Source organism: Rhinopithecus roxellana, chromosome 13 (assembly GCF_007565055.1).
Source record: "Rhinopithecus roxellana isolate Shanxi Qingling chromosome 13, ASM756505v1, whole genome shotgun sequence".
Classification (NCBI taxonomy): domain Eukaryota; kingdom Metazoa; phylum Chordata; class Mammalia; order Primates; family Cercopithecidae; genus Rhinopithecus; species Rhinopithecus roxellana.
The window spans coordinates 101,277,691-101,349,356 of NC_044561.1; the positions used below are offsets into that span (position 1 = coordinate 101,277,691).

The 71,666-nt window shown below is 46.1% G+C and overlaps 1 protein-coding gene across 1 annotated transcript; it reads right to left on the reverse strand.

The window, feature by feature from the left end:
* Window positions 1-5,478: 5,478 nt before the first annotated feature.
* On the reverse strand, window positions 5,479-52,243 carry TGM3 (transglutaminase 3). The gene is made up of 13 exons (XM_010379017.2): window positions 52,141-52,243; window positions 38,230-38,403; window positions 37,637-37,876; window positions 36,934-37,052; window positions 34,997-35,125; window positions 30,737-30,914; window positions 30,497-30,632; window positions 21,582-21,685; window positions 19,463-19,708; window positions 15,511-15,819; window positions 12,231-12,388; window positions 7,566-7,699; window positions 5,479-7,122 (listed from the first exon to the last, which is right to left on the reverse strand). Exons 1-13 carry the CDS (start codon window positions 52,145-52,147, stop codon window positions 6,975-6,977), a joined length of 2,082 nt encoding a protein of 693 aa, XP_010377319.1. The 5' UTR covers window positions 52,148-52,243; the 3' UTR covers window positions 5,479-6,974.
* Window positions 52,244-71,666: the final 19,423 nt, after the last annotated feature.

Genomic DNA, 71,666 nt, shown 5'->3' on the forward strand with positions numbered 1-71,666 from the left:
CTAAGGGTTAAGAAATATTGGGCGGGGCATACTTCATACTGATAACAGGCATGTCCTCTGGGGGTAGGAGTGAAAGAGGAGTGGGGAAGGGGGAACTGACTATTTTTTCACTCTCTTACTGGCTTACATATGTAAGGAATTTTTATAATGGGAATATATTTGTATAAAAATAGTTTAATGCATCTATATACTTTTAAATTTTTTTAGAGAAAGCAAATTTATGACAGAATGGCCAGAAAGTCTGACTATATAAGTAATATTACTTAATTTTGTTCCAGATTGAACCTCCTTGATTACATCTTCTGAGGCACACTAAAACTGCAGGTTTATTCCATGAAAGAGGCACAGATCATCCAAGGCACTGTGTGAGAATGATGGAGTTGCTGCATAACACTCCACTTTCATTGCAGTTTTGCACAGCACAACCAATTATGCCCTGAGGAGGGACAACACATTGAACTTCTCATGTTAAGGTCACTGAACTTATAATGTATTGTAATGTGACATCAATACATCATTTTATGTGTATTTACCTGTGTTTCCACCTGTAGATTGGCAACCATTGACACATAAACAAATGATTTCAATAAAGTATGGTGATTATAAAGGTATGTGAAGACTAGTATGAGAGCAAGGAGTGGAGAGAATTTGCTCTAAGCCTCAGCTTCCCCATTGGTACCAGTGTGTAATAATTCCACCTTTGAAGGTTGCTGGGAGGAGAAATGACATAATGTCAGGGGGAGTCCCTGGTACTAACATTCATTGTAATGGGACATGTTGAATTCAGCTCTTTGAGGCTGGCTTCCCCAGGCAAGTGTGATCAAGGTTGGGAGGAGGAGTGGTCTAGAGCAAGAAGTAGGACAGGCAAAGAGGCTGCCTCTGGGAATAGGGATGCTCATCAGCACAGGAATGAGAGAGCCAATAAACTAAGCAGTTGCAGGAAAGGAGGTTGGGAGGAAGTGTCCAAGAATGCCTCCCTAGGGCTGGGTACCACAGCACAGACACACTTCCTTGTTTCTGCTTCATTTTTCCTCTGTATCTCTTTGTAAGCCTGTGATGGGATTTATCAGTGGATACCTCTTTAGAATTTGTGTAGGTAGTACTGCATAACATACAGATTAGGCACTAGAGCCAGTCTACTTGGGTACGAATCCCAGCTCTGTCATTTATTTACTATTTTGTGATCTAAGTAACTCTCAAAATCTCTGCTTCCTCATTTGTAAAATGGGGATAATATTCATACTTTCCTCAAAGAGTTGTTGGAAGGATTAAATAGATACTTACGATAACCTTAGAATAGTGACTAGCATATTGTACACTCTCAATGAATGTTAGATATTAAAATTCAATCAGTCATTTCATTCATTCATTCATTCCCAATTTCATTTAATTTTTGGCTCTTTTATGAATTCTTATGGGTACTTATCTACACCAGGCACTAGGCTAAGTGAGGAGAATGTAGGGCTAAACAAGACATGGTTTTTGCCCATGACAAGCACATAGTCTAGGACAGGGCAGGAGAGATGTAGGCCAGATGACCTTAAGCCAAAATGGTCTAGAAAGACATGCACCAAAGTGGTCCAAAAAGACAATGAAGGGAAGGCATAGAGAGAAAGAGAGAGACCTAGTGGGCTTGGATGCAGCAATATGGGAGGAAGATGGGGAAGGTTTTGCAGAAGAGGAAACATTTGAACTGAGTGCTGGAGAGTGAATAAACATTTTCATGGAGCTAATTAATATCATATAACACAATAATGAGTAATATCCTATGCTGCATAACAAACCACGTGAAAATGTGGTGACAAAACAGCAACCAGTGCTGTGGCTGGGAATTTGTGTTAGGCTCAGCTGGGGAGTTTTCTACTGAACTACACTCCAAACTCGAATTTTAAAACAGATATGGGGATACTCTGGATATCTATTTCTTCCTCAATGGGTTTTGACAGTTTGTGTCTTTCAAGGAATTTGTTAATTTTATCTAAGTTGTCAAACTTTTTTTTTTTTTTTTTTGAGACCGGGTCTGGTTCTGTTACCCAGGTTAGAGTGCATTGGCCCGATCTCGGCTCACTGCAACTTCTGCCTCCTGGGCTCAAACCATCCTCTCACCTCAGCCTTCCGAATAGCTGGGACTACAGGTGTGTGCCACTGTGTCTGCTATTTTTATTTTTATTTTTTTGGTACAGACAAGGTCTTGCCATGTTGCCTAGGCTTGTCTCAAACTCCTGAGCTGAAGTGATCCTCCAGCCTTGGCCTCCCAAGATTACAGGCATGAGCCACCACACCCAGCTAAGTTGTCAATCTTTTTTGCATAAGTTTGTCCATGATACTTCTAAATTATTCTTCAAATAGCTATTGGGTCTCTTATTCCCGATATTAGTAATTTGTGTCTTTTTTATTTTTTGCTGATCAGTCTGGCTAGAGACTTATCAATGTTATTCATGTTTCCAAAGAACCCACTTTTAGTTACACTGAATTACTATTTTGTTTTTCTATTTTCTGCTTTATTGATTTATGTTGTTTGGTATTTCCTTTTCCATTTATTTTAGATTTTAGGTCTGCCTTGCCCTTGCCCTTGCCCTTGCCCTTGCCCTTGCCTTGCCTTGCCTTCCCTTGCCTTCCCTTCCCTTCCCTTCCCTTCCCTTCCCTTCCCTTCCCTTCCCTTCCCTTCCCTTCCCTTCCCTTCCCTTCCCTTCCCTTCCCTTCCCTCTCTTTCTCTTTCTCTCTTTCTCTCTTTTTCTCTCTTTCTCTCTTTTTTTTTGATGGAGTTTTGCTCTTGTTGCCCAGGCTGGAGTGCAACGGCACAATCTTGGCTTACCACAACCTCCGCCTCCCGGGTTCAAACGATTCTCCTGCCTCAGCCCCCGAGTAGCTGGGATTACAGGCGCCCGCCACAATGCCAAATTTATATTTGTAAAAATACAAATAATTTTGTATTTTTAGTAGAGATGGGGTTTCTCCATGTTGGTCAGGCTGGTCTCAAACTCCTGACCTCAGGTAATCCGCTGGCTTTGGCCTCTCAAAGTGCTGGGATTACAGGCATGAGCCACCGCACCTGGCCTGGTTTAATTTCTTCTCTTTTTAGCTGCCTAAGGTGGAAGGTGAGTTCATTGATTTTTTTTCTTTGTTTCTAATATAGACATTTTAGTGCTATAAACTTTCCTCTGCTGCATCCTATGCATTTTTATATGTTGTGTTTTTAGTTTAAAATACTTTGTGATTCTCTTTAAAAATTTCTCCTTTGACCCATAGGTTATTCAGAAGTCTTTTCTTTAGTTTCCAAATGTTTGGAGACTTTCCAGATATATTTATGTTATTGTCATCTAATTTAATTTCTTTGCCTTCAAAGAACATTGACACTATTTATAATTTTTATTCTTGATGGACTGATTCTTTTATCATTCAAAAATATTCTTTTTCTTTAGTAACAATCTTTGGCTAGTTTGTTAAATATTTGGATAGCCACTGCAGCTTTGTTATGGTTACCATTTGTGTGGTATATAACTTGTATTCTTTTACATTTAACCAATTTCAACTCTGTACTCAAATTTGATTTCTTGTAGCAGTATATAGTTGGGTCTTGCTTTTTATCCAGTCTGATAATAGTTGCCTTTTAATTGGGTGTTTGGGCAATTTCTGTTGAATGTGGTTATTAGTATGGTTGGGTTTAATCTACTATATTGCTACTTATTTTTAAAATCTGTCTCAACTATTCTTTGTCCCCTTTTCTCCTTTTCTGTCTTCTTTTTCTATTAATTGAGTATTCTTTACTATTACATTGTGTTTACATTGTTGGTTTATTACTGATAACTGGGTTTTCTTGTTGTTTTCTTTTTTTTTTTAGATGGAGTCTCACTCTGTTGTCCAGGCTGGAGTGCAGTGGTGCTATCTCAGCTCACTACAGCCTCCACCTTCCAGATTCAAGAGATTTTCCTGCCTCAGCCTCCCAAGTAGCTGGGATTACAGGCATGCACCACCACACCCAGCTAATTCTTGTATTTTTAGTAGAGACAGGGTTTTGCCATGTTGGCCAGGCTGGTCTCGAACTCCTGACCTCATGTCCTCCGCCTGTTTCAGGCTCCTGAAGTGCAGGGATTACAGACATAAGCCACCATGCCCAGCCTGTTTTCTTTTCTTTTCTTTCTCTTTCTTTTTTGAAACAGGGTCTCCTCTGTCAACCAGGCTGAAGTGGCACCATCTCGGCTCACTGCAACTTCTGCCTCTCAAGTTCAAGTGATTCCCCTGCCTCAGCCTCCTGAGTAGCTGGGACTACAGGCACGTGCCACCATGCCTGACTGATTTTTTTTTTTTTAGTAGAAATGGGGTCTCACCATATTGGGCAGGCTGGTCTTGAACTCTTGGCCTCAAGTGATCTACCCATCTTGGCCTCCCAAAGTGCTGGGATTACAGGTGTGAGCCACCGTGCTGGCCTTCTTTTCTTTTACTGGTTTCTTTAGGTTTATAATATAGATTTTTAACTTGTCACAGTCTGTCTTCAATTAATATTTTATTACTTAATGTATTATATAAGAAATTTACATCAGTGTATTTTTTTCCTTCCTGGCTATTGTGTTATTCTTTTCATACATTTTACTTCTACAATGTTGCTATTATTTTTGCTTTAAATGTAGAGGATGCCACCACTGAATTTCTTAGTGATGTTGATTCCCCTGTCACTACTCATTTCTGATGGCCTTGGTGAATGGTGGGTGGGTCCTCTGGACCCTCTGAGGGAAATAATCCTTTGGAAGATGTCTCCTGGCCCCTCATAATATGTCAACCCCAGCGTGCCCATTTCCCTGAGCCTTTTGATTTTTTCCTCTATCATGCACCGTAGCAAATCAGCCCCTTCAACTGTACTTAGCATAAGTCATCACTTCTTCCAGATGTTTGGAGCCACTAAGCCAGTTTGCACCAGCTCTTGGTATCCTCACCTGGGTGTTAAATCTCGTATCACAAAAGAATGGCCCCAAGTCAATACATTTTTCATTGTTTAGGCTAATGTTACAGCTTCCTTGATCAAGCACCCTCAAATCCACTGCCAGAGTTCTCCCATGATCCTGCTGTCACGTGATGGCTGGTTTTTTGGATCCTTTAGAATACAGTCCCTTTATTTCTTTATCAGATATGGCACATCCCCAGTGAGTTATGCTGCAACTTAACAGGACTTATCAGTCTGGAAGCCAAGAGAAGAGGCAGAAATAAATCCTGAGTAGGGCTCCTGCTGCAGGGGAGAGGTTTCTTCAATGTCTTCCCATATGGGGCAGGAGGTGGGGAGAGAAGTTACTGGATCTTAATAGGAAGGAGGCCAGGCCTGTCTATGGGCTCTGAAGGTCCAGAGGAGTTTGGAAGTCAAAATGTTTGAGGGTGTCCACCCAGATGTACCCAATCCATATTGCTTGGGATAATATGGGATGAGGATGGGTTCATGGCAGCTGGATGGTGAGTGATTCAACCCCAAATCCCTAATTTACTGACTGCTTTTTTTTTTTTTTTTAAAGAGATGGGGTCTCGCCGTGTCATTCAAGCTGAAGTACAATGACTCAACCATAGTTCACTGCAGCCTTGAACTCCTGGCTCAGGCGACAAGCAGTACAGAAAGCCTGCATTTAAACACTGGCGACACAGAGACCATCACTGGCGGCATTACATCAGCACCAGTGAAACAGACGACTGCCACTTTTCTTCTTCTCTCTCTGTTCCAACTCTGAGGGATCAAGCAACTTCCCAGGTCGAGGAAGGAAGGGAAGGAAGGTGAGAGATGGATAGTGCCTCCTCTGCAGGCGTGAGTAAGGCCTGCGCTGCCCCCAGGGGAGAAGCTTTGAGCTGGATGTGAGGTTGAGGTTTCTATTTAGATTCTGCTGGTCTCCTGAGTTCAGAAAATGAGGCAGAGTTGTCAAAATGGTGTTAGTCAGCACAAGTGACAGAAAAGCTAATGGGATCTACTTGAGGTTATTTTAAGGGACAAAGGCTGAGGAACCATCAGAGTGTGTATAAAGGCAGAGAAGGTTCAGGTTGAGTTAACAGCGCTGTGGCTGGCAGAAGGACGCGTTTGCTCCTGGCTGCAAGGGGAGTGTGGAGCCCCGTGTGAGCAGAGTCTGGGCCACCCCCAGCACCAGCTCTGCCAGAGGGTTCCTGCAAACACTGTGAAGTCCCCTCTCACTCTGATGCATGTAGAGAGACCTGAAAAGTTTGCCGAGCCACACAGAGAATGTTTGAAGCCTTCTGTGACCAGGAGCTACCTCCCAAGGCAGCCTCATCTATTTTTGGACATCATGTTAGAAAGTTTTCCTAAACTGGCTTGAAATGTTTCCCTGTTTTTGCACCTACAGCCTTGCAGATCAAGTCCACTCCCTTTGGACATTGAAACACAGAGAACGTGGCTTCCTCAAGTTTATTCTCTGCTCCAGAAGGTCATGGCCACAGCCTCCTCTCTCCTTCACCACCTTAGGTGCAACAGCAGTCAGGTAGAGTCGCTGCTGTGTGATCGCACTTATTTAACATTTATTTTGAGTTAGGGTGTGGGTGCTGGGGCAGCTGGCTAACCATCCCCTGCCCTCTGTGGTGGCCTGAGAGAGGAGCAGGAATGCCCCGTGCAGATTGGGGATCAGCAAACAGTCTAGACCAGCTTTTCTCCTGTATCCCGTTTGGAGAGTCCCTGGGTCAGGGGCCAGTCCATCCTGCAGCATTGAAGGGCTTGAGGGATGAGCAGGGCTGTGGGGCCCACAGAGCAGGCAGTCCTGGGGAGAAGTGGCCAGGGAATGTGCAAAAGTAATCAAGTCATGGGACAGGGTGGACCCAGCCCCAACCTAGGGGAGAGGGGAAGGGGATGTGCTGGAGCCTGGAGGTCCATGTCTGGCAGCCTTGGGAGACGAGAGGGTTTCCCAGGCTGGACAGCATGGGCAGGGAGTTCATTCCATGGTGAGCTCTCCCTGCTCCGTGTTATCCAAGTTTGTACAGGAGGCCACCAGCGCCCTTCATTCGACTACGTCGACAGACAGCATGGCCTTGATTGCATGGAACTTGTTGCAGGAGAAGTCGGCGAGCAGTTGCTTGGTGCCACTCCGGGTGGGCAGGATCTCAAAACGGACCCGGGACCGCTCCTTGGGACGTAGGGTCGGCACACTGATGGGGAGTGCATGGATCAGTGTTGATATGAGACACACAGACCTTGGGTTGGACGGGCCTTCTGCAACCTTCTGTCCTGTTCTGATGGAGGCTGGGCAAGGCCGCTGCTTCTTTAGCTCCCTCTAGCTGTCCTCTGGGTTACGGGGCCCCACCAGCCCCGGGACACTTCAGCACAGGAAGAGGGAGAGGGGTCCCATGATCTCCCAAATATTCTAAGCCCTGAAGACCAGCTCTTAGCTCTGGTGACCTGGACTTCTCAGGAGTTCAAGTTTGGTGAACCCCCAAACCAAATGCAAACACAGATTCTAGAGTTCCAAGGCCCCCAAAAGAGTAAAGAACCCAAGGTCAGAGGGAGTCTGTCTGTCCCACCCAGAGGATCTGGAGGGTCCCCCCCGCCCCCTCCCACCCTCCCACACCGACCACTCAGGCCCAGGACTCACTCAATCTTCAGGTTACCCAACAGCAGGCCGCTTCCCTCCACCATCAGCACACAGTCCCTCACTGGCTCATCCAGTGGATTGGAGAAGAGCATCTGCACGTTCACAGGCTTCTGCACACGAGCCTCATCCAGCACCTACAGAGGAGAGGGACTGCTGAGTCAGGACTCCAGCTGCTCAGCCCCTGCCTGCACCTTGGTGAGGGCTGGGCAGGGTGACTGAGTGAAGGGGGTGATGTCACTGAGGATGAAGGAAGGGGAGACCATTTAGCCCTCCTAGGTGCCAGGCATATTCTATCTGATGCCCCCTGCCCCCCAGTACACAGGGTGGTCCTAGGACATTATCCCATGCTGTGGATGAGAACCTCAGCTTTGAGGAGGAAGGGGCCCTCTGCAGCAGCCAATAGCACTGTGGCTTCCCTGTCCTGACTCCAGTTCAGCCCCTGCTTCCCAGGACAGCCCAACTCCACTGTGGGCTCTGTGAGGGTCAGGACATTTTTCATGCTGAATTTATTTTTTTCAGGGACAGGGTCTTGCTATGTTGCCTAGGCTGGCCTCAAACTCCTGGCCTCAAGATCTTCCTGCCTTGGCCTCCCAAAGCACTGGGATTACAGATGTGAGTCACTGTGCCCAGCCACAGGCTGGATTTATATTACTTTCCTTGGCTTTCCTGCTTATGGGTCCTGTTTCTTCCCTTAAAGCTTGAAACTCCCTCCCTGGGAGGCCCCACAGATGTTGAAAAGGGCAGCCCCAGGCCCTGCAGCTGCTCATACCCTGGCTCACACTGTGGCTCCTTAAACTCTTTTCCATTGGTTGGGTTCCCCCAACTCAACCCAGGCTACTGTCCTCTGCTGACGCTCCAGTCTACCAATGTCCTTCTAAACTTCTAGAGCCCAGAGGTTCCCTGTGCACTATTTATAGTCTGAGCAGAGTTGTAGTACCACACTGTCCTTGCTCAGGGATCAGAACAGGTGAAGGCTGGGTTTGGGGTCAGAAAAGCAATTTGGACTATTTATTCAGACCAAAAGATGAAAGCTGTTGTGTTTCTGCCAAGAAACAGCCATAATTCATTCTGAGCAGACAAGTCATCTCTTTGGGCCTCAACTTCCTCATCTGGTAAAGAAGGACAATCATTTCTCCCCTCCCAGAAGGGGCCAAATGAGATCAAGGATGGGGAAGAAAGCATTTTGGAAATATAAATTGAAATTGTATGGCTATGGGATTTCTTTATCTTTTGAGAATGACTGGAGGTTGCTGGGGTTTTTTTTGTTGTTGCTGGGTTTTGTTTTTCTTGTCACTAATCCTCAGAGCAACCATTTTACAGTGACAGAGCTGAGGTTCAGGCTGATTCAATAACCTGAAAAATTCACACACTAGGAAACAGCAGAGCCCAGCTGGATCTAAAGCCTTTGCTCTTTCTGATAGGTCTGCGATACCTCCCAGTAATTTGTGAATAATTGAAGCATTTTAGACACCATGGTCTATATTATTATCTCTTCCATGAAACTCATTTAAATGTATGACATAATTTGAAGAGTGCAGCATAATTTTATGCTATTGGGTTATAACAAAGCTATACAGATGTTGCCACATTTTTCATGTTGATATTTAATTTGAGATTTCCGTGCATTTTTTTCTTTTTTTAATGCTGCTTACCACTCTCTCCTATTGACCCAAATCTGTAAATGTACCCAGAGGAGAGGATAAAAGCCACCAAAAACCTCAGTTTGATAGTCACAGATGATGAGTCAATTGGGAAGACATCACCCTTTGGAAACAATGTTCAGATTGTTTTTGGCCTGGTTTCGTGGTCTAAGGCCCTCAATGCTAATTGCCAGCCAGTACCAGGTTAGATAATGGGGTTTCACCCAAATTATTATCTTTTCATACAAATCACCTTCTCCAGTTTAAAAATCCGTGCTCTGCTCTGAGTGAGCTATGCACTGATCATTCAATAGAGACAAGAATGTCTTGATTTTCTGAAGGCTTAGGTGGAGGAAAGAATGTGTCTCGAAGAAGGAAGATCAGGAGTCATTTAAAAAGATTAAACTTTTAAAAAGAGTTAGTGATGGCACATTTCTAGCCCATATATATTCTGATTTCCTTTCTAAAGATATTGTAGTATCTTTAAAGATAAGTAGACTTGCCATGGAGATCTGGAAGATGTATAGCAAAAGTGTTGAATAAAAGATGACGCTGGAAGAAGGTTTGAGGACATCGGATAAGGGAATATAATGGGGAATATACTGGGGAAAAACACTATTTTTTTTTTTTTGTCTGAGTCTCTCTCTGTCCCCCAGGCTGGAGTGCAATGGTGCAATCTCAGCTCATTGCAACCTCTGCCTCTCAGGTTCAAGCAATTCTCCTGCCTCAGCCTCCCAAGTAGCTGGGATTACCGGTGCCTGCCACCATGCCTGGCTAATTTTTTATATTTTTAGTAGAGACGGGGTTTTGCCATGTTGGCCAGGCTGGTCTCCAACTCCTGATCTCAGATGATCCACCCGCCTTGACCTCCCAAAGTGCTGGGATTACAGGAGTGAGCCACCGTGCCTGGCCAAAAACTAACTTCTTTTAAACACTGATCACTTTAGTACAGAATGTTTTCATAACTGAACTGGCAGCCACCCAGTATCATTTTCTGGACTCAGGAGCTGGAATGGGCACTCTGCTGTCCACCATGTCTAGAGAGATAGGGAGTGTTTCTTAGAAATGTCTTGTGAAGCAGGAGAGGCTGTCACACGCAGGGCACAAGCCTGGACTGGCAATGAAACCTCTCGCCTGTGCAGGGAAGAATGCAAGTCCAGAGCCAAGGGGCTCTGTTCCAGTCCTGCCCTGAGGAAGGGGCTATTTCTCTTTTACAAATAGTGGCTATCCACTAAGACATTTTGCCAAGGGAGACAGTGATGAACTCAGAACAGAGGTAACGCCTGCCCTTGTGGAGTTTGTGGTTGGGTAGGGGTTCACAACCAAATAATTGCACAAAGACAGATAATATTCCAGCTGGGACAAATGCCTTGAAGGTAAAGGACAGAAGGTTCTGAGGGTGTATAACTGAGACCAAGCCTAATTTCAGAGCTCAGGAAAGTCTTCCCTGAGGAAATGACACTCTGCAAAGGAAGTAATTGATTGTCCCAATGACAGTTGGAGCAACTGAGACTCAGATTAAGGGACTTGCTCAGTGTCACCACTGATCAATGGAGGGGTTTAAATACAATGCCAGATCCATTTGGTTACATGGCCCAAGGCCTGAACGACTGCCCCTCTCAGCCCCCAGACCGGCTGCCTAGTCACTGGCTCTCTAGCCCCTAATGTAGGGGACCAACTCCCCCAACCTGAAGCACAGTCCAAAGTAACCAGGACAGTAAAAGGGTGCAATTGCAGGCCAACTGTGTGGGAGAACCAGGCCCCGCATCAGAGCCAGCACCCTAGATCCCCCTGCCCTCTCTGAGGTCAGGAACCCCTTCAGCCAGCTTACAGTTTAAGGAGGGATGGGCCAGGGCAGCCATGATTATCTGGCTTCTCCTGGTTTCTGGGGCTTGGGAAACCTGTGGCACTGTGATTGTACAGAGAACGGCAATTTCTAGCTAGACGGGGGTGGGGCAGATGGTGGGCACAGCAGATGAGAGAGGGCAGGGCCTGGCACATGAGGCTCTTGGTTGGACCCCAAGGGAAACCCTCGTGTTCTCTGTCCGTTTGTCTGCCTGTCCTTGTCCAGCCTTTTACCCTTCAGACCTATACTGCCTGGCTCCAGCACTCTCCACCTGGGGCTAGGAGGATCAGGCACAGGGGCTCCAGGGTGAGGGACAGGCTTGGAGTCAGCACAGGTGCTCCTGCTGGTGCTGAGGAAGAGACAGAGTGGCACGAGGGGCCTCCCACAGACCTGCAAGCCCCACCTTCCTGGGCTCCTGGGAAGGAGCTTGAGGGTGAACGCTGCAAACCAAAGGAAGCCCTATGAGCAGAGAAAGAAAGAGGGGTCTTTGTTCTCAGCCACTTTGAAGATGCTGTTGCTGGCTGGTGATGTATCAGGACACCTTGGAGGGGCATGGGCTGGGAGTCCCGGGGCCTGAGGCCTAGCCTTGACTCTGGCAGTAGCCAGCTGTTCCCTTCTCTCTGGGCCTTGGTTTACTCGTGTGAAGTGAGAGTGGGGCATGTGACTAGACTCGTAAGAGTCCATGATTCTGTAACTCCAGGGTCTAGACGGTGGAGAGATGCTGTAGCTCAGGCCTGTTTCTGACAGGGGGCTGGGCTGTGGCCCTGACACATCAGCTGGCTGTGTGCGGGACCCACACCCGTGCCTCTCTGTGATTCCCAAGCCTGGCATGGCCCAGAACACAGCAGATGCTCAGTAGCTGAGTGAGAGGGGAATGAACTGAAAAGAGTCCCTCCAGACCCCTCCTCAGCTGATGCCCCCAGTGGTTCTGAACTAGAATCCGAGAAGCAGCCAGGCAAATGCACGTGTTTATCCCACCAGACAGGGAGCAGGAACACAGGCCTGAGTGGGAGCTCTTGGCTATTTGGCAGAGGCTGGACCCAAGCCGGGCCCAGTTCTCTGCTCCTCCCAGCAAGAAAAAACTCTCCTTTGCAGTCTGGGAGAACTGTGGCTCACAGGGACGGTGGGGCTCCTGGGAGCTGGGCTGGCTGGGGGCAGAACCCCTTCCCACCCCATTACCTCCAGGGTCAAGGTGGGGTTGTCCAGGATGATGTCCCGCTCCACCACCACCCCAGGTTCATCTGGGACCTTGCACACGGCTGTGATCCGGATCATGTTGTCGGACTTCAGGTACTTTTCATACTGAGCGTACGAGATCTTTACAGGATGCTCTGCCTCTGGAAGGAGAAGTCGGGGATCCGAATGAGGAGCAGTGGGGATGGCTTCTGAACCTTCGTCAGAACTGACGCCAAGCCAAGGCAGGGTGAGCTGGCAGGAGGATCTGCAGCCCCGGGCTTGACTGAGCCCTCCTTGGGCCAGGTCCTGTGGGAAGCCTCCCCCTGGTCAGAGTGGGCTCCAGAGCAGGGGCCAAGGAGGCCCCAGGACTCCGTCTGGCTGGGCAGATTCCCGGGAGGATGAGCTCATAGGGGCTAAAGATACTGCTGCTTCCTCCCCACCCAAATGTTGGAGGGCAAGTGTCCTTTTTTTATTTTTTAATTATTTGTAGAGATGGTGTCTCCCTATGTTGTCCAGGCTGGTCTCAAACTCCTGGGCTCAACTGATCCTCCCGCCTTGGCCTCCCAAAGTGTTGGTATTGCAGACATGTGCACTGCGCCCAGCCACAGATGTCCTTCTGAGGGGCAGTGGAAGAATACAAATGCCACCTGATTGCCAACAACAGTAGCAATCATGACAGTAACACAATAATAGGTAGGAAGGAAAGCCAGAGTATTGGCTAAACAAACACTTAGGATCCTCCCTGTCATCTAATAACCTGGGGTTCTACTGTCACAGCATCCCTTTCATTCCTCGTGCTGTCTCCTGCTTCTAAATCATCCACACACTAGACAGACAAAGCTTTAGAAAGCTGTTTGCTGTTTTGTTTTTTTCTAAATCACTATTCTTCCATGTCACATATCACTTCAAAATTTCTCCGTGGCTCCTCATTGCCTTAGATGAAGTTCAGACCCCTCAACCTGGCCCTGAATCACCTGTCCCTTAAAAGAACCTTCCACACTTCTTGTCCTGCAGACAAAACAGGCACCTTTTTGCCCGCATATTTTGACTCACATGGTTCCCCCAGATGGAAATGTCTCGCCTGGCTTCTCTCCATGCATCTGTCTCCTTCCCCATGCTTTAAGTCCTCTCTTCTGACCCTGTGGGCTGCGGGGCCCTCTTCCTACCCTGATGGGCTTAGGTGCTCCCTTCCCTCAGGCTTTCATGCTGGGTGGCCTGGGGGTGCCCCAGCACCCACAGTGTTACACACTCTTGTAGGTAAGACTGTAAGGAGGAAGTTGCCTCTGCTTTTAGCACTGGAGGAATTTGCCATCCCTGCCCCAAATGTGGAGAGGACAGGCCCTTGCATCAGCTGGTCCAACCCTTACCATCAGTGACCATCGAGGTTCAGAAAAGGAGGGAGACTTAACCAGCGTCATTCAGCAACTACTTGGCAGATGACCAGACTCTAAGACCACTATACCTGCCTTCTCTCTTTTTTCCATTCCATTCTGCAAAAGGATTTTTTTAAACCATTTCCATCCTGTGAATTTTTTTTTTTTTTTTTTGACTTCCAAAATTAGCTCTTTTGGCCAGGCATTGTGGCTCATGTCTGTAATCCCAGCACTTTGGAAAGCCAAGGTGGGAAAATTGCTTGAGGCCAGGAGTTTGAGACCAGCCTGGGCAACATAGTGAGATCCTATCTCTACAAAAAGCTTTAAAAGTTAGCTGGGCATAATGGCATGCCTATAGTCCTAGCTACTTGGGACTACAGCTACTTGGGAGGTTGAGGCAGAAGGATTGCTTGAACACAGAGTTTGAGGCTGCAGTGAGCTATGATCACTTCAGCCTGGGAGACAGAGCAAGACCCTGTATAAAAACAAAACAAACAAACAAAAACAAACCAACAAAAACAAACAAATAAAAAAAGCCCTTTCTTTGAGTGTCTAAGGTCAATAACAGCCAGGCAGTTCCTTTTGATATTGAAAAGATTTCTGCTAAAATTCTGCCAGAAGATTGATTGCTAGGGGATGCTGCCTTCTGACAGGTGTGACACCTCTCAGTTTCTCTGGAGACAGAATTCTTTCAAGATGGGCAGTATAATTAATCAGTTTCTATTAGCTCCTTATGTGAAGCAAATAACTACCCCACCCTGCTAATCTGGTTTGTAAGTCCAAACTTTTCATAACAGCTTGAAGGATTTTACCAATGTGGGCACACCTGCATTCTAATCCTTCCACGGCACAACCTTTATCTGCTCCACCTTGTTCCCTTCCCATCCCTGCTACCCAAGGGCAAGGAGTCACTTCCTCCCAAATGATCAGACTTCTTTTTTTTTTTTTTTTTTTTTTTTTTTTTTTGAGACAGAGTCTCGCTCTGTCGCCCAGGCTGGAGTGCAGTGGCGTGATCTTGGCTCACTGCAAGCTCCGCCTCCCGGGTTCACGCCATTCTCCTGCCTCAGCCTCCTGAGTAGCTGGGACTACAGGCGCCCGCCCCTGCGCCCGGCTAATTTTTTGTATTTTTAGTAGAGACAGGATTTCACCATGGTCTCGATCTCCTGACCTTGTGATCTGCCTGCCTCGGCCTCCCAAAGTGGCTGGGATTACAGGCGTGAGCCACCGCGCCCGGCCAATGATCAGACTTCTAAGAAAACCTGTCACTGTTGTCAGGATTCCAGAAGGTCCACTCACCCCGTGGCAGCCGTGGGAGAGCCCTGGGCCAAGGTTTAGGGCCCTGTGGTCATTGCCACCCTCCCGAAGTCAAACTAGGAAAGTGATTTGTTGTGGGGGTGGGGGTGGGGGTGAGGTGGGTAACAGCAAAACAACATAGAAAACAGAGAGTGGCTCTGGACTCAGTATCAGGAAACACAGGACCAAGACCCGGCACTACCGCTACTATCTATGAGACTTTATCTCTGAAGCAAGTCACAGATCTCTCCCAGCCTCACTTTCTGCCTCTATAAGATGGATACTGAAAATCTGCCCTTTTTTAGAAGGCCAAACTGTGTGAGGTGGTGTATAATTGTAAGGGATATTGTCCATAGCTATGAACTGCCAAAGCCTCCCTCCTTCCTCCCTTGGGGCGTAAGAGGATTTTGGTTGGCATCACCCTGACATTTGGTTGGTATCACTCTGTTCATAGAGACAGCAACTTCCAAAGCATCAAGACATGGCTTAACCACAGGGGCTGCTCACTACTCCATTCTTAGCTAACTAACTTGGAGCCCAGCAGACACCCTGCAGCCCCAGAAGGCCATTGGCTACCTCGGATTCAGTGGATCCCCTCCAACTGCAGGATGCATTACCTTCCTCAGGGTCCAGGGACATTGTGGCAGAGTCCTTCCACACCTCATGTACAAGTGTGCCGTTGTAGACAATGGTCCAGGCTGTCATGTTCACTGTCACTGTCTTCGTATCGCTGCTCAGGTTTTTGAGCAGTAGGACCAGGTTGACTTCTTTGCCCACTGCCAGCATGCCAGTGACCTTGAACTTCCCGCTGATGCTGGACTCCCGTTCCTCTGCTTCCAAACCCATTGAAGACGTTGCGCCAAATGACGCACTGGGTTTAAGTTTCCCCAAAGCCTTTTGGAACACTTGTCTTTCCTGGTCAGAGCCTGTGTGGTGGGAAAAGACAGAAACACGCTAGGGATATGGTGGCAACCTGGGCAAAGGACAGTATCCTGCCTGGACAGGTGGCCTAGGACTGGTGCTGCTGGCTCCATTGCTGTCCTAGCAGGCATTCGACTTTTGCAGGTCTCCAGCTCACCTGTCTTAACCGGAGACTCACAGACCAGTTGGTCTCTGGTGCTTTTCCAATCAGCTCTAAATTTCCCAAAATCTGTAGAAAAGCTGTATCAGCACCTGCACACAATTACTATGTGGCTTGATCATTTGCTTGTGTGAATTGGGTTAGATTTCATTTTTTTCTGATAAAATGTCTTTTGTGAGACTTAAAAAACAGATAATTTCAAAATAAATCATAAAAACTGAGCTGAAAAAGATTAGAATACATTCATAAGCCAAAAAACGAGGTGATTATTTAAACTGACCTCATTAAAAAAATTTTTTTTGGTAAACCATGTTCTTCTGCCTTGTTTCTAAAGGTGCTTTGAGAGTCAAGGAGTGACATTTTGATCTGTGCTGGTTGACAAGGACTTTCCATGGTTGGTATGGTTCCGAGTTATGACTAGTTGAAATTGTCAAGAGATTTCGGTTTTCAAAACTGCAAAGGCTGGATAAAAATATGGGTTTTCTGACTCTGACTCAGGCTATGGGTGCTGCTGAGTGTGATGGCATAAGGAGCCCACAGAGAATGACAGGGATGTACCTGAAAATGGCTCTCAGGGCACACAGAGCTGAGTAACTGACTGCAAGCCTCTGAGCCAGGGCTGACTGAGCAGTTCACAAAAAGCTTGACCTGAAGATAGATCTAGGAGAAGGTGTTGACCTTCCAGGAACACAGACAGAGGTACACAAGAAAGAGTGACCATGTTGACATCTGCAGACCATACTTACGGTCTCCCACCTTCCCCAACAACCTGTGAAATACTTAAGGCACCGGATGACTTCCTTGTCTTTTTTTTCTCTTTTCTTTTCTTTCTTCTTCTTCTTTTTTTTTTTTTTTTTTTTTTTGTGGCAAGGTCTCACTCTGTCACCCAAGCTGTAGTGCAGTGGCATGATCTCAACTCACTGCAACCTCCACCTCCTGGGCTCAAGAGATTCTCCTGCCTCAGCCTCCCAAGTAGCTGGGATTACAGGCACTCGCCACCAAGCCCAGCTAATTTTTGCATTTTTGGTAGAGACAGGGTTTCACCATGTTGGCCAGGCTGGTCTCAAACTCCTGATCTCAGGTGATTCGCTCACCTTGGCCTCTCAAAGTGCTGGGATTACAGGCATGAGCCACTCCCCCAGCCAGATGACTTATTGTAAGCATTTTATGATACAGCAAGCCCCTTCCCATAAATTACATGTGATTTGCAGAGACTTCAGAGGCCAACTCATCCATGCCCATCAAGTTAAGTCCCTAAGAAGAGACACAACTTGTCCAGACCACTCTGAGATGGACTGGGCCAGTCATCTGCAGAGGCAGAGAGGGGGCCAGTTCCCTGGTGTCTGGACCCCTGGTCTAAGTTTCCTCCCACACACCCTGCTAAAAAGGAGGCAGGGGGCCAGATTACCTAAGCTGATAGTTCCTGGTGGGCTGGGTTCCTTTTGATGCCTTCCCATCCTCTAGTCCAGTTGTAAGTCCAACCCAGAGCTGAAGGCAGTGCACAGATCTGAGCCTTCTGTGCCTGGGACCTTGTAGCAGGTGTGTTTGCACAATGAGGCTCGGAGCCTGGATGCCTATATAGGTCACCTGCTGGGCTTACTCAAGGCTAAGCTTCCTCCTGTTGTTTTCTCCCTTTGCTGTTGCTGTTGCATCAATACGTAGCAACCTATTTTATGGGCTTTTCCTCCCTGGGGCCCTCAGAGAGAAGCTAGAATCATTGGGTAAGAAGATCTGGGCAACATCAGGCAGGGTGATCTGTCCAGTCATATAAGGGCTGAGGCATTGCTAGGTGTCCTGCAGGGACCCCCTCCCCTGCCCCCACAATGGACCTGCCCGTTCTCCATTGTTTAGGAGGTTTGGCTGAGACAGCCAGAGATCAAAGTGTGGGGGTAAGGTAAGGAACCCCACAGGATCATACAGTCATGTAAGCAGCACCTGCAAAATAGTCACCTTGGGAAGTCATTGTTCCAGTGAGGCTATAGAGGTTCAAATTGATAAATAGCACCACTGCTATTTATCAAGTCTTGACTATATGCCAGGCACTGCACTTGGCACTTTGTATACCTTAGCTCATTTAAATCCTGCTAAAGACAGGCATTACTCTTCTCATTCTTCAGGTGAGGAAGCCAGGGCTCAGAGATCAGAGGAAACTTGCTCGAGGCCACACAATTATGGCTGGTAGGGCTGGAGTTCACCTTCCACCCCCGAGTTTTTACTCCCTGGCCCCCTACGCTTGTTTCTACATCATAACATTGTTGAAAATACTTGTCCTACATCTCCACACCCCCAGCCCATCTGCAGCGTCCTCTGTTGCATCCCCAAGGCCCAGCATGAAGCAAGCACTCAGTAGGGGCTCAGAATATGTTTATTGACTGAGCGAAGGTCTATCTGAGCTCAATCTTGGGAATGACCTGCAGAGGAAGACTGGGGCCAAATTGAGGCCACCAATCTCATAACCCTAAAATTGTGCATCCAAATGTTCACAAATACCAGCACCTGCTTGGACTTGAAGTCAGACCCCATCGCCTGCGCTCATCTTTCCTTTTTTGTAAACTCGGCCAACACCAATAGCCAACAGTCACTTAGAGATTCAGGGCTTACTTTAGAGGGTACTGTGTGCACATTTATGAGAATGCTTTTCTTGACCCCTCAGAACAAACTGTGAGGATCAATGGAATGAACCATTTCAAAGCATTTTAGAAAGAGTGAAATGTTGACCCCATTAAGGAGTGACTGTGGCCTGCAAAAGCAAGCACTAAATTACTTTTGGCTGTTTCTAAAAATGAACTTCAGTCTTCAAATGCAGAACTTTTATCATCATTGAGAATCCTCCAAGAGATGCGCTGCTGGTTTCAAAAGCAACTCTGGGAAGCAAATATAATCGAGTCGAGGCAGCCTCACAGCAACTGGCCTTCCAAGGTGACTTTAGGGGGACCAGCAATGTATGCATGCCTGAGATTTCAGGAGCCCGGGCATTCATACCATGTAGTCACACCTCATCTGGCCTCTTCGGAGACCTCCAAATGTGCACAATGTCTCTAGGTGTCTTTGTCCGTTTCTTTGTTCAGATGGTTTTCTCCCTGAGTTTCTCAGAGGCTAGGGGAGCAGACTGATGGAGAAATCTCTCCCAAAGCCCTTGGGGGCCTTTCACGGGGGCCTTGTCTCTCCTTATGATGCTCAGTCATGGTGCTGTCACCCTAGCTGTGCAGTTGAGACAGGGACACAGCTGGGGATGGGCTGGGCTGGGTTGACAGTCACCCGTGCCCTGCAGCAAACTTCCACTGGCACAGCAGCTGCCCATGATGGTTTTGTTCCCTCTGGAAACAGTGCTGGGAGGTGGGGGTTAGGTGCTAGGGAACAATCCTATCATTCAGGCAGAACTGGCTGCCAGTGCGGGGGAGGGTGAGGCCTTTTCTCTTCTCCACCCTCAGAGCCATCCTCCCACAATAGAACCCCTCGCAGCACTGCCCCACCAGCGTCCCTCCTACCTTCTGGATACTTGTACTTGTCCGTGACGTCCATGCGAGCGTTACTTCCCACTGCCTTGGTGCTGATGTACCTGCCAATGGTGCGAGTGTCCACGGAATTCTTTGTCTGTTTGCCGGTGGTGTTATCATACAGCCAGGTGATGCGGTCGGCATTCACCTCCGCGAAGATAAAGGGCATGTCGAAGCTCAGGTTCACATCACCCTCTCGAATGCCAATGACCGAAGCGGGGCCACACTGGAACACCCCTGGAGGCCAAGATGCAGAGGCTGGATATATGCCAAGGCCACAGCCTGCCCAGTGCCCGATTCCCCAGGGCCTTCCAGGACTGCTGCAAAGCCCTGCCTCTGCCCCGCCCAAATTCCTTTATCCCTGAGTGTGTGTCCCACTCATTTGGCATTCCGCAGAGACCCTCCTGGGCTATTATTCTCTTGCTGGTCAGACTCAACCTCTACATAAGACGACACAATTCTGCATTCCGGGTGCCTAATCCATGCTGACCCACTATCCTTGGTCTGTTTCCTAAAGAGGAAAGTCTTGCTGTCTCGTGCTCAGGGTGGCTGCCTCTTTTCTACCTCTGCAAATCGTTCTGACCTAGAAGCTCATCACTTTCCTATTAGAAGACTTCCCTGAACAGGCGACCTGCAGGGACCTCTTGTTCCTCTGAGTTCCCAAGCCTGACCATTTCTTCCCTCTTCTTAGCACTCAGCATAGGAAGCTTAGATAGATAGATAGATAGGTAGGTAGATAGATAGATAGGTAGATAGATGTCAGTGACTTTCATCTTTTTTCACCACAACCCCTAGAAAGAAATACATTTGACATCTTGGCACGCATGTGATACAGAAACAAAAGTTTCACAGGACAATGGTCTTTAGTCTAACTATATCTAGTGAGCCTTGATAGTTTATGTTCTTTTCGCCACTTTTCATTCCATTCGATTTCATTTTTCTTTCCTAAAATGATGGCCACAACCCACTAACTAGATTTTATAACCACTAATGGGTCACAATGAAACTTTCAGAAAATAGTGGCCTAGCAAACGTCTCAGTTACCTCCAAGCCCCCAAATCTAGTAGCATGCACTGATTCTGGTAGAGGAGCTAGGGGTTGGGGGGTGGGGTAAGACTTAATTTTCATTGTTAGTCCTTTTAGAATAGTTTGAATTTTTTTTCAACTGCATGCACGTATTACTTCATAAATCACTTAAAAAAAAATTTTTTTTTGAGACGGAGTCTTGCTCTGTCTCCCAGGCCAGAGTGCCATGGTGTGATCTCGGCTCACGGCAACCTCTGTTTCCTGAGTTCCAGCGATTCCCCCTCCTCAGCCTCCCAAGTAGCTGGGATTACAGGCATGTGCCATCATGCCTGGCTAATTTTATACTTTTAGTAGAGACGGGGTTTCATCATGTTGGTCAGGCTGGTCCCGAACTCCTGATCTCAAGTGATCTACCCTCCTCAGCCTCCCAAAATGCTGAGATTACAGGTGTGAGCCACCATGCCCAGTCCCATATATCACTTTTTAATGTTTCAAAAAACAATTGAAAATGAGGGTAACAGACAAGACATGCTCTACAGGTCAGAGAAGGGAAGAAGAAAGGCTCCTGGAGAACCTGGGACCCAACCCCTGATGGGGCAGGAGACAGAGGGAGGCCAGAGGAGGAAGCAGAGGCCCGGGATGGGGATGGCAGAGGCGGCCTGCCTAAGGGGAAGCTTCGTGTGCCAGAGGGAGCTGCTGTGGGTGGTGACCAGTGGAGAACGTGGAGTAAACCCCAAGGGCAACAGGGAACCACAAATTTTCTGTGCTGGGAAGAAGAGGCTGCTGCAGTTGGTGCAGGAAAATCATTACTGGCAGAGGAAGACTGCTCTCCCTGCTCACCTGGCCTGTGCCAAGGCTCTGTGCAGCAACAGTGGCCATTGTGGGTGCAGGGCAGGCACTCATTTAAACAGCAGCCCAAGTCACACAAAATTAGCAGGGGAGATCTATTTTTAAACTATTTTTTGTTTTAATCCCATCATGCACTCCAGAGGGAGAGGGCTTTGGAGTTACTTCCCTATGCTGCTGTCCACGGCTATAAATAACTGTGAGGCTCACGACTTAGAACCACGCCCAGAGGAGTTACCTTGGCTTCTTTCCTGCGGGGTAGCATCCAACACCTGCCATCCACCGTACGAGGGACCCAGGTCAGACCTCACAAACCAGCCTTCATTCCAGACATGGAAATTCCTGCAGATAGAACCAGAGACTGCAGCGCTTGCCCAAGACCACACAGCAGATGAGTGGCAAGACAGCACATCTTCGCCCCGACAGTGCAGCACAACAACATGCATTGAGTGAGTTTGTCCTGTGACAGCTGTTATGCTAAGCCCTGGTGAGCATCGTCTCGTAGAAATCCTCACAGCACTGTGAAATGGGTACCATTTTTATGCCCGTTGTATAAAAAGGGAAACTTGGGCTCAGAGAAGTTAAGCAGCTAACAATGGTAGGGTCAAAATGTGGACCCATGTATGCCTAACTCAAAAGTCAAAGCCTTGACCAGCATGCACCTTTCTAAGGAGCAGAATGAATCCAGATTGGAGCCAGCCACTCAGGGACAAACCCACACAGCTTTCTCCCTGTGCCTGGCGGGTTATGCTTCTGTGCTCGGTGTGGGCCGAAAATGAATGGGGTTGCTGCAGGAGTGACTGGCCTACCTAAGAGCCACACCGTCTCTTGGCTGGGATCTGAACTGAAGAATGACATCTGCCAGTCCTCAAATGTTCTTCATCTTGTGTCTCAATTTGTAAGCCTCAGTCACCACTCACCCCTCGCCAGGCACAACCAGGTAGCCAAGGTCTTACTCATTCTGTCCCCCAATTCTGCCCTCTTCTCTCCTCTCCACTCCCGTGGAAACTACACTCGCACTGGTCTTAGCACTTTTCAGTTCAACATGAAGAAAACATAAGTTCGACATAAATCCAAGTTCTAGTCAACCTGGAAAAAAAATTTCTTTCTTTCTTTTTATTTTTGTTGAGACGGAGTCTCGCTCTGTCGCCCAGGCTGGAGTGCGGTGGCACAGTCTCGGCTCACTGCAAGCTCCACCTCCTGGGTTCACACCATTCTCCTGCCTCAGCCTCCTGAGTAGCTGGGACTACAGGCGCCCGCCACCGCGCCTGGCTAATTTTTTGTAATTTTAGTGGAGACAGGATTTCACCTTGTTAGCCAGGATGGTCTCCAGCTCCTGACCTCATGATCTGCCTGCCTTGGCCTTCCAAAGTGCTGGGATTACAGGAGTGAACCACCACACCCGACCAAAAAAAAAAAATTTCTATACTCATAAGATGGAAAAGATAGTTCTAAGCAGACCACCCATTTCAGAGGCCATAAAGGAAGAGACTCATATATTTGAGTATGTAAAAATATTGAAATTACATGTAAACAAACAAAAAACCTGTAGTTCTGTTTTTGGTATGGAGGATAAGCTCAAAACAGATGAATCTTTTTGCATATAATGAGAAACTGTGGGGGGAAAAACGAAAAACTAGAAAAGACACCTGAGCATGATCAAAGCACAATGATTTTGGAGAGGAATCAGAACGTGGAGAAGCTGCACTTTGTATGAGTTTGCTCTAAGGAAAGGCCACAGTTGGGGTAAAGTACATGGAGCAAGAACTCGACAGGCAGCCCACAGCTTTCTGACCTGAGGAACCAGGAACAGAGCCTGGACCAACCTGGGTTGCTGGAGAGTGGGGGCGGGGGGGGGGTATTCTGGAAAGAGTCAAGGAAGCTGCCCAAACCTCTGGGTGACCCTCAGTCATGCACGGATGAGGCAGACCACGAGCGTTCAGCTGGAGATAAAAAGTACTGAACTGAGAGCAGAGCCACTGTCTACCGCAGGGGAAACAATTTGCACGTTGAGTCACCCAAGATAAGCAGCTAAAACAAGATAACAGAATTCAGACACATGCAACATCTGGCGTATGAGCCAAAATTACTCAACAAGCAAAGAACCAGGAAAATGTGGTTTGTCCTCAAGGGCAAAAACAATCCACAGAGACCAACCATAAAATAATCCAGATGTTGGAATTGTTGGATGAAGACTAAAGCAGCTATGAGAGCTAGGCTCAATGAAATAAAGGAAAATATGCTCATAATGAATGAAAAGAGATAAACTTTGGGCAGAGAAACAGAAAATATGAAAAAAGAACCAAATGGAAAATTTTTAACTGGAAAAAAGACCAATATCTGAAATTAAATGATAAATAAACTTATTAGCAGGATAGAGATGACAGAGGAAAGAGTCAATACATTTGAAGATAGATGACTAGAAATTATCCAGTTTGAAGGCAGTGAGACAAATGATTGAAAAAAATCAATAAAGCAGAGAAAATATATCCAACATACATGCAAGGGATTTACTGTATCAATGTTGTAATGTACTTACAAATTGATAAGAGAAAGCATACTTCCCTTGAACTAAGTGATGAAAAAATAAGAAATAGAAAAAGAAAAACATGCCCATAAATAGCAATGAGCAGGCAATTTTTATAAGAAATATGAATAACCACCGAACGTATGAGAATAGTTTTAACCTCAGTACTATCAAAAGAAAATTAAAATGACAAAGAGATAATACGACAGAGATACATAGATGACAGCTATTAGACTGACAGAGATTAAAGCATAGGGTGAACTCATTGTGGTGCTCATTCCGGGTGGGAAAACAAGCACTGTCATACCCCACTGGTGGGAGTTTAAATTACTATGACCTCTGTGGAAAGCAATTTGGCAACGAGTATAAAAACCTTTAAAAATCTACATACTCACTGAGCCAGCAGGTCCACATCTAGGAATTTCTCCCATGGAAAAACTCACGTAAGTGCACATAGATGTATATCTAAAGGTGTCCACCAAGGCATTGTTTGTAATAGCAAAAGGGTTGGAGCAAAAGTTCATCAACAAGGGAATTGGCAGACAAATGGTGGCAGAGCCATGGAATGGGATATCAAATGGCTGTCAAAAAGAACAAGCAAAATCAATCTAGTACTTACATGGAGAGATGTCTAAGAGATATCATGAAATAAGAAAATCAGTGTGACCAAACATCATATGTTTTCACTCATAAGTTGAGCTAAGCTACGAGGACGCAAAGGCATGAGAATGACGCAATGGACTTTGGGGACTCAGAGAGAAAAGATGCGAAGGGGATGAGAGATAAAAGACTACAAATTGGGTTCAGTGTATACTGCTCGGGAGATGGGTGCACCAAAATCTCACAAATCGCCACTAAAGAACTTATGTAACCAAATACCACCTGTTCCCCAAAAACCTACGGAAATAAAAAAGGAAAAAGAAAAAACACCTATGTGTATATATGTAGATGTATGATAAATCCATTTGTTAAAAAATTATACATAAAACATTGGAGAAAATTAGTCTCCAATAATTCTATTTTCTTAGATATCCACCATGAACAGTTTGGTGTATGTATCATATATATAGTGCATACAAACTAAGTTTTATGTTACTTATTTCTGTAATGTTTTTATTTTCTATCATGTGAATTACTCATTACTTCTATAATTAGAAAATATACATAAGTTGTATGATCATAGCTAACACAGTGTTAACACAGAAAGTTGTGTTCTAACTGCGTTATTGCATATATTAACTTACAACACCCTAAAAGACAGAAATAATTATTATTCCCCATTCAACAACTCTGGAAACTGAGGTTCAGAGAAGTTAAGTGACTTGAGAGGTCTTACAGTGAGTAATTAAGCAGAGTGGGATTTGAATCCAGGCAGATGGGGTTAAAAAAGGGAAACAGGTTAACAGTAGGTTCCATTTTATGTAACTTGATTTTACATCAGTTCCATTCCATATAACAGAATATGCTGCATTTCTGATGTATTTGAAATGATCTTATTTTTGAAGATTTTTTAATGATGTGGGGGAATGCTCATGATATAATGTTTAGTGAAAAAAACATGACTAAAACTACAGGTGAAGTGGTTGGTTTCGAGGTGTGCGAAAAAATGGGATGTATCTATTATATGCTCTGTCTTCTACTCATGCCTTGTAAAATGTATCATCCCAGTTCTATAAATAATAATAACTCATAGAGAAAAGATGAACGGAAAACTACCAAGTGTTGAAGATATGTGAATAAGGTCATAAATGATTTTTATTTCTTTATGTATTTTGAATTTTTCTATAATTATTTTTAAAAGGGCATCATAAAAATGATCTCCAGGACCCAGGAAGTCTTTTTGGACAGGCCTTCATGGTCGGTTAGAACTCACCAAGGAGAAGGCAAGGGAAGAAGTGTGGGAAGATGGTCCTAGGTGGGTGAAAGGGGCAAGGGAGGGATGAGAAAGTAAGTGAGAACACCAAGTTTCACACTCAGTTTGCTCCTGGCAGAGCAACTGAGGGGAAGCGCAGGTTGGTTAAAAAAAAGAAAAAGTGATAAGTAGCTGTATTTTAATACTTGCTTGCAAGGCAGGAATTTAAGGCAGAGCAGATAACAACTACATCCTGGTTCCTCCCTCATGCAAAAGTCAGCCACTTCAGTTACACAGAAATATTTGGGATGTGCGTCTTTCTGATGCCCAGTGGCGCCATGTGGAAATTCCGGTGTGAGTTTCCGGTTGTGTGCCACACTCTCTCCCACCCCTCAACCTCGGGCTCCACTCCTTTCCTGAGGGTTCAGGAGCAGGCGCTCAGGAGAGGACAGGCTGTGGGCATCAGAACTACCCAAGGCATTTATTAAAAAGTGCAGATTTCTGCTGCTCTCATCTTTCCCCACCCATATTAATTCTGATGCAATCTTTGACGTTTATAAACCACTGCTCTACAGACACCAACTGTGCTATGCTTACCTCTGAATTCACAGAGTTAGGAGACCTTGCCTAGAAAGTGGCCCCAAATCCCACCCTTCTGTAGGTAAACTCCTATTTGTCCTCCCAAATTTTGTTCAGATACTACCTCTGCCAAAAAAGCCTTTCCTGACACACCGAGAGAGTGCCAACCATACCTCTGTGCTGTCTCTGAATCTTGCAAGTAATTCATTGATTTCACTGCAACTCCATAATTGCCAAGCTTTTAATGCAGCTGTAAACTCCTCCATTCAGTCTCTAAGGCCCAGTTATAAAACAAAACAAATAAACGAAAACCCTCCTCCAGCACATCTTGTTCCTCTTGATGCCCAGAGTCCAGTGCAGGTGTGCACAGAATCACGTTTGCTGAATTGAATTGTTTCTGGGCTGAAAGCACTCTCTGTCCCTTCCTCACTAAGGGCCTAGGAGCCAGTTCAGGACTAGTGGAAGCAGGTATTCAGAGACAGAGACTGTGGAGAGATGGCATGAGGAGCCAGGGGCTTGGCTGAGGTGTAGGTGCTGACAGCTGGAGGCACTGCCTGACTCCACCTCCTTGGCAGGGCTGGGCAATCTCTAGGTGCCTTCTACCTCAGAGTTCTGCGAAGTCTACAGGTAGAGTCAGATCTATGACTCTAGAAATTGGGGGATCAAGTCAAATGAATGAAGAAAACAAGCCAGAAAAGTCAAGATAATTTGACTAGACTGTTCTAAATCATTCGGCTGCTGCTCAGTGGCTGAATAGGCTTCAGAGACCTCCTGTGCAGTGGCCCCCAAGGAGGACATCTCAAAGAAGCATCCCAAACTAAGCTCCCCCAAAAAGTGTCCTGACTCGGAAGACAGTGACTACTCCGGAGCTATGCACCTCTTAAGCCAAACCACTGGCATGAGCAAAGTGGCTTAGAAAAAAATTTACCCCACTGGCTGCTGTGAATCTGATTAAAAGAAAGGCCTAGAAAATGTCACTGAGGTCCCCTGATCTGGCCCTTTGTTTTACAAGTGGGAAATTGAGGTGTAGCAACGGCAAGGAACTTACATAATGTTATGCGCTTAAGAGTGTCTACATGTCTCCAAGTGTTTAATCTTAGACAGCTTACTTCTCTCAGGGCCTTTGTTTTCTCATCCATAAAAAATAAATTGGGGATGAAAATAACAATGCCTACGTCATTTGTGAAGACGAAATGTAAGCACTTAGAACAGTACCTGGCACACAACAATTGCTCAACAAATTATTAGTTGCTGCTGTTACTATTACTAAGCACTTCTATGCTTAACCTCCCTTGATTCTCACATTCTATTACTTTAGGCAAATCTGGGCATGGTTCCAAAGCTTTCAACACTTTTTGGTAACGTACAAAGATTCATATCAGAGGTTTTCTGTCCAAACTCCAGTTGCCCTTATAATAACAGCTTAGTAATTTCACTCCAGGCAGAAACTGGCTCTTGGTTTGGCTCTCCCCTGCATGGGATTTAACGGGGGAAGGAACAGTAGGGCTCCCTTGGTTGGCAGGGCTAGCTCTCTTATAGAAAGTGGAATGGGCTGAAGCTCCAGAGAATTTAAAAGTTTAAGCTGGCAAAGGACTTAAGAAATCATCTAGTCCTAGGCTGACCCTTATGTTTCACATATGAAGAAACTTGGGACCAGAAGGATAAATTGCCTTGCACAAGCCTCATAGCAATTTGGTAGTAGGGCTGGAGCTAGTGCTTGGGACTCCCTGTCCTCATGCCCTCCAGGGCTGGTTCCCCCAACCATCAGCTGTAGGGAATGGTGTAGGGAGTAACTATCAGCTCCCTTGGCTTTCTGAGAAGGTTCGGAAAAGGGGAGAGGAAGGGAGGAGTGACAAGATCCTCAGGAACAGTCAGAGCTTCTGCACCTGGCCCCCTCCCATGAGGCCACAGAAGTCACCAGGGAGCCATCCTGGAATGTCTCCATCAGCTCCTACTTGTCCCAAAGGTGATGTTAAGCTGATGTGGGGGGCAGTGTGAATCACTAACCAGGAGACCTGGGTTCTAATTCTAAATTTAGCTTAAAAGCCTCACTTTCCCGCTTCCAGGATGCCTTCCTTGAGGATTTCCTCCAAGTTCCCAGTATCCTTGTCTTAATCACTTGCCTGGGCATCACACACCATGCTGTGTTGCTAATTAGCCTCTACTAGTGGCTTCCCCACTCCTTGTCTTCTAACAGCACCATAAATGCTTTCACTGGAGGAACTGAGACTTAAGCTTTCCATGTCACTGCAGTTCCTAGTGTACAGGATAATCACAGAAATAATATGCTGAGGGGACCCCCAACTTGTCTGACCAACCATCTCCTTTTGTAGAAGAAACTAAAGTTAGGAATGGCATAGCCCCAACAATCAGAGCTGGTTGTGATGGGATTTTGGACACAAGAACAAAGAAAAGCCCAGGGAAAAGAAAAGACACTCATTCATGAGAAGTTGGAAAACAAAGTGTGGCCACAAGTAAGCAATATCACTAGAGAGAAAGTTGTATATGTGCAGATCAAGAAAGAAACTCCTTAAATAAGCTTTCTCTCCCCCAGTAAAACCCCGGAATCCATTGACCCTGGGGTGAGTTACATAATCCTCACTCTCCTTCAGAAGGGAAGGGATGCTTTTATGACTCAATTCGGTTGTTGGCATGGAGTTGTTATTTATTTGTTTTAACAGTGTTTTCCATTATTAGCTATTTTCCTTTCATTTTATACCCTTAGTTATATTAAGCACATTTCAGATAAGTTAGATATATTTATTCTGGTAATGATAAGTAATACAAATATTTTACACAGACTATCTTAAAATTGAACATCTGAAAATAAGATGACATCTGTCATATGATTATCTAGCCATATACATGCATGTGAGCAACTATGTGTGTGTGTAGCCTTTGAAATTGATTAAAAGAATAGATAGATGGGTACTTTATATAGACACATAGATATCTATGTGTATATACAGATATAAACATCATTGCCAATTGCCATCCAGTAATAACTTAGTATATGATGTAACCTTAAACAGTTGTAACAATTTCTATTTTTATCTAGTGCTCTATGCAGTTACAGATACATGTCTACACATTTCATATAATCTACTTCCTGTGGCATCTATCATTAAATTACGTGTGTGTGTGTGTATTGATAGTGTGCACATGGCTATTTATGGTTAAGAATATAAATGCCCAAATATATATACAACATTTTGGCCGGGTGCAGTGGCTCATGCCTGTAATCCCAGCACTTTGAGCACTTTGGGAAGCTGAGGCGGGTGTATGGCCTGAGGTCAGGAGTTCAACACCAACCTGACAAACATGGTGAAACCCCGTCTCTACTAAAATACAAAAATTAGCCGGGCATGGTGGTGCATGCCTGTAATCTCAGCTACTTGGGAGGCTGAGGCAGGAGAATCACTTGAACCTGAGAACATGAGGTTGCAGTGAGCCGAGATTGTGCCATTGTACTCCAACCTGGGCAACAAGAATGAAACTCCATCTCAAAAAAAAAAACTAATTGTTTTCATTCAGAATCCAGAATAAACTCTGAACTTTTGATGTCAACCAAGGTGTATAATAGCTCTCTCTCTATATATATGCTAAGAGAAGATGTGTTGCTTTTCTTATTCTCTTTAAGAAAGTTTAACCCTGTCTGTACTCAAAATACAAAAAAATTAGCCAGGCATGGTGGTGGGCACCTGTAGTCCCTGCTACTTGGGAGACTGAGGCAGGAGAATGGCGTGAACCCGGGAGGCGGAGGTTGCAGTGAGCCGAGATCACGCCACTGTAGTCCAGCCTGGATGACAGAGCAAGACTCCATCTCAAAAAAAAAAAAAAAAAAAAAAAGAAAGTTTACAAGTCATATGGATTTTTATCTTCTAAAGTAGTATAAGGTCCAATGGATCCCATAAATTCAGAGTGAATTTAGGAGCCCTGTCTTTCACTGGGATCAGACCCTTCATCTGAGGGCAGCAAGACAGACCAGGCTAGCAGACCACAGAGCACCGAGAAGAGGTGTCTTGGGTGCTGCTAAGTGTGTAATCAGCGTTGCCAGCATTTCCATTCTACGTGCTGTGATGACATGTTACTTGCCTTGCAACTCCTGTGTGGACCTGGGTCCCAGGAGGATGGTGAGATCGAGAAGCCACTCAAATGTGGTGCTCGAGGTTCAGGCAAAAGGTGAGATACTTACCATACACTATCACTACCCCTGTCCAGGGGGTTTCCCATGGGGTCGTAGTACACATCCACACTGAGATTTCGGTCTGTATCATGAGCGGAGCTGAAGTTGGTGATCACCCGGGAAGGAATCCCCAAAGACCGCAGCGCTGCAAGTCAGGGTGGGCGTGAGGACTCAGGTGGTGGAGAGGGTACCTTGGCATAGCCCACTGCCACCCACTGACCCAGCCAAGGCACACCACACCCAAGGTACCTGTGTTGAGGGTCCCAGCAAAGACCCAGCACTGGCCATATCGGACTGGGCTGAAGCCAGATTTTTTCCAGTCCTTGAGGATCTCCACGCTGCCGTTCCAGTTCCTTGGGTCACGACCACCCGTGTAAGTGCCACTCCAATTCCCAGCAAGCACACCATTGTCATCATTGCTATTGATCTGGGCAGAAACCAGCCCCCACAATGAGTCAGCACTAATGCCTTTCCTAGAGAGACTGACATGCAGAATTCAGAGGACAAGGTGGGGAGACGAGGAAGGAAGCCAAGGACCATGATTGAACTTTTCTTTTTCTTTCTAGGTGACTCGGGGATGATCATTGTAACACTTAACCCCTAGGGGTATGGAGTGGTTTACGAGTTTAGAGGTGCTTTCCCAAACAGGCCATGTTTGATTGTCCTTGATCCATTGTCATTCCTGTGTGGCAGCCTGACATGGGAAACAGACAGCACAGCTTGTCTGTGGCAAGGCAGGGCACAAAATCCAGCTTGCAGGGGACTTCTGGCAGGAAAGAATTAACAGGCTATCACTGTTATCTGTCTGCCTGGGAGTCCATGGTTTGAAACTCTTTTTTGGTATGTGGTCTTACAAAAAGATCACTTTATTTATTTATTTTTTATTATTTTCTGATACGGAGTCTCTCTCTCTCACCCACCCAGGCTGGAGTGCAGTGGCATGATCTTGGCTCACTGCAAGCTTCGCCTTCCAGGTTCAAGCAATTCTCCTGGCTCAGCCTCCTGAAGTAACTGGTATTATGCGTGCCACCATGCCCGGCTAGTTTTTGTATTTTTGGTAGAGATGGGGTTTCACGATGTTGGTCAGGCTGATCTCAAGTGATCCGCCCATGTCGGCTCCCAAAGTGCTGGGATTATAGGCGTGAGCCACCGCACCCTGCCAAAAAGTCATTTTAGAACTTCAGCAACTAACTTCTTGGAAAGAATAAAGATAGAGTATTTCTTTTCTTTCATTCATTCAGCTATTTGTTTGTTTGTTAGTTTACTCGTTCATTTATTCAATTTAAGGCAAGGTTCTTATCTAAGTGACACAACGAAGAGGCAGCCTGAAAAGATCACTGGACTAGAAATCAAGAGACCTGAGTTCCATTGTCTTTTAGGGACACACTTGGAAATATTTACAGGTGAAATGATGACAAATGTGCATGTCTAAGATTTATCAAATCATCTGTGAAAGAGAGGGTCGGAGATGAAGTGACACCGGCCTTGAAGAGGTAATTGTTGAAGCTTGAGATGCATACACAGGAGTTCATTATGCTTTTCTCTCTACTTTTATATAGGTCTGAACTTTTCCATAATAAAAGTTAAAAGAGAAAAGGAGACAGCGAGGTTACAAGCCCCACCTTGCCACTTGCCAACTTGATGATTGCACAAAGGTCTGTTCACCTCTCCAGGCCTTAGTTCTTCACCTTCCAATAGGGAAGAGAATTTTCAAGGGAAAGTTAGGACAAAGGCGCTCGGAGGTGTCTTCTGTAGTCAAGGGTCAGGGTTTATGAAACTTTGGCTGTCGTTTATCTAAACTGTGCAATGAGAGGCTGGACCAGGATCTCCGAGGGCTCCTCCAGCCTGTGTGTCTTACCCCCTCTCCTTGGAGTGCCTGTAAGGGGCAAGGCCTATGAGAATGGACAGTCTGGATACAAAAGGATCCCTGCCCAGGACAGGCCATGGCCAGCCTTGCCACCCCTCAGTGCAGTGGTGAGTTCTGCACCCCTTCCAGGAGGGCCTGGGCTGTCATGGCAGAGTCAGGCAAGACAGAGCCTCCTTCAAGACAGAAGGTTGTGCAGTCCTTCCCCATCTCCTGAGTCACTGGTGCTCCAGCCTCCAAAGTGGCTATCAGCACGGTCATCTCTGGCTGAAAGCTGAGCATTTCAAAGCTCTGCACAGGCCATAATTAGTTCATGGCCCAGCCCAGCTGGGAGGTCTGAACGGAGCATCTGGGAGGTGCAGCTGAGGAAACTGGCTCCACGATAAAGTGGTTTGGCCCTGGGGTGCGAGTGAGTCAGTGGCTCCAGGAGCCTCTGGCCTCACCCACTCTCTCCTAGGACAAAGAGGCTCAGCTTCCTAAGTCGCCAGGGCTTTAATCAAACCTCTTCCAGGCCATTTGGTTTCAAGACTCGGCTCCAGGCTCACTTCCTCTCCATACCCTCCCTCGGCTACTCAGGTCCTCGTTCATCTCCTTAGAGCCTCTGAGTTCCCTGGGCCACCTTACTCCTTTCCTGCCAGGCTCAGTCTAAGACTCAGCTCTTTCCAAAAGCCCTCTCAGAGGCACTCCAGATACTTATCATGCAGCTGAGAAGTTGTTCACATTTCTAACCAAGTAACTAGCTCATTAGCATGAACATATCCAACTCAAAAGTCAAGAGCTCAAGAAATGCCTAAACCATGAACCATAGAAATAAATAAATAAAGGTTACAGAATTTCTGGGCAATTACTTAGTTTAAGAGGGTTAAAGTAAAGAATTCACTTTGACTTTTCACCTTTTTTTTTTTTTTGAGACAGGTTCTTACTCTGTCACTCAGGCTGGAGTACAGTAGTGCAATCATAGCTCACTGCAGCCTGCGACTAATGGACTCATGCGATCCTCTTAGCTCAGTCTCCCAAGTAGCTGGGACTACAGGCATGGGCCACAATGCCTGGCTCCTTGTGTGTGTGTGTAGATGAGGTCTCACTATGTTGCCCAGGCTGGTCTCAAACTCCTGGGCTCAAGTGATTCCCTGCCTCAGCCTCCCAAAATCCTGGGATTACAGGTGTGAACCACTGCGCCTGATCATGACTTTCTGCTTTTTAACTTACAACTTTTGAGCAGGTTGATCTAGGTTTCGATATTTTGGATGAATATTTTTGGAAACAGGGTCTTACTCTATAACCCAAGCCTGAGTGCAGTGGTGCCATCATAGCTGACTGTAACCTCAAGCTCCTGGGTTCAAGTAGTCCTCTTGCCTCAGCCTCCTGAGTAGCTGGACTACAGGTATGTGCCACCATGCTTGGTTAATTTTTGTTTGTTTGAGATAGGGTCTTACTCTGTCACCCAGACTGGAGCACAATGGCATGATCTTGGCTCACCACAATCTCTACCTCCTGGGCTCAAGTGATCCTTCCACCTCAGCCTCCCAAGTAGCTGGGACTACAGGCACATGCTACCATGTCCTGCTAATTTTTTTTTTTTTTTTTTTTTTTTTTTTTTTTTTTTTTTTTTTTTTTAGAGACAGGGTTTGCCATGTTGTCCAGGCTAGTCTTGAACTCCTGGGCTCAAGGCATCCACCTGCCAAAGTGCTGGGATTACAGGTGTGAGGCACTGTGTCTGCCTATGCCTGGCTAGGTTTTTTTTTTTTTTTTTTTTTTTTTTAATTTCTGTAGAGATGAGATCTCACTGTGTTACCCAGGCTGGCAGCAAACTCCTGGGCTCAAGCCATCTTCCCACCTCCATCTCCCAAAGCACTGGGATTAGAGGCGTGAGCAACCACGCCCAGACTGGATGGAGACATTCTCTATGCAATGAGCGCAGAGCCATAGATGCCTCCTAGGGGATCTAGCTTGTGTGTGTGTGAGTGTGTGTGAGAGAGAGAGATTGTGAGTGTGTGAGTGTGTGTGAGAGAGAGATTGTGAGTGTGTGAGTGTGTGTGTGTGTGTATGTTGTAGGGGCACAGGCCTTTTCCATGAAGGCCTTGTTCTGGTCTGACTTGCATGCTGTGTGCCTTGAACAAGCCACTTCAGCTCTCCAAGCTTGTTTCCCCATCTAGATCATGAATGAGGCAGCCTACCGTCTGACACTCTGGGCTGTGCTCTGGGCTGCGGAAGAGATGAGTTAGGCAAAGGAGGTCACCACCTCCAGCTCAGTAGGGGTCTCGCTTCCTTTCCCAGGAGGCCCAGTGATGGAGCAGAGCACTAGATTTGCATTCTCCCATCTTTGGCAGGCACCCAAAGAGCAAGTTCCCTTTTCCTCTGAGAAAAGCTTCATGATGTGGTGGAAAGGGCTTTGAAGTTGGCTGGACCTGTGTCTGGCTCTGCCTCTGCCGCATACTCACTGTGTGCCTCAGGCAAGCCCTATAACTTAGAGGGACCTAGGGACCTTGTGCTCCAAGTTGGTGAAATGTGTATGATTCTAACCACCAGCTGTAATTGGTGAGGTTTTAAATGAGATGACATATATAAAGAGTGTGCGTGCCTAGCCCACAGGTGGTGTTCAATATATGATGACAACTAGTTGTGATCATTTTCCTGTTACTCACCATGGCACTCAGCACCCGGCCAACGTATTTGGGGTCATTTCTGCGGGCCACATCAGTAGCAGGGTCACGGCGGAAGTTCAGACTCCTATCCAAGATTGAGAGGCAGATGCTCAGAATGTCTTCTTCAAACTGTTCAGAATGAGACCATACATTACAATGAAAGAAATGACAAGGAGAGTTGGCTCAAGAAGGGAACTACACTGGTGAGAACCACAGGAACTGTCAGATCCTTTGACTCTGTGGCCTCTGGAACTGAGAGCTACTGAGGACAGCCACCACACCCAGCCCTCAACCCCGCAAACTCATCCAGAGCACTCACTACACACAAGACCCTGTGTATTTCCTCAAAGGCAGCTTTTGAAACAAAAAAGCAAAAAGAGAGGAAAGGATAATAAATAAAAAAATTATAAAAAAGAAAAAAGCTAAGACCTTGTGCAAACTCTCCTAAAGTGAATGCATGGGAGGTGGCCTGGTCTAGCCGACGCCCTGGCTGCCACAAACCTCAGGAGCAAGCCGTTTAGCCTGTCTGGCCTTGATTTCTCCATCTGTATAATCAGGCCAAACTCATCTCAGAGTTTTCTTCTATCTCTGACTCCCATCCTTTTTTTTTTTTTTTTTTTTTTGAGACGGAGTCTTGCTCTGTCATCTAGGCTGGAGTGCAGTGGCACGATCTTGGCTCATTGTGACCTCCACCTCCTGGGTTCCTCCTGGGTTCAAGTGATTTTCCTGCCTCAGTCTCCCAAGTAGTTGGGATTGCAGGCCCACGCCACCACACCCAGCTAATTTTTGTATTTTTAGTAGAGACAGGGTTTCACCATTTTGGCCAGGCTGGTCTTGAACTCCTGACCTCAGGTGATCCACTCGCCTCAATCTCCCAAAGTGCTGGGATTACAGGCGTGAGTCACCGCACGTGGCCTGCCTACAATCTTGAACGTGTTATTGAGACTCCTGGAGAACTAGTTATAAAAATAAAATCTCTTGTTAAGTATATGTATTTGAAGCGTTTTGCACAAAATAAGACTTAATTGAAGTCATTGCTTCTCAAACTGAGAAGGCTGAGCTCCTCTTGACTTGGGTCTTTGCATTTGCTTTTCCTTCTGCCTGATGCTGTTTCCCAAGATCTCTGTCTGGTGCCCTCATCTCCTTCAGGTTCCTGATCAAAGGCTCCTTTCTAAGTGAGGCCCTCCCTCACCATGCCATCAAAAATAAAATAAAATAAAATAAAATAGCCTCTCTTCCACTCCTAAGTGCACTCTATTCACTATCCTTCTCTTTTTTCCTTCCTCCCAATAAAGGAGATAGCCAACTTGCTCCAGTTGACTACAGACAGGGTCTGTAGATGGTCCAAGCACACATCCTTCTGATATCCAAGGCACCCCGCCCGAGGTGCTTTATTCTAATGCCTTTGTCTGGTGGATAAAATAAAAGGTGGAGGGCATCCCTGAAAATTTTCTAAACTGACCAAATCTGAGAACTCTGTAGACTCAAATGGGGATCACTATAATAAAGGACCAAGAGGGTGTAGCTTGGAAAGGCTGAGTGGGCACACTAAGGAAGTTTCATCACATTTTTACATGGAATGAAAAACAGAAGCTACATCACTGTCCCCAGTGTCTCTAGGGGGCCTTATATCTATGTGTGCACCCTGGCACCAATACTACTTCATTGCGTCAATTGAGTTATGTGTATGTTCTATCTTGCCCACTAGATTGCGACCCCTTCAAAGATGGATCTGTCTTACTCATCTCCTGTATCCTTAGTGTGGATCCTGGGGTCTGACACATAATAGGTGGCCAATGAAAGTCTTCTGAATGCATGAACAAATAGAAGGGCAGGCAGATGGACAGATGTGGGACTTCCCACTGATCTGTGGGGCAAGCTGCTGAGCTTCTTGGGTAAAAGGGACATTACCCTCAGCCTCCTTATGACCCTTTTACCTGTCCAAAGTTCCAGCCAATCATGCTAATTCGATTTGTGCTTCCCACATAGATGATGCCGGCATCTTCCTGAACATACTCTTCTCTCTCAGCATGGTTACCCATAAAGACGCTATCCGCTGTTTGATACAAAAAGCAGACACCAAGGACTAGAATCCTAGTAGGACTGTAGGGATCATTCCTCCTCCCCTCCAACTCCTGAACTGGCCTGGGGGTGGGAGCAAGCCCCACCTTTAGCCCTCCCCTGACCCTTGGGCTGAAATTCTTCCAACTCCAATTGTGGGAACTATGAGTTGGAAAGAGAAGCTAGGATGACTTGAGGGTCTGAAAATGAGACCCTGGGGATGAGACACCTGCTCTTTCTGGCAGGAAGCTATCTCCATGCTGTGGAATTATACTGTGGTATTGTCCCTTAAAATGAACTGTGCTACGCAGTTTGTAAAAGTTCATTGTGATCTCGACAATATTCCCAGAAGAAACAGCAGGATGTCCATTTAATGGTGAGGACTTGGAGAGATAGAGGGACTGCCCAGACTCAGACGCTGCTGAAGTGTCAGAGCTCCTCATTTCTAGCTTCTGCACCCTTTCCACAGCCCATGGACTTTCCCTAATCAAACTTGAGCCTGTGAAGATCATTTCCCCCATCCCCTTTCTCTTTTCTAGCTTAGACCAGGGCTGAGAGTGTGGATGGTTAGACACCTACCGTTCAGCCAGGGGTTAAAAAGCAGTATGAACGTCCCAAGTTTCACAGAGGAGATGCCGCCCTGGGAGGAGATCTGGAGGGCCATTGTGTACCGTCCTATGGGTGCGCTGGCAGGACTGGAAATGCTAATAGTCAGAGTATTGCCATTGCTGGCCTGAAGCACCGCACTCCAGCCACCGCTACTGCCATTGGAGAGTGGAAACACAGCCTTCGTCATGGCCGACTCGGAGGGGTAAGGCCCTGTCAAAGAAGACAGAGGTTGAGAAAAGCCAACAAGCACTGGTCAGACTGTGGAGAGACCAGGTTCCAATAACAACCCCTGTCTGGGGGACATGAGCCAATGAAGCATCATATTCTGCCACTGGAAGGAACTGGAATGAACATACCGGCCAGATCCCTCTTGATTTGAGGATGGTGACTCTCAGTCAGGCTCAGAGATGGACAGCAACTTGCCCAAGGCCACAATGAATCAATGACAGAGCAAGGCTAGAGCCCAATGCCAGTGGTCCCAGTGTGGTCCCCATCACTTCTTGAATGCACAAGGGCTACTCAGGTATGTGTGTGTTTGGGCAGGGAGGGGAATGCGCAGGTACCTGTGGAGACAATGAATTCCAGTCTTTCGCTAGAGCCAAGGCCTTTGTTCATGAGCATTAAGACCTGGAAGTTTTGGCCTCTCCGCAAGATGAGCTCCTGGCTGGAGAACTTGTGTGTGTGATGCGCTTGTCGGTTGAGGGCCGTCTGCCAGTTGATACTCTGGAGTCCTAGAGCTGTGAGGCAGAAAAGAGAACCTGAAGTCCTAGGAGGCAAGGAATGGTGGTGTGGGGGAAGGGTGTAAGTTACCAAAGAGCAGCTTTGGGGTGAGGCTCGTCGAGGGCAGAGCCAAATTCCTGGAAAGAATCACGTTAAAATCCAAAGACCTTGATCTTGCATAGCAAGAACGTCACAACCTATTCCCATTCAGTCTTTCCAGTCTCAGTTATGCCAGCTCCCAGGATGTAAGATCACAGAAAATGCTCTGCCCTTTCAGACAGCTGAACCTCTGTGCATCCTGTTCCCACAGCTAAGAGTGTCTTTTCCCCTCCATCTGCTGAGCTGTCACTCGGCCCTTAGGGAACAGGCCAAATGTTCAGTGGAACTCCATCCAATCAATGAGAAGAACTATGTCACCAGAGCGCCTACATTCTGTCTGCTTTCAGCATTTCTCATTGCTTTGTGGATGGGGGCTCCAACAGAACTGAAGGGAGGCGCCAGGCATGGTGGCTCGCGCCTGTAATCCCAGTACTTTGTGTGGCTGAGGCAGGCGGATCACCTGAGAGGTCAGGAGTTTGAGACCAGTCTGGCCAACATGGTGAAACCCCGTCTCTACTAAAAATACAAAGAATTAGCTGGGCATGGTGATGCACACCTGTAATCCCAGCTACTCAAGAGGCTGAAGCAGGAGAATCACTTGAATCTGGGAGGTGGAGGTTGCAGTGAGCCAAGGTCACAACCATTGCATTCCAGCCTGGGCGACAAGAGCAAAACTCTGTCTCAAAAAAAAAAAAAAAAGAACTGAAGGGAGGATACTTATCTCACACCCATCACCCTGGTTTGGCTTCTTTGTTGTCCCCTTGTGTGTCCCCAGACGCCAAGCATGTTTCGTCTCTCCAGCATCCAGCAATGTTTACTTTTGCATCTTTTATCTTCCCTGTATTTGCAATGCCTTGGTGTTGGCCTGTGCCTCTGATGCTAGGGAGGCTGGCGGAGACTCTGAGCAGTCTTTCTAGGCCTAAAGATTGGGGAATCCTTGGCCCAGAGGGGACTTGCAAATGCTCACTGGCAAGAGCTGTTTATAGGAGCAGGTCAAAGGCCATGAATGACCTGGATAAGACCCGAAGACAAACATCTCAAAATCCACCCTCCTGATTTCTTCTCACATGATTGTGAAGATGACGGAGCTAAACTGAGAAGGGTTTATGAGAGATGCCACGATGTACCAGATGTTCACTGATATAGACTTTTTGGGAAATCTTCCTATGAGTTATGTTTAAGAGGTTACATCACCCATTCTTCTGCAAACCAAATTGGTCTCTGTCTTTACAAAGAGGCCACAGCTCTGATGAGAGTGTAAGGGTGCATTCCAGTGCCAGACACAGCTCTTTTTCATATGTGTCCATCTCTCTGCATCAGAACATCCCTTTTTAATCTTTTATTCTATTTTATTTTTGAGGCAGGATCTGGCTCTGTTGCCTCAGGCTGGATTGCAGTGGTGTGATCTTGGCTCACTGCAACCTCTGGCTCCTGGGCTCAAGGGATTCTCCCACCTCAGCCTCCCCATTAGCTGGGACTACAGGCATGAGCCACCACTCCCAGCTAACTTCTGTATTTTCTGTAGAGACAGAGTTTTGTCATGTTGCCCAAGTTGGCCTCAAACTCCTGGGCTCAACTGATCTGCACGCCTTGGCATTCCAAAGTGCTGCAATTACAGGCATGAGCCACTGCACCCAGCACCCTCTTGATCTTTCTATTCTGATGCCTAGCACACTGCTTGACTGTATTAGGATAATTAGATAAATAAATGGATGAAGGAATAAATGAACAAAGAAAAGACTAATGTCATGAGATGATCATCATGACAACAGCTCAAAATTTAGTCTACAAGGAAAAGTGAATATGAAGTATTCATTCAATAAAAATATTAGAGCAACTATTATTCATAGGACATTGTGTGAGGCACAATGTTGGGAGTGTAAACGTGTATGAAGTGTAGTTGTAACTCTCCAAGAGCTTCAGCAGTGGATAAGACAAGCATAAGTGATCATGAATGATGGAATGGGGTAAATCCAGGAAAGGTGTATGAGAGATGCAGGCAGGAAAAAAAAAAAAATCACTTTCAGTTGTAGGGATCAGGAAAAGCTACACTGAAAATGCTGGGCCTTGAAAGGAGAAAGAATTTTGTCAGGTGCCCATAGAGCAGCCTGCATTCTAGACGGTGGGAAGGAGAGGCTCAAAGGCACTAGAGAAGGAGTGATGTTATTTGTCTAGAGCATCGGCCCTTCGTGGAGAAGAGAGAAAGGTGAGACAGGAGTGAGTAGGGGCCAGAGCAGGACTGGGGAGAGGCTTCCACTCAAAAGCACTGGAGATGGGGTGGAGGGTCACCATAGGTACCCTCTCCAGTAAAATGCAGGCTTCCTGGGATGGTGAGCCAACCTGCCGTTGGAGAAAGGGGACTCAAGAGATGAGCTTACTCCCAGTTCAGGGTGCTAAATTCATTCATTCAAACATCCACTCACTCATTCATTTAACAAATATTCATTGAAAGAATAAATTAATAGATGTTTGCATAAATTCAGGGAAACTAAGACATTCATGCAATCAACAAGGATCTGTTGAATGAAGGGAAGAAATAAGGGAGGACAGAAAGGACAGAGGGAGCAGGGGGAAAATGAGCATTCCTGTACCTGAGTAGCCAACAGAGACAGCCCAGAACTCAGACACTGGCAAACACTGAGCCCTAGATGGCTGTGTACAGCTGATAGATGCTAGATCTCTCTAGGAAAACGGCCCCCAAATTTCTCCCCTCTCCTCCTGCCAATCTTGCTCACTACTTTCTGTGCATCCCAGCCAGTTGCGATTTGGTAGAGCTTTACTCGCTTTAGAAAAAAGAACGACTGGCCGGGTGCAGTGGCTTACACCTATAATCCCAGCACTTTGGGAGGCCGAGGTGGGTGGATCATTTGAGGTCAGGAATTCGAGACCAGCCTGGCCAACATGGCAAAACCCCATCTCTACTAAAAATTAAAAAATTAGCCTGGCATGGTAGCGCATGCCTGTAGTCCCAGCTACTCAGGAGGTTGAGGCAGGAGAATCACTTGAACCTGAGAAGTGGAGCTTGCAGTGAGTTGAGATCATGCCACTGCACTCCAGCCTGGGTGACAGAGCAAGATTCCATCTCAAAATTAAAAAAAAAAAAAAAAAAGAAAGAAAGAAAGAAAAGAAAAACAAAAAAGAAAAGCTCTCAAATAAGAACCTCTGGAAATATATATTTTTAAGAAACAAGAACTCTATGGAACATGTGGTTTCAGACCACTTGAGCCTTCCTAGAGATTTTTCACCCCACCCCCAAATCCCAAAGGATGTATGTCCTTTTCCAGATAAAGCTCACTCTAGACCACGAGTTCTTTGAAAGTAGAAAGTCTGTCTCCAGATGGCTTTGTCCAGCACAGGGGTAAGGAAAGAGGGGCAGGGTACTCAGCATCACTTGCTGGCACCTGCCTCTCCCAACAGGCCCACACCCTTCCTTGCTCCACCAAAGCTCATGCATTGTTTGCTGCGGCTGTGTCAATAGCAGAGGCCCCTCCCATTCATCCCAGAGACCAATGTCTTGTCCCTAGAGAGGATGAAAAAGAAAAGACTGAGCTCCAGGGTGCCTCCCAACAGGGAAACCTGCAGAAAGAACATGAGGGGCACTTTGCATGCCCCACCAGGTCAGACCTGGGGTGACTGTGGTGGTGGTGATCATACTATTATCTGAAGTTTACTGGGCATTTGTGTGCCAGCCATCTTTCAAAGTGTTTATGTGCATTAGTTCATTAACTCTATGAGGCAGGCGCTTGTAGACATCCTGTTTTACAGACAAGGAAGCCAAGGTGTACAGAAACCAGGTACCTTGGTCACGGTCACCCCACTCCACAGTGGAGGACTGCAGGCTCCAGAGCCCACACTCATCATCTCTGCCTTTTCTGACACCAAGCGTGAGCCCCGGCAGCACCATCAAGCCTTGGTCTCTGTTAGGATGGCTGTGGGATGTGCGAGACTGCTCCAAGCTGGAGGAGGAGGAAAAGTGGGGCTCACTTTTGTCATCAGCCTTCTTTATGCCAACTGCTATGCGCAGTCCACAGAACACGTTATGTATGTGCTCAATGAAATCTTACAATGAGAAACCAAGGCTCAGAGACCAGGTAGCTTATCTGAGGTCACATACCTGGAAATTGGCAGAGCCAGGATGCTGAACCCAGGTGTGGCATAATGAGAAATATATATTTGATCTCTGCTTTCTCTTGGCACAAAGTTCCTGAAACCCTTGGAACCTCCAAAATGATGAATGACTTTCTGTATGCTAATGAGATGACTGGTACTGGCAGCTCCTGGATAGCCTCAGGATGGGAGCTGGTTGCCAGGGGAGCCAACCAGTGCTTAGAGACTTGGGACTTTCAGCCTCATGCCCACTACCCACTTCCACAGAGGGGAGAGGGACTGGAGGTTGATTTCATCACCAATGACTGATGACTTAATGAATCATGCCTAAGAACGAAGCCTTCATAAAAACCCAAACCCCAAAGGATGGGGCCTGAGGAGGCTCCAGGCTGAACTCATGGAAGTGCTGGGAGGGGGGCATGGGGGCTCTGCGCCCCTCCCCACACCTTATCCCAGGCATCTTTTCCATCTGGCTGCTTCTGAGTTGTATCCTTTTATCATAAACTGGTCGTCTGTTTTCCTGAGTTCCTTGAGCTATTCTAGCAAATCTTCAAACCTGAGAAGGGGCTGGCGGGAACTCCCGATTTAAATCTGGTCGGTCAGAAGCACAGGTGACAACTTCTGAAGTACTGGCATCTGAAGTGGGGCAGTCTTGTGGGACTGAGGGGCGTGTGCACACCCTGTGGGCTGTGTGCTAACTCCCAACAGTGTGAGAACTGAGTTGAGTTGTAGGACACCCAGTGGTGTCCACTGAGAATCGCTTGGTATGAGAACAAACCCCACACATTTGGCGGCTAGGAAGTATTAAGAGTAGTCTGGAAGAAAAAATGGTGTTTCCTTTTCACCAGGCCTTACTGACTCTACCCTGTCACTGTGGTCCTGAAACCTTTTGGAAGAGGGTCTCATGCAGGATTTTGAGTCCAGAAGGTGCCCTAGATGGTAAGGGGCCCTCATGCTGCATTGTACACCTGCTAGCATTTGGATTCTGACAGAGGAGAGACACCGAGCTCCTGGAAGGAAAACATCTCTTCCAAAAGAACTGTCTTCAGGGGAGGTGGACAAAGGGGACAGCCTGCCCTGCATCCCCGAGTAGGAACTGCCGGCTGAGAGCATGCTCATCAAGCTTCCGGTGTGATTCTGAACCGTTCACCAGCTGCCTCCCTCAGTCATCATCCTGTCCCTTAACCCTAAGATTGCTCTGCCAGCCCCCAAATCAAGGATCCAATGATCCTGTCTCCCCAACCCCAAAGCCCTTGACATGGCACTCATCACAGCCCACCCTGTCAGAATGTGTAGGAAAAGAGAGGAGGGAAAGGTATTCAGCAGTCTAAGGTTCTCAAGTTTACCGCTTTATGTATATTTATGAGCCTCAGGGCTGTCTTCTGCACCAGTCTGGGTGAAGGGAGGAGAAGAGGTGGTTTGCCCATAGTGTGACATCTCCAAACTCTGATTCCTTGCCACCTCCCTGAGTTAATGCTTAACTCCAGTGTCAGGCCTGGGGCAATTTCTCAGAATTTTTTTTCCTGAGAACATCAGTGCCAGCAGCAATTTTAATGTGGTGGACTGCCAGATAAATAGCTATCCTGATGTTCACTTGCTCCTTCTTTCCTGGTAATGAAATCCCCCATATGTACAGGCACTGCTTTCTCAGGCTCCACTCTGGCTCGGTGGCCATGAGGGTAAATTTGGGCCAAAAGCTTATAGGCAGAAGTTATAGGTATTAACTTCCAGGAAATCTCTCTTTTAAAAAATTGAGGTAAAATTCACAACATAAAAAATGCCATTTAAACCATTTTAAAATGTACAATTCAGGGGCATTTAGTATACTCACAATATGCAATTACCTCCACTATCTAGTGGCAGAACTTTCTCATCACTCCCCAAAGAATCCCCCAATCTATTAGGAGGAACTCCCCATTTCCTCCTATCCCCAGCCCCTGCCAACCCCAGCTCTTTCTGTCTCTATGGATTTGCCTATCCTGGGCATTTCTTTTTCTTTTTGTTTCTTCTCTTTTCTTTTCTTTTTTTGAGATGGAGTCTCCCTCTGTCACCCAGGCTGGAGTGCAGTGGTATGGTCTTGGCCTCACCGCAACCACTGCCTCCTGGGTTCAAGTGATTCTCCTGCCTCAGCCTCCTGAGTAGCTGGGATTACAGGCGGGTGCTACCACGCCCGGCTAATTTTTTTGTATTTTTGATAGAGATGGGGTTTCACCATGTTGGCCATCCTGGTGTCGAACTCCCAACCTCAAATTGTCCACCCACCCGGCCTCCCAAAGTGCTGGGATTACAGTCATGAGCCACCTCACCCGGCCCTATTCTGGGCATTTCATAAATTAACAAATGGAATCACACAATATGTGATTTGGGTCTGACTTATTTTACTTAGCGTAATGTTTTCAAGGCTCGGTCATGTTGGAGGATGTATCAGTACATTCTTTTCTTACGGCTCAGTGATAGTCTATTACATGAATATTCCATGTTTTGTTGATGCATTCATCAGCTGATGGACATCTGGGTTGTCCCTACCTTTCAGCTACTCTGAGTAGTGCTGCTATGAATGTGTACTTGGTAATATTTGTTTGAACACCTGTTTTCAATTTTTATTTTATTTTATTTTTTTTAGAAAACCTCTTTATATAAACAGTTGGCAAATGCCCTTTTCCTGTTTACTTCCTCTTGTTCCATCCTGCTATTTGGACATGGACAAGGTTCTAGCGGCCGTCTCAGACCATGCAGAGCCATATGTACCCTAGCAATGGTGGAGAGGAGACTGGACAGAGCTGGGCCCTGAGAATGGTGCCACCACCTGGCCTGCCCAGAACTGCCTGCATACAGGCTGCTCATGCAAGGAAGAAATAAACTTCTGTCTTATTTTCCTAAGCTATTTTTTTGGGGAGGGGGGGGTGCCATTCACCATCAATCACAGCCAAACATAATCACAAGTATGTTAATGTAACCCCTGCCTATTTATTCTGTGGTCCCTCTTTGGCAGAGGTCATGTGAAAAGCACACAGAAAGACTCCAGATGTGAAAGGGAAGTTGCTATTCTGCCGTCTCAATCATTGTCAGCCTGGCTCTGCAATTGAATCACCTGCAGCAGACGAGAATGACTTGGTCGCCGGGTATGTGATGGGGCTCTCATTTCCTATTCCAAGGACGACCACCCCACAGAGGGGCTGACAGGGGGCCCAATATGGAGTGATGCTACTCTAGTGACTGGGACTATCCCTAGCCCCCACCCAGACTCTACTTCCTGTATCTTTTCTCTAGACATAGATGCATTTTTATTTTACAGAAGTCTAGAGTTAATGAGGGCTGATAGAAATCCTAAAAAGTGGCTGAGCACGGTGACTCACACTTGTAATCCCAACGCTTTGGAAGGCCAAGGCAGGAAGATCACCTGAGGTCAGGAGTTCGAGACCAGCCTGGCCATCATGGCGAAACCCCATCACTACTAAAAATACAAAAATTAGCTGGATGTGGTGATGTATGCCTGTAGTTTCAGCTACTTGGGAGGCTGAGGCAGGAGAATGGCTTGAACCTGGAGGTGGAGGCTGCAGTGAGCTGAGATCTCACCACTGTGCTCCTGCCACTCCTGCCTGGGTGACAGAGGGAGACTCTGTCTCAAAAAAAAAAAAAAAAAAAATGCTAAAAAGTGTCTAGCTGAGTGGTTTTCGAGCTCTATTGAGAGAGGCCAAATCAAGAAATCTAATAGTCTTTACATACATGGATCTGGAAATGACACGAAGTTTCACAGGGCTAATGCTTACTATGTATCAGGGTACTCTGATATTTTCTCTTTGGCTTTTTCTCTTTCTTAATGGCTGGTCACAGTCCACTAAACTGATTTTACAACCTGCTAATGGATGGCAACTGGCAGCTTGAAAAACAGTGATGTAATCTAGTATGCCCACATGACAGGTCAGAAAGCTGAGGCCCTGAAAGTGGAAGCCATCTGCAGAGGTCACAGAGTTGAAGCAGATCTTAGCCCAGAAGCCAGGTCTCAGATCCTGGTCACCGACAGGCTGTGAGTCATCCCACTTCCCACCCCTAGACACTGGGAACATCTTTAGCCCCTGGCCAGCCCTCCTCTGGCTCCAAGGACACAGGTGCTTTCCTCCTCAGCACCCATCTCGCTCTCCTTTCTCTCTTTCTAGCCTGTGCCATTTCCTTTTAACTTCTGCCACATATCCTGACATTTGCAAGCCCTGTGCAGCACAGGTGGCACAATTTCTTGGCATTCAGGCAGAGTAAGAGGCTGGTAAGGATGAAGAGAAATGAGCCCTGGATTGGTGCCTGGACCGGCGAGAGGCCCTGAGCAAGGGTCTCAATGTCTCTGAATTGTACTTTTCTCATCTGTAGAAGAGGGACAGTGAGACCTGAATATCTTCCCTCTTAGCGTTATTGTTGGGATTCAACATATACCCATCACTAGCACCGGGACACCCAGAGATTGGGGGAAACAAATGCCTTGGGATCCCATATATAATGGCAAAAACAAGCATTTTAATGGGCTTTCAATGGGCTGCTATTGAGGACATCTTATGTGTCAGACACTGAGCTAAGCATTTCACCTGTGTTATGTCTTTTAATAGTCACAAAATATTGACTATTAAAAAGATGTTGCTATCCCTATTTCACAGATGAGGGATTTGGAAGTCCAGTCAGGTGAAGTCACTCAATATCACACGCTCAGGCAGAGGCTGGACTCAAGCCCAGACTGAAAGCCAATTTTGCCTGAGCAGATATGACCCCAAGCTGCTGCCCTGCAGCCAACCAAGGCAGCAGTGACTTAGACACAGGTCCTGGAGGGGCCATCCACAGCCTTCTCTCTGCCTAGACACCCTATGGTCAGGGCAAAACAAGAGGACAGGAGGACTTCTCTTCCTAAGCGAGAGTTTAGAATCTCTGAGACCAGAGGCTGTCAACCCTAGCTGCCCAGAAGAATCACCTGGAGAATGTTCTATTGCTCTGAGACCCATCCTAGGCAAATTCAATTAGAATCTTTGGATAGGGATGACACTGGCATTTCTTTTCTTTTCTTTTCTTTTCTTTTCTTTTCTTTTCTTTTCTTTCCTTTTCTTTTCTTTTCTTTTCTTTTCTCTTCTCTTCTCTTCTCTTCTCTTTTCTCTTTCTTTCTTTCTTTCTTTCTTTCTTTCTTTCTTTCTTTCTCTTTCTTTCTTTCTTTCTTCTTTCTTTCTTTCTTTCTTTCTTTTCTTTCTTTCTCTTTCTTTCTTTCTCTTTCTTTCTTTCTCTTTCTTTTCCTTTCTTTCTTCCCTCCCTCTCTCCCTTCTTTCCTTTATTTCTTCCTTTTTTTTTTTTTTTTTTTAACAGACTCTCTCTGTTGCCCAAGCTGGAGTGTAGTGGTGTCTCTAGGCAAATTCAATTAGAATCTTTGGGTAGGGATGACACTGGCATTTCCTTCTTTCTTTCTTTCCTTCTTTCTTTCTTTCTTTCTTTCTTTCTCTTTCCTTCCTTCCTTCCTTCCTTCCTTCCTTCCTTCCTTCCTTCCTTTCTTTCTTTCTTTTTTTTTTTTTAATGGAGTCTCTCTCTGTTGCCCAAGCTGGAGTGTAGTGGTGTGATCTCAGCTCACTGCAACCTCTGCCTCCCGGGTTCAAGCGATTCTCTTGCCTCACTGTAACCTCAGCCTCCCAAGTAGTTGGGACTACAAGTGCACACCAGCGTGCCCCACTAATTTTTGCATTTTTAGTAGATGAGATTTTGCCATATTGGTCAGGCTGGTCTCAAACTCCTCACCTCAGATATCTGCCCACCTTGGCCTCCCAATGTGCTGAGATTACAGGCGTGAGCCACTGCACCTGGCCAGCATTTTCTTTAAAGCTCTCTTGGTGATTCTAATGTGCAGCAAGGACTGAGACTCACTACCTTAGGCCTGTTTATCATCTACACTTATCAAATCTCCTTCACATGAATTATCTGACCAGAGCCACCCGGCAGCTATAGCAAGGAGGCAGGGGAGGAGTCACTGTCCTCTTTTTACAAATAAGGAAAATCAGGCTGAGGGAGGGTAAGGCTGACTCCTTCTGACTCCATCTCTCAGCTCCTACCAAGATCCTGGGCCTTGTGCCCTCCACTACTAAGCGAGATTTCCTAACTTCAGCACACACCCCAGCCTGGCACGTGGGCCCTGGGGAGGAGAATGATTGCTCCATCTGCAGAGACAGCCCTGCGGGGCGGAGCCAGCATGAAGTTATTTGAGGTGAACAAGACGAGCGCACAAGCATGAGGACTTTGGACTTGGGAATGGATGATGGGGGAGCAGGGAGAACTTGTGCTAAAAGGTGCTTAATGGAGAGGGTCCCCTGGGAATCGCCCCTGATTGGAAAATGTAATTCATCTCATAGGGTTTTTCTTAAATCCCCCAAGACAAGGAGAAAACAGGCTCATGAAAAAAGTTTCCAGGTAATCATAAGCACCCATGAGGTGGATACTGCAATAACCCCATTTTGGAGATGAGGAAACTGAGACACACAAGTTAAGTCACCTGCCCAAGACTACTCATCTTGTAAGGGGCAGAGTGGAGACTTGATCCAGAGAGCACCTCTGAACCTTCATTCTTAACCCGTCAGCTATCCTGTAAGGAATCCTACAGGAACAAATGCTGAAATACGGGCAGCTGCCATTCCCGGTGGAATGAAGCTGCTCATGGGCTGTCTCTAAGGAACAGGGAGTAGCCACTGTCCCAAGTGGAAGAAGGTCACGGAGCCAGGGAGAGAGGACGCAGCTGGTCCTCATTTCAAACACTGAGCAGCTGGAGTCACAAGACTCTGAGCCCAGAGGGGTGATCTCCTTTTCAGAGAGAGGGTGGATATTGCCTTGGTCCCAGTGCCAGATACAAAAATGTGAGGAGGGCCCAGGAAGCACCTAGAAGATTTACAGAAGAGAAGGAGGCCGGAACCCAAGAGCAATTCCTGACTGCTTCCATGGGAGGGAGGGCAACTGGTGTCCCAGCTCCAAGGAGAATGGTTTCGTGGCAGACCCCGACGCTGGGAATGTTACAGGTCCTTTGGGAGTGCAGGAAATGAGGCCTTGAGATGGGAAGTCCCTGAAGCCAAGGCCAGTGCTCTGCCCAGAAAAGTAGTTGGCAAGAAAGCTCGCTGCCCCAGAGGGACAGAGCCATTAGTCCCCAAAACAGAGCTTCTGGTCTTTTGCAGGCAGAAGCCTGTGGTTCAGGTGTGTACCCTGAGGACTCTGCCACTCACCCAGGGCTTCCAAGTAGCTTTGGGGATGGGGAACCTTGCCTCCTCCCCTCCACACTGGGGCCCTCGTCTGTGCTCACAAGCTGCTCTCCCATCCACTCTGGGGATGCCAGGCCACTTGGTGCAGACCACTGCCAGGCCTCCCTCTACTACCTTCATTTCTAGCCACAGCCCAGGCTGCCTTCTCCACCAAGGGGCGGAATAATGGAGTCCCTTCTGATTGCAACAAGAACCTTAAATTAGGAGCTGGACACAGAGCCCTCTCAAAGCAGCACACATGTGATCCTGATAATCCCCTGGGTTACACCTGCTCACACTGACATTTATTTTCCTGTTCCCTCTGCCCTGCGAAACCTCTCCAGATCAAGTCCAACTCATTGTCCGTGACCAAGTACCATTCACTTCTCAGTCTTCCCTATCCCAGATTCCAGACGAGACTAGTCTCTTTCTCTTGTTGGTCCCCGTAGCACTTGCTTTGTATTTGTCATGCAGCTTAATAACAGTCTGCCTTGCATGCTACTTACCTACAAAACTGGTGTTACCAAAAAATATCAGACTAAAAGCTACCAAGGGCAGAAACCACATCTCATTCACCTCCATATTTCCCACTGCTCCTGGCACAGCTCTTCTCCCTTAGGTGTTCAGTGAATAAATTCATTAATCCAAGAAACATCGACTGGGAACTTCCTGGCAAGTGACTTGGAGCTGAGCTAGGAACTGCATGTGGGACAAATTTAAGGGACTGAATGTATTCACCTGTCTCTCCACCACCTTTTCAAAATTGATTTTCTCCCAACCAGTCTCATTCTGTTGTGACCTTAGAACATCTCTGGTTGTTAACAGAGACATTTCATCACGGCTCACAGCGGGCAGGCCATTCCTGGGAGTCCACGGGAGGTCCTGCACAGGGATGGGAGTGCACATTCCCAGGGGCTGGGCACATGTCTGTCCACTCCCTGGCCCTGGTTTCTTTTTGTGGAGAAAGAGAAGTTAGTACTGGAAGGAACCTCAAAATGCATTCATTTCCAATCTTTCATCTTGAAAACTTGAGACTCAGGGGTGGCAGAGAACACACAAGCAGTTGGTCACAAAGCTCAAATGAGAAGCCAGGTTCAGAATTACTTTTCTGTGTTCCGGATATTATGTGCATTTATGTAGGAGTTCAGCTCTGGCAGCAGGACATGGTGGAAAGGGCATTGCTGAGACCTAGCCGGCTCTGTGATGGATTAACTGTGTGTAAGCCTCCACCCCTTCCTGGGCCTCAGTCACCTCTGGAGGGAGGGAGATGGGCTAGATGACATCTGACCTCTCCTCTTGCTATAGTATGTAGGGTTCAGAGCTCCTCTTCTTAGCATCCCAGCCATGCCATACATTACAGCAAGGAATGGGAGACAGGGGAGGGGACCCAATGTGCAATCACCTTTCCCAGTTTTTGTGGCTTCCGAAGTAGCCAGCATTTGCCTGTTGCATCTGGCTCAGTGATTTCTTCGGCCAATCTTCCAGCAGCCCTAACTGCCATTCACGATATTTTTCAGGTTTGATTCCTATCTTGTTTGGATTTGGCGTCCCTGTCAACCCACTAGGCTGAGCACACAAGACAGATAATAATTAGCATGCTGCTTAGCAGGAGTGCTGATTAACAAAGGCCCAAATCCTCGACAGTAACCACAGAGCTGGGGAACCTGCACTTCCTGTTGTTCTTTGTAACCCCTGTTCCCTGGTGCTCTCCTGTGAACCAGGACATCTTGTGGCACAGCTGCTCCTGCTACGGGGATGCTTCAGCTCATCAAGTCACTTACACAGAGTCTGTCTGGTGCTTCCAAATGTGTAGTTTGCGCCTAAGTAAGTTGATTTGAAATAAACTGGTTTCTTTCCAATCAACGTACATATTGCCACTCTCGCTCCCTGGTAGCTCTGAGATGTGCTTCTTTGCTGACACTGCTGACAGCTGGATCCAGCTACACTGAAACACGAGACCCGAATCCCGTCTGCTTTGGTTTTACGGGCAGTGACGAATGTATAAAAGAAACACAGACAAGGCAAAGCTTGTCCTCTGCCTAAGGAGATGCAACCTCCAGCTGCACTGAACACCCTGCCCATTACTCAGAGCTACATTCTAATGATGTTCTACCCCAAGAATATGCTAGAGGTAGCCAACCACCACTGAGAAAGAGCCGCCTCTCGCTAGCACCCTAAAATGCGAAGTCCGGCCTTCAGAGCCCCCGAGGCAGGCAGCTGTCCTGGCTGGACACTCTTGCTTCGCAGGCTGGCCCAGGGGAAGCACAGGCTTCTGGCAAGGACCTGATGGAGAAGATGCCGGGCACTCACCAGCCATGTTTCGCCCTCCTCTGCCTCTTCTCAGGCTCCTCTGGGAATGGCACGGACAGTGCTGACAGACAGGCTGCCAAGGATTGCCTTACCATTTATAGAAGTCTCTCCTACACACCCCAATTAGAATTCTAATGAGGTGGGCGAGGCACCAGGTCATTCCTGTAGTGCCTGTAAACGTTTCACTTACGACAGACTTGTCACCCAATGGACATGCATCATGTTTGTACAAGACCAGCTTGGGGAGAAGGGGGCAGATAATAAAGAAACTCAAATAGTTCGCTTTTATAATTTTATAAAATGACGGACTGTTTCCTGGATGGTAGGGCTTAGGAACTGATGACATGCTTTTCTTGTTGATCCTGGGAAGTTCTCTCTGAATCAAAGAAATGTCTCAGCAGAACCCAGAAGTAGAAAATTGTGAGGTCCTTTCTCATGATACACATATATTAGCATCTTCCACTTGCATAGGGAAGTGAGACACAACACAGTTCGTTTGTTTAGGGTTGTAGTGTGGCATAAACCATTTGATTTGGAATTAGAAGCCGTTGGTTCTGATGCTGGCTGAACCCTCAGCGGTTTCCAACCCTTGAAGCCTGGAAGCCTTGCTTGTGGTTGGGGATAATCACTCCCACCCATCTCAACTCACAAAGCTGTGAACACGATCACATGAGATGGTGCACCTGGGAAGTGTCACATGGGAAGTGCATGCATGTGTGCCACGATGGGTTAAACTGAGATCATGCCTGTCATTGAATGTCAATTTCAGTCCAGATTTGGGGGAAAATTGTTGTTTTTAATGAGGCAGCAGGAACAGCCTCTAACCTTATGCTTCTGCCATGTCTTTCTCAGACTGCAGGGTTCGTCACTGACCCTCACTGGGCCCACCTTGACATTGGTTTAAAGGATGGGTATGGAGTGGGGAGAAGCTCTGACATTCTACATGTTTTTGTTTGCTTGATTGTTTCTAAGGGGATATGTTTTTTCAAAGTTCCTATTATCAATATTTACAAATATCAAGGTTTACAATGGACAAAGGAGTGAGTATACATTCTTTTAAAGTAATGCTTCAAGGATTCACGAGAGAACAGAAATGTCCCAAGGTTTCCCCCAGCATAGCAGTGGGGAAGGAAGACCGAGCACCATGATAACAAGGTTGGATCTTTAGGGAGAAGTGAGAATGTTTGATCTCGAGAAAGATAAGACTGAATAGACAGGTGGCTTGGAAAATTGAAGAAGAGAAATCAGTGTCCTTTCTCTGTCCTTTAGGCCCCTGCAGCCTTTTGTACATCTTAGGACCTCTATTACCGTATGTATCCACTGCACTGGAACTACCTGTTTATATCTGTCCCCATCTCCAGACTGAGCTCCTTGAAGGCACAGGTTGCATATTATTCAAATCTTTTTCTCAGAATCTAGCACAGGGCTTGACATGTGGCTGGAACATGCACATTCTTGATAAGTGAATCAATATCACTGTAAAGATGGGAATCATAACTACCGATTTAGTGCTTACTAATAATAGCTAATTGATTTAGTGTTTACTGTGGACAGGCACTGGCTAAACACTTTACATATATTAACTTTTCTCACCTTCATAGCAACCCTACACAAAAGGGCTATTATTATTTCCATTTTATGGGGGACAGAGAGATTAACCTGGTCTCCAACCATGAGTTTCATACCCATCTGTAAATGGTTCTAGAGTCTTTGTTTGCTTAACCTTGGAGGTCAGCACTTAAACAAGGCAGCCTTTCCCAAGCCTCTGGGGCTCTAAGACAGCTGGCTCTACACCCATGCCAGGCAGAATGGGATGTACTTTGGCTCTGGCAGATGACTAAGAAAAGAGCAGAGGGTAGAGAGGGATATGGAAAGAGCCTGGACCCAAGAGGAGACTCATGTGTGGTCTTGGCCCCTACCCAGGGCACTAGCTGTGACACTGGGCGAGGCCGCATGACACCAAGTTCATCCTGCCAGAAAGCTGGAGGACAGCTCCATGAACGGCATGGGATGAATAGGTGTGAAAGTGCTGTGTATGCTTCTGAGTGTGGTCTAAAGGAAAGGAGGGTTTTTGCTTATTATTGTGGTTGTTGCTGTTGGCCTGGGAGCCAAGGAAAATCAGACCCCGGGCACTCCTTTCAATGACCTGACAAAGAAAGCTGCAGCGGTGACAGGGAGGTGGTACTCCCCTTACAAGGGAACCTGAAGACACATAATCTTGGCTCTACCAATCAAAGCCATTGTTTCCTCAACTATAAAACTGAATGGAATTGCTCTGAGAATCAAAGGAGATGGTGAGTGTGAAAGGCTCAGCACAGCGTTGGGCACAGCCCAGTGTAAGAAGTTAGTATTAATAATATTATATTATTAGCCTGGCTGGGTGCCATGGCTCGTGTCTGTAATCCCAGCACTTTGGGAGGCTGAGGCGGGAGGATCACTTGAGGTCAGGAGTTCGAGACCAGCCTGGGGAACACGGTAAAACCCAGTCTCTACTAAAAATACAAAAATTAGCCAGGCATGGTGGTGCATGCCTATAATCCCAGCTACTTGGGAGTCCGAGGCACTGGAATCACTTGAATCCGGGAGGTGGAGGTTGCAGTGAGCCGAAGTCACACCACTGCACTCCAGCCTGGGTGGCAGAGTGAGACTTTGTCTCAAAAAAAAAAAAAAAAAATTACATTATTAGCCTCAAAGTCCCTGAGTGCCACAGGTTTTGCAAGGGGTCCCACAGGTTTGGACAGTGGTGTCTGACCACTGACCACTTGGTCTTCTCTAGAAGGGTCTGTAGCTGGTCAGTCTCGATCCCAGAGTAATGTAGTAAAAAAGACCCCTGAGTTGGAGTCAAAAGACCTGGATTCAAAGCCAGGCTTTGGAACTTGTCCACTGTGTGATGTTGGCTGAATTCTTTTACTTCTTTGGCCCTCGGTATCCTCATCAGCATGATCCACACACCTTCCAGGGCTGTCATGACACTCAAAGCCATGGTGACATTGCGGGTGTGATGCTTCTCTGTAGACAGGCTAGTGTGACACAGCCAGCTTGCCTTCTCCCCTCCACAGCTCCTCCAGCCATGCTGCCTGAAGTCTTTGCAACTGACCAGCAGTAGGGCCCTGGTAAGAGTCTGCCCTGCATTACTTAATGTTGGGTACTGGAGGATTGCGCCATGCCGCAGCCGCAGCCCCAACCTGCAGGCAGACTGTAATTTGCAGCTGTGTCACAATTTCAGCTAAATGATTTTCAATTCATGGGTGGAGCCACCCAGCTACACACAGGATGAAATTCCTGCTTGGCCACACTCCGCGCCTCAGACTGCAGTGAAGACGAAGCATGCAGATATGGGCTTTTAAAAGAAGCCAATTGATCATTTGCCTTTTCTCTCCCTCTAATTAAGGGATTTAGGATTGTTGAAGATTTCACAACACGTGTAGAGACACAGAATCTTCTGAGAAGTTATCCAGCCCTTTCTAGCATGACACATGTCTCTTGACAACTCCTAGGATGGGAGATTTTTATTTTTTATTTTATTTTGAGTCGGGAGTTTCACTCTTCTTGAGCAGGCTGGAGTGCAATGGCGCGGTCTCAGCTCACTGCAACCTTCGCCTCCTGGGTTCAAGTGATTCTCCTGCCTCACCCTCCCAAGTAACTGGGATTACATGCACCTGCCACCACGCCTGGCTAATTTTTGTGTTTTTAGTAGAGATGGGGTTTCACCATGTTGACCAGGCTGCTCTCCCTTGGCCTCCCAAAGTGCTGGGATTACAGATACAAGTCACTGCGCCTGGCCGGATTTTACACTTCTCAAAGCAGCCCATACTTGTACTTCAAAAGCTCTGGCTATAACATTAATTTCTAGGGTGGTTCTGTTTAAGGCCTATCTTCCCCCCATTTCATATGAGCTCCAGGAGGCAGGGATTTTGTCTGTACCAGTCCCTGTTTCCTTCCAGTGCTTCGCAGGTGGGCTCTCACAAAACTCAGGTTTGGCCAGGTGCAGAGCCTCACCCCTGTGATCCCAACACTTTGGGAGGCTAAGGCGGGAGCATCATTTGAGGCCAGGAGTTTGAGACTAGCCTGGGCACCATAGTAAGACCTCATATTTACAAAAAGCAAACAAATAAATGAATTAAAAAACTTGAGTTAAAGTGCACTGAAAAGACCAGAAAGGTCTTCATTATCTGAACTGAACATTTATTTCCCTAGAGTTTTCACCCACTGACCTTCACTGCTCCCCAGGATGCTCACAGAGACCACATAAAGCAAAGCCATCTTTTCCTTGGTCCAACAATGATTCTACTCTCCCCCAAGTCTGGCAAATACACCTTTCCTCCCAAAAGTCTTCTCTTTCATAGGTCAAACATTCAGTTTCTTCAGCCATTCCTAGCGAGTAAGGTTTGGAAGCCACCATGTTGTCCCTACCATCTGTTGCCCTGTGAATTGTACCATGTCCTTCCTCTGGGAAGGGAGCTTCAGTGGCTTCTCATGGCCTAATATAGCCCTAGTTCCTTAGTTTGGCAGTGGAAACCTTTCAGAATATGTTCAATCTTAATTCCATTATTTTATACTACTTTTTTTTTTTTTTTTTTTTGAGAGTCTTGCTCTGTCGCCTAGGCTGGAGTGCAATGGTGTGATCTCGGCTCACTGCAACCTCCTTCTCCTGGGTTCAAGAGATTCTCCTGCCTCAGCCTCCCGAGTAGCTGGGATTACAGGTGCCCACCACCACACCTGGCTAATTTTTGTATTTTTAGTAGAGACAGGGTTTCACCATGTTGGTCAGGCTTGTCTCGAACTCCTGACCTCAGGTGATCCACCTGCCTCAGGCTCCCAAAGTTCTGGGATTACAGGCAGAAGCCACCACACCCAGCCATTTTCTGCTACTCTTACATGAACTCCCCTACTCAGTGACACATGTCTAATTCTTTCTCCTAGAGCCTGACATGATGCTCCCTCACTCTACACCTGTTTGTAAAATGTGCCTGCCTGGGACAGCCACCCTATTCCTTATGTATGCAGGTCTCGTTGTCACCAAGTCCCAAAGCAAAGTTCCACTCCTCTTGAGTATCCCAGTGTGTTGTTGTGGAAAGAGGAGTTGTAGCAAAACAAGCAAACCCAGGTTTAAGTCTCAGGGACACAGTCTAGCTGTATGAACCACCTCGCTGGGCCAGGCACTCAACCTTTCTGAGCCTAAGGTTTCTCCTCTGAAAGATGGGCATGATGATACCTGCCCTGCCCAGCCTGTACAGTGCCATGTGGAATCATGAGATGACATAGGTAAAAGCCCCTTGTAAAAGACAAAATGCATTGACTTCTTGCTCCGAGTCTTTCAAACATGCCTGTGCCACTTGTCAGGTATCTAACTCCATTACTGCCCCATTTCTAGGAACACCCTCAGAGTATAAGGTGCTCCGAGGGGGTGAGTACACGTGTCCGTGTGGTGGGCCACCATTCCTGAGGCCATGCTCTGTGCTCAGAGCTCCACATCGGTCAATGTGAAGCCATCTTAGGGTATAGGTATTAGCATTCCATTTTCTACATAAGAAACCAGAGGCTTAGAGAGGCTAAGAAACTTGTAACACAGCCTACCAGTGGCCACAACAGGATCTGAACCCAGTTCTTTCTGACAGCAGAGGCCCTGGTCTTAACTACTATACCTCACTATCTTTAATGAATCCTTCAATTCACTGAAACCTGTGCCTCTGGGAGGCTCACAATTGGGTTTTTTGTTTAGGAGACTGTTGTTACGGATCCTAGTGATGATGATATTCAAAATTCAGGGCTGAACAGGGAGGCAGGGCCCCTTGGGGACTAATAGCAAAGCCTCAACTTTAATGTGTTCATGCCTAAATTTTCCACTTAGACCCAAACAAATAAAACAAAATAAAACCCTGAAGGAAGAATAGATGTCTACAAGTCCCTTATAAATCACGGCAGTGCTCGTTTCGTTGAATGCCTGCTTGTATGAGGCCCCGTATACATTAACAGACAACCAGCCCTTGACAGGCAAGAAGCAAGCAAGCTTAAAAGACAAACTGATAATATCTAAAAATAGATGCATACCACTTGTGAAAAGAATTCAGAGGAGAGATTGATGGTGATTTTGGAGATAAGGAAGGGCTGTTTATTGAGGAGGAGGCATTTCAGGTAAAGATCATAGGAGGCATCCCAGGCAGGAGGAAGAGTGAGGGAGGAGCGCATGGAGCCCTTCCTGGGGAAAGACTGCCAATGAGTTTATCGGAGTACTCGGTGCCTGAGGACAGCGAGGAAAAAGCTGCACAGGTCTGGCTCCACCTTTAAACATTTGGGGGACATCAATCCTCAGGAACCAGGAAGGTATAGCCGTGTGCAACCCTGGCTCACCACCTAAGGCCTCTTGATGGAAGGATTGGTTTCACTGCCAAGTCGCCACTAGCTCATTTGTGAGCATGCAGCCGAAAAACCAAACAAAGAGAAGAAAAGCCACAGCCTATTGTCTGTGGTCTCTGAGGCCGCATCCTGGAGGGCCAAGTTGTGGCTTGCATAAGAGCACATCAGAGGACCGGGTGCGGAGGCTTACGCCTGTAATCCCAGCATTTTGGGAGGCTGAGGGGCATGGATCACTTGAGGCCAAGAGTTCAAGACTGGCCTGGCCAATGTGGTGAAACCCCGTCTCTACTAAAAGTACAAAAATTAGCCGGGCATGGTGGCACACGCCTGTAATCCCAGCTACTCAGGAGGCTAAGGCATGAAAATTGCTTGAACCCAGGAGATGGAGGTTGCAGTGAGCCGAGATTACACCACTGCACTCCAGCCTGGGCAACAGACCGAGACACTGTGTCAAAAAAAAAAAAAAAAAAAAAAATACATCAAAGAGCACCAATGACCATGGGATTGTGTAAATTCTCAGAAAGGAAATGGACCAGAGAAGTCATCCAACCCAACCTCTTCATTTGACTAATGAAGAAACTCAGGTCTGCAAATAAATAATTTGCCTAAGTTTACAGAATAACTCACCCGGATCCCAGAGCCAGAAGAGAGTGTAGGGGTCATTTTGTCCAACTTCCTCCTTTGACCCATGAAAACACTAATGTCCAAATCGTCTGGAACCAGAATGCAGACTTTCCAGCTCTCTGAATATGGTTCCTTCTGCTATGTCATTTTAGTCACTTCCTTTCTTTCATTTGAGAAACACATCTTAGCAAGTCCTATGGGGCCAGGCATGCAAGATTAGGGAAATATTTTTCAACATGATCAATAACAGCAAATGTTGTTGTTAACATAGTTAAGCATTTGTACAATAAATACAAAACTTACTTTATAGTCACTGTCTTATCTGATCTTTATAAGGCTCCCAGGAAGCAGATATGAATACACCTGCCATTTTACAGGGGAGAAAGTATATGACCAGATAGGTTGTCAGCTCTTTAAAGACAATGTCTTATTTTATTAACACTTGTTTGGAAAAAGAAAAAGAAAGCTTTCTTTTCCTTCTTGTTATGTCACTTATGCATATTCATTATAGATACTAGAAAATAGAGCAAAACAAAATCATAGCATACAAACCATTTGTATTTTGTTGTAAGGCATGCTAGGGGTTTAAAATTCTTAGACTCAAATCTAAACTTTCAGATTCCAAATTTCATGTTCCTTCTCCTTCACCTCATGTTAGACACTAACAATTATAAATTTTAGTTGCGGAGGGAAATGATTAAACCACATGTGTGCTGCATGCTTTACAGGAACTTGCACATATCGCACTTTGCTTTGTTTTTGCCATCAGAAATAGTATAAGTTGCTTGAGTATAAATGTGATTTATTAAGAAATCGAACCGGGCGCGGTGGCTCAAGCCTGTAATCCCAGCACTTTGGGAGGCCGAGACGGGCGGATCACGAGGTCAGGAGATCGAGACCATCCTGGCTAACACGGTGAAACCCCGTCTCTACTAAAAATACAAAAAACTAGCCGGGCGAGGTGGCGGGCGCCTGTAGTCCCAGCTACTCCGGAAGCTGAGGCAGGAGAATGGTGTAAACCCGGGAGGCTTGCAGTGAGCTGAGATCCGGCCACTGCACTCCAGCCTGGGAGACAGAGCCAGACTCCGTCTCAAAAAAAAAAAAAAAAAGAAAGAAATCGAAAGGTTTGGAAGGGGTGAAGGGCTGCCCAAGGGGAGTGTGGTAAATTCAGAACAAGTCCTTCCTGTGCGAGCCATTTTCTCAGTTGACTAAAGTGACAAGAGAACTGAAGGCTGAGCATGGTGGCTGGCTGGGCGCAGTGACTCGTGCCTGTAATCCCAGCACTTTGAGAGGCTGAGGCGGGCAAATCACGAGGTCAGGAGATGGAGACCATCCTGGCTAACACTATGAAACTCCATCTCTATTAAAAATACAAAAAAAAAAAAAAAAATTAGCTGGGTGTGGTGGCGGGCGCCTATAGTCCCAGCTACTGGGGAGGCTGAGGCAGGAGAACGGCTTGAACCCGGGAGGCTGGAGCTTGCAGTGAGCGGAGATTGCACCACTGCACTCCAGCCTGGGTGACAGAGCAAGACTCAGTCAAAAACAAACAAACAAACAAACAAAAACAAAAACACCAAAAAAGCAGTTAGTTTACCCAGGCCATACCTCTAGTGGCTCCTCTCCCAAGGTACCTGATAAGTGAACAGATTTTCCACTGATATCTCAAAGCAAAAAAAGTAGAAGGAGAGGAAAATTATTTATTCTGGAGTCCATTTTGGAGTCCATTCATCCTACTACCCTATGTTTGTTATGTCATTATAGGCTAAAGCTCTCTTTAGACATTTGGCGAAATTTGAAAACAACACATTTTATGGAAAGCAATTTGTATTAAATCCTGGAAAGTGTAAATCTACCAATGCATATACTAGGATGATCCATAACATTTGTTAAAGAAGTATTTTAGAAAAATGTAAGCAATCAGTAATAGAAAATTTATTAAAGTGTGACAGATCCACACATAATCTATGCAGATACTTTAAAAAGATATAGATATCTTAATTATTTGACTCTGAAAGATGTTCACAATATCTTTGTACAAGAAACTTCATGTATAAATGAAGATATTTACATAAATATATATTGATGTGATACACACACACACCTGCTCCCCAGGAAAAAATATGAAAGGTTATTTACTAGAATATGAACAGTGGTCTATGTCGTGTGATTAAGACATAATTTTTATTCAATTCTGTATGCAATTCTACATTTCTTCTCATTTTTTTATGATGGGGACATGTTTTTATAATCAGAGAAAAAACATATTTCCATTTTTAAAAACACGATCATGTTAACACAAAGAAAGTTAATAATATGTTGTAATATAAAAAGTAGATTTTAAAAGTTTATTTGTAGTGTGATCCAATTTTGATATATCTTTATGACAAATGTAGGCATTTTAAAAGCCTAGAATGTTGTACAACAAAATACAAATGATTTGTATTCCCTGATTTTGTTTTGCTGTGTTTTCTAGTGGTTTATAATAAATATGCATAAGTTATGTAACAAGAAAGAAAAGTAAACTTTCTCTTTCTTTTTCTAAACAACTATCAATAAAAGCCAAAAATAAAGATATAAAATAAGATAAATACAGTCTTGCCTTTAAACAGTTGACAACCGAAAAGAAGAGATCAAAGCAAAATGTATGCAACTAAAATATGCAAGAAGACTCAGTAGGTTTACCTACTGAATTGATAAAAGATTCATGAAAGAGATGACATTTGGGACAGGCTTTAACAGACAGATGTGAATAAACAAAAATTGGAGGAGGCCAGGTGCAGTGACTCATTTTGGGAAGCCAAAGTGGGAAGATTGCTTGAGGCCAGGAGTTTGAGACAGCCTGAGCAACATAGCAAGACCCTGCCTCTGCAAAAAGACAGGGGAGAGTGAGTGGTGGCTCATACCTGTAATCCCAGCACTTTGGGAGGCCAAAGTGGGTGGATCACTTGACGTCAGGAGTTCAAGACCAACCTGGCCAACATGGTGAAACGCCATCTCTATTAAAAATATAAAAATCAGCCAGGTGCAGTGGCACACACCTGTAATTCCAGTTACTCGAAAGGCTGAGGCAAGAGAAATGCTTGAACCCGGGAAGTGGAGGTTGCAGTGAGCCGAGGCCATGCCACTACACTTCAGCCTGAGCTGTGACAGAGTGAGACTCCATCTCAAAAAAAAAAAAAAAAAAAAAATTAGCCACACGTGGTGGCTCGAGCCTGTGGTCCCAGCTTCTCGGGAAGCTGAGAGAGGAAGATTGCTTGAGTCCAGGAGCTCAAGGCTGCACTAAGCTATGATAGTGACACTGTACTGCAGCCTAGGCGATAGAGTGAGACCTCATCTCTAAAAAAGAAATTGGAGAAAAGGGCATTCGTATCAGAGAAAAGGCAGGAAGCAGCAATGTGAGTATGTCCAGGGAGCAGCATACACAAGGGGCTTGGTGGTACATCACTACCTCCCCAGTTTGCTTCCTGCTGCACCTACCTACTGTCATGCTTAGTCATCAAGCTCTTCCATAACTTTTCAAATAAGGCAGCTACGAAAAAGTGCAAAGTATGCATTTTCTATTCTGATTTTATCTTATTACATACTGAATTAGGTAAATAAAAATGGATTCAGCACTAAAGGACTTTAGTGAATTATTTAATAGTTTGAGAATGTATTGGCTATTGGCTGGATTTAATTAGAAATTTTGGTCTTCACCAAATGGATCCAACACTAAAGGCGCTTTAAGTCTCAAGGACAAAGTTGGAATTTCCCATGCAGTAAATTTAGATCTTCGTTTCATGCATCCATAAAGAGAGCTATAAAATTCAGAGGCCCAAGGCTTGTCCCAGCATAACATGGGCCTTCACAGCAAGTAAATAAATAACTTGAAACTGGAAGGGTGACTTCAGATGCTGCTGCCACCCTCTCTACTAGAAGACAGTGTGGACACAACAGGAAGTCGAGGCGTCTGGGAAACGTCTTTGGTCACCTCTTTGGAACGTAAAAGTCTGGAAAGCCCAAACAGGGTTTGCTCTTAGAGATATGGCAATATTTAAAGGACTCGTACCCAGGAAACATGAAAGGAAATGGAATTATTCGTTTATGTTCATTATAACATGAGACCAGATAAGTTCCTAGCCACTCTCTACTTTCAACAGGCCCCAAGCACTTGGTCTCTCTTGACCTTCTACCCTGCAGCAAAGTGGCTGGGAGGACTTCCTCTGGCTCAGAATCTCTGTCCTCAACAATTACATCTTGGTAAAACTGGGGCAGTAAGTTAGATACCTGAGAACTTAGAGTCTAGCTAGGCTAGATTCTTGGGTCTGTCACTAACTCACTTGGAGATCTTGAGAAATGGTTTGGTCTAAGTCAGTAGGTCTCAGTCTTTGTTTCAACCTTCACATTATCTCATGTTCTATATGTGCTTACCAAAAACACCTCTCAGGCCAGATGCTGTGGCTCATGCCTGTAATCCTAATGCTTTGGGAGGCCTAGGTGGGAGCATCACTTGAGCCCAGGAGTTTGAGGCTGCAGTGAGCTATGTTCATACCATTGCACTTCAGCTTGGTCAACAGAATGAGACCCTTTCTATAAGACAAAACAAAACAAAAACATTTTTCATTAGACATAGATTGTCAATGAGTGTGGCTGCCTCCACGCATTTTCTGATCCTCTGAGATCTCTGAACAAGATGATCTTAGTGTGTTTCACACATCCCCCTCCTTGCACTTTTGAGTCTTAGGATTCTAGATGTAAATTCTCATCAAAAGAGCCTTGAAAAAAATAGGCTCCTACACAATTATGTTTGCATATACTTAGAAAGAAAGATTTAAAAGAAGATGTTAACAGCAGTTTTCTCTAGGAAAGGAACCTAGGGGCCTAATGGTTAAGGAAATAAAGAGACTGACTCTTCACCATATACTATTTTATCTCTTTTATTTTATTTTATTTAATTTTATATTTATTTTATTTTATTTTATCTTATCTAGAAAGGGTATGGGTCTGTCACACAGGCTGGAGTGCCGTGGTATGATCTCAGCTCACTGCAACCTGCACCTCCTGGGCTTAAGCAATCCTCCCACCTCAGTCTCCCAAGTAGCTGGGACTACAGGCACACGCCATCATGCCTGGCTAAGCTAGTAGAGAAAAATAAAATAAAATAAAATAAAAAATATTTTAAAAAAGAAAAAACAAAAAGGGAACTTTCCCTTTGGAAGAAGACGAGTAGGGTTGAAGTGGACCTACAGGCTAAGTAGGTAGACAAATAAGCAGGTCTGTTTCCTCCCTTATTTCCTCCCTTCCTTTCCTAACCCTCTTTACTTTCTTGGAAATGACCTTCAGTGCCTGCCACGAACCAGCCACCATGATTGGATGGGTATTAATTCAGAGTTTCTTGTACTTCAGTCATTCACACAGCACTTTCTTGAGTTTTGCCACATCTGCCCACCAGCTGTATCATAATTAACTTAAAGTTTTTCTTTAAATTAACTCCCTTTCCCTTTTTTCTTTGACTTACCGGCCGGGTGTGGTAGCTCACACCTGTAATCCTAGCACTTTGGGAGGTTGAGGCGGGCAGATCACCTGGGATCAGGAGTTAGAGACTAGCTGGGTCAACATGGCAAAACCCCGTCTCTACTAAAAATACAAAAATTGGCCAGGCGAGGTGGTGGGTGTCTATAATCCCAGCTACTTGGGAGGCTGAGGCAGAAGCATCACTTGAATCCGGGGGACGGAGGTTGCAATGAGCTGAGATTGCCCCACTTCACTCCAGCCTGGGCGAAAGAGCAAAACTCTGTCTCAAAATAAATAAATACATTATTTAATTAAATTACCTAACTACTTTAGCCTTGCACTAATCAATAACATCCATAAAATGATTTGGTATGTCAACTGTTTTTCTAATGTCTATGAAACTAAACACTGACTATTAGAATGAAAAATGTCTGCCCCCATGTCTGGGTTACACATGCCACACTTTGAAATTCACTAACAATAACTCATTCGGTTCCTGCAACCACTCTCTGAGTAGAAATTATCTTCCTCATCCTACACATGAGAAAACTAAGCTGCAGAGGGATTAAGTAACTTGCCCAAGGAGACAAAACTAGCAAAGGCAGAGTAAGACTTAAAACCACTCTTGTCTCCAAGGCTTGCATTCTTTCTTTTTATTTTATTTTTATTATTTTTTAGACAGAGTCTCACCCTGGTGCGCAGGCTGGATTGCAGAGGCACGATCTCGGCTCACTGCAACCTTCGCTTCCCAGGTTCAAGTGATTCTCCTGCCTCAGCCTCTGGAGTAGTTGGGATTACAGGCACCCGCCACCACCCCGGCTAACTTTTTTGTACTTTTAATAGAGACAGGGTTTCACCATGTTGGCCAGGCTGGTCCTGAACTCCTGGCCTCAGATGATACACTCGCCTCAGCTTCCCAAAGTGCTGGGACTACAGGCATGAGCCACCGCACCCCGCCCCTGCATTCTTTCTTCTAATATTGCCCTAAAGTGGAGGGAAGGGAAAAAAAGAGTAATAAAATAATGAGACCAGTTCACAGAGGTTCAATGCATTTGATCCAACCCACTGGTTCAGTCCCTGCAACAAGCCAAGTCCCAGCATCCATTCTTGCCTCCCTGGCAGATGCCTTGCTTCCTCCACCACAATCAAGTCGTGTGTGGTGCAAACTTGGAGACTGACTTGTGTTTGTCAAGTGATGGCTTTGTTGCGATGGCAGATCCTTCCGCCATGGCTCTCCTGGTGCCAAGGCTCCTAGAAGCCTTTCTAAGCCCTGCCCTTTCAGATTCCTAACCCTGCCTTCTCACTCACCATCCGTCAGATCCCACCTTTGTGCTAACTTCCTGCCCAGGCAGACAAGGCCAAGGCTTTGCCCTCATGTTAGGGCTTGGGTTTGCTATTTTAGGTGGTGGATTTATGAGAGAAGGCATTCATTCTGGAAAGTTTGAAAGCATCATTTTATCTTCTCTTGTCACTAACACCATCTAGTTGCCTAGCACAGAGAAGACACATTCGCTTGGCAAAGGAGGGAAGACTTCTCTGCCACCTCCCCCTTGGCCCCTTCACCTTCGGTCCCCCTACCAAAGAGGAGGCTGGGGTGTGGTCCTTCCATGAAACCGAGAGAGCACGATTAGGGCCATGTGAGGACCTGGACTCAGCCTGCCTCCCTGCTGCATTCTCTGCCTGCCAACAGTCCCGCTCTGGGTTTGGTGGTAGGGATGAGGGGTGGAGGTAGAGCATTAGAAGTAATAGAACAAAATTATGGGCCTACTGTTTGTCAAACACTGTTGATACTTCATATCTGTTATCTCATCTAATACTCTCAACAACCTTACAACCATAACAAACAGATATTATTAGGCTCATCTTATAGAATTAGTAAATCCAAGTCTGGAAATCTAAATAAATTAATTAAGATCACACAGCTACTAAAAGCCAGAGCCAAGATTTAAGCCCAATACTGATTCCAAAGTCCACACTGTTTTCACTATACCAGGCTACTTCCTCTATGGATGAAATATAGTTACAAGGGCCCTTAGAAATTGTTTAGTTCAGGCCAGGTATGGTGGCTCATGCCTGTAATCCCAGTACTTTGGGAGGCTGAGGTGGGCGGATCACTTGAGGTCAGGAGTTTGAGACCAGCCTAGCCAACACGGTAAAACCTTGTCTCTACTAAAAATACAAAAATTAGCTGGGCATGGTGGCAGATGCCTGTAATCACCGCTACTTGAGAGGCTGAGGCAGGAGAATCTCTTGAACCTGGGAGGCAGAGGTTGCAGTGAGCCGAGATGGTGCCACTGCACTCCAGCCTGAGTGGCAAAGCAAGATTCTGTCTCCAAAAAGACAAGAAAGAAAGAAAGAAGGAAGGAAAGGAGAGGAGAGGAGAGGAGAGGAGAGGAGAGGAGAGGAGAGGAGAGGAGAGGAGAGGACAGGACAGGAAAGGAAAGGAAAGGAAAGGAAAGGAAAGGAAAGGTAAGGAAAAGAAAGAAATTATCTAGTTCAGTATTTCCCAGGTTGTATGCCTTGGAACACCAGTTCCTTAGATACAAGGAGAAGGAGTCCAAAGAATTCTGGAGAAACTTGGTCTAAATAAAATTAGATAGATGTCTTTGCTGCAGGCCTTCTCAGAGCCTTTAATATTCAAATGCGCATATGAATCTCAAAGAAGGAGCTACAGTGTGTCACATCACCCCAGTTACCCAGGGAGACTGTTTGTTTTGGCTGCAAAATATCCAAGAAACTAGTGTTTTACAGAACAATTGGGAAAACACTTATCTGTCAGACTCCTTTATTTTACATATAAAAAGGGAGGCAGGGCCGGGCACCGTGGCTCAAACCTGTAATCCCAGCACTTTGGGAGGCCCAGACGGGCGGATCATGAGGTCAGAAGATCGAGACCATCCTGGCTAACACAGTGAAACCCCGTCTCTACTAAAAAATACAAAAAACTAGCTGGGCGTGGTGGTGGGCACCTGTAGTCCCAGCTACTCGGGAGGCTGAGGCAGGAGAATGGCGTGAACCCGGGAGGCGGAGCTTGCAGTGAGCTGAGATCCGGCCACTGCACTCCAGCCTGGGCGACAGAGCAAGACTCTGTCTCAAAAAAAAAGAAAAAAAAAAGGGAGGCAGGAGACCTGTCCAAGTCATATGATAAGCTAAAGCACCATATTTCCAAACACAACACAGCCTCACTCCTGTCCTGCTTTCCTGTCTCAGTAGAGAGGCTCTGCCCATTTCATCAGTCATTAAAGAATGCAGTAAATACCTACTACATGCCAGGTCTGGGGGTAAACAAGACATCACAACAAGATACAATGGAGAGGCCACCACTCGGGAGTGTGGTGGTGGCATTAAGACTGGGGCTGCACGTGGGACTGTACCTGAACCAGGCTTAAGGGGGGTGGGGAAGCCTTTCTTGGGAACTCTGCAGGTCACAGGATGTCAGCTCTTGTGAGGTGCAAGCATGTTCTTTGGCATCTGAAATACTGGCCCCCTCACCCACACATCCATCATAAACAGGAGGGCCATTTTGGGACCAGTCCCATCCTCAAAACTCTTCTTCCTCTTGTGACAGTAAAAGAAGTAATTGGTGTGAATACAAGTTCCTTTTTAATTCTGCTACCATTGGATGAAATCTCTCTGCAGCATAGGCTAAACAGATTCCTGGGGTGCCTGACCACAGAATGAACACAGAATGTCCGTGCAGAAAGAGATCTCAGTGACCAGCTAACCCAGACCATGTTACAAATGGGGGAAGTGAAACTGGAAGGGCCTGCTATGGCCTTCCTGTCAGGTCCAGTGTGGTGTGACTGATCTCTTGCTAATCCACAGTTCAGAGCGGCACTTAAGCTCTCTGAAGTGGGAAGTCAAAATGTAGTATTTGTGAGCCTGCATCCCAAACGTGGGAAATAGGTGCAGGAGGGGAAGCACCCACATCTTGTGCCCTCCTGCTAAAAGCCCTCACAGTAGATCCCAGAAAAGCAACACTGGCTGCCCCAGATTCCAGGAGGTGGGTACTGGGTCCTTGTATAGCTAGTCTCTGTGTGTACATCACGTTGTGCCCTTGGGTGGGTCAGTACTCTTCTCTGGGCTTGTCTCTTCACCTACAAGAAGGAGGAGGTTGGGTTTGGAATGTTTCCTTTAGCTGTAAAGTTCTGCGGATGCTCCAGGGAGGAGCTTGAAGTCAAATACCAAAGCACCGCCGACACCACACATCTTCTCAATGCCCCTGCTCTGCTATCTCAACCTTTCAGTGCCTGGCCATTTACTGGGCACATTTTCTCTCTGAAGGTTATAGAACCTGCGTTCAGGAGATTCAAGACCCAGGATGAATGGGCCTTGCTGCTGGCAGAGTGTAAATTACAAAAACTCGCTGGGGCCAGAGTGGGCCTGATGGGGCTGCTTTGCGAGCTGCAGGGAGGGAGCATCAGCCTGCCCTGAGGATTCTGGAGAGTGTGGCCCCTCACCCACTGCTGGGTCTACAGCTGCAGCATGGACCAGGCCCAGGCCCCATAGCTACAATGCGGAGGTGTTGAAATTGTGCTGCCTGTTGCCTTGACAACCCAGCATATGGGCCCTAGCAGTTCTCAAGCATCTGTCCCTGACAGCAGAGACCATCCTTCCATCCTGCACTTCCTCCTCACTTAGTGGGCATTTTTCTGAGGGCAGACGTGAGTGTTAAGTAACCATCCTAGAGGAAGTGCCCTCTGCAGTTCAGACTATCTCTGGAGTCCAGCTTTCAGTCCAGAAATTTGGTCAGAAGGATGGCCATGATGATAACAGATCTGGAAACCCCATTATTCTGGGAATGTTTTAAGTCATTACCCTCTGGCTGGAGATGTGTAGCTGCAGGGAATGGGAGCATCACGGTTATGGTCTTCTGTGGTTGATGAAGTGTGACAGTGAAGAGGGGTTAGCTTGGTTTGGAAAGGGCTCCTAGGTAGAAGTACCTAGGAGTAGGTTTGGGCTCAATGTAAGGACAACACCTTCTAGAACTCAGATAAAGGGAAATAGTACTTCAAGTGATAATGATTTGTCTACTACACCAGAAGGACAAACGGAGGCTTAATGACAGTGACAGATATGTTCTGGAGACAACTGGCAGACTGGCCAGGGTCAGGAGTGTTATACTAGATGGTTCATTAAGATCCTCTTTGGCGGGGCGTGATGGCTAATGCCAGTAATCCCAGCACGTTGGGAAGCCAGGGCAGGCGGATTGCTTGAGCTCAAGAGTTTGAGAGCAGCCAGGGCAAAAAATGAGACCCCTTTTCTACAAAAAATACAAAAATTAGCCAGGCATGGTGGTGTATACTTCTGGTCTTGGCTACTGGGTAGGCTGAGGTGGGAGGATGACGTGAGACTGGGAGGCAGAAGTTGCAGTGAGCCGAGATCACGCCACTGCAGTCTAGCCTAGGTGACAGAGCTAGACCCTGTCTCAAAGAAGAAATTCCTTTTCAATGGGAAGTTTGAACCCTGGAAAATGCCTAATAGGAAGATGCTTGCCATTCTCAGCAGAGGTTGTCCAGAAGTGCCTTCCTTCCTCTAAGATCATTTGTACACTCTTCCAAACACCTCTGGATTCATAAACCCACGTCCTTCCCCTCTCCACTGACTCTGTCATTCCTACTTTAGGGGTTTTAGTAATAAACACCCTTGAAACCATTTCTTGAGATTCTAATTTATCTTTTCAGTCTTGAAATTCCTGGAGAATAAAGAAGCTCTCTTCTCTGTTGAGACATCTGGCTCCTAGGCTGGGATTTCAATACCAGGTGCTGCTTGGGAGTTTTTCAGTATATAATGTTTTCCACTTTTCTTTGCCAAGCTGGCATGATTTTATATTTGTGATTGGTGGCTCATAGATTAATCCTTCTGCTTAGATTTCTTGATGAGAAAATTAGAAATTTGGCTACTATTCACTGCCATCTTCACTCTGCTGGGCTGTTTGGGAAGTGGAATGCTAATTTGGTGTTTTTCCATCTCTTGTAGAGAAAGTGAATAATGATTTAATTTACAGCAATATAAATGATCGGCGAGACCTGAGATAACCCCAAATCCCTACTTATTGAGAAATTGTTCAGGGAAAGTGTGACTATTTTCCCTAGTAATATTCTGTGGTGTCTGTCCAAAAACTTATACAGGAGCATAATCAGACTTGAACTCGGAAAATTCGGGTTTCAGTCATGCTTCCCTCACTGTGATAAATCATTCAGCCTCTTGGGACCTTTGTTTTATCGTATGCAAAATGGAGATTGAGCCACTCATTTATTCAACGAATATCTGATTTCCTACAATGCACAAAGCACTGTGTGCAAGACAGTTCTCTAACTCGTGGAACTGATGCATGCATCAGTTAATTAAATTATATCTGTAAAAAAGCTTTGTGAATTATGAAGTGCAGTGTGAAGAGAAGGGGTTGTTATATATAAGATGGGATCTAGAATATTTTTTCACTTCTAATAAAGCCCGTTGTGTCCAATAGTAGGGAAGTATTTCTGAGCAATGATCCCACTCTTTTTGTGGCTGATAGTACTGGAAATAAACAAGAACAGCCGTTTTTTTCTTCTTCCTGTCCTGTCCATACCAAGAAGTCTACATATTTGTGAGACAATGGAGGCCTGCCTTCTCCTCTGCTTGAGTTCTCATCAGTTAGCTGAAAGTCTGTTTAACTCCTAGGACCTCTCAAGACACAAAGAAGCTCCACACATGTCCTAAGTTGGATGAGGCATAAGGGCCCTTTTTCTGTACTGGGGAAGCTTAGGAAGACAGCAAGATGTGGAGTGGCAAACAAAAACAAAATACAAAAAAAAAAAAAAAAAAAAAATCACAGAAATTTCTTAAAGAACTAAAAATAGATCTACCATTCAATCTGGCAATCCCACTATTGGATATGTACCTAAAGGAAAAGAAATTATTATATCAAAAAGACACCTACACGTGTATGTTTATTGCAACACAATTCACAATTGCAAAGATATGGAATCAACCTAAGTGCTCATCAGCTGATGAGTGGATAGAGAAAAAGTGGTCCATATACACCATGGAATACTACTTAGTCATAA

Excerpts from the sequence above, each read along its gene's own strand:
- TGM3 (XM_010379017.2), bottom strand. Across the intron at positions 37,053-37,636 it reads TTTTAACCCCTGGCTGAACG|CGGATAGCGTCTTTATGGGT; the intron begins GTAGGTGTCTAA and ends TGTATCAAACAG. Across the intron at positions 12,389-15,510 it reads GTCCCTGGACCCTGAGGAAG|AGGCAGAGCATCCTGTAAAG; the intron begins GTAATGCATCCT and ends TTCTCCTTCCAG.